Raw genomic sequence first — 72,089 nt, 5'->3', positions numbered from 1 at the left:
AGAAAATTAAATAGTATCTATAATTTCCTAGTTTTAATAGTAAATTATGAGTAGGGTGGGGCTAGGGGAATTTTATTCTATTTTGCAAAAATGTTACTACCTCAAATTATTTGTAGTTATGCTAAATACTGTATGACTGCTAAATTAAACTGATTGTTGTGTATCATTTACACTACATATTTATGGCCAAAACATTCTATATTTCAATTGTCAATGATATGATGGTAGTCCCAGATCTTCCCTAAAATCTGGGACCCAGACTAGGGGCACCAGGGCCTCTCTGGCACATAGTTTTGTTACAACAAGAGTTGTATAGCCTTCTATCTAAAAATCCTAATCTGTCCTTACTTGCTTAACACCAACTTTCCTCTTTCCTACCCTCTGTCTGTCTTCCATTCTTTCATCTTGTTTGCAAACAGGAATGCCCTCTTGCTTGCAAACTTGTCTGTTCTCTCACCTTCCTTTTTTTTACCTGCCCTCTTGCATGTCTTTACTTTTATCTTGACTGATATCTTACCATAGCATTTTAAAATCTTTGATCAGTAGTCTCTTTTGCAGCCTGGTATTTTATATATAAATTTTCATTTTTTTTTTAATTTTAATTATGCTTTTTATTTTGTACTGCCAAGAGTTGCTTTTTAAGAAATAGGATAAGAAAATTAAATAGTATCTATAATTTCCTAGTTTTAATAGTAAATTATGAGTAGGGTGGGGCTAGGGGAATTTACAAAATTTTATTCTATTTTGCAAAAGTTACTACCTCAAATTATTTGTAGTTATGCTAAATACTGTATGACTGCTAAATTAAACTGATTGTTGTGTATCATTTACACTACATATTTATGGCCAAAACATTCTATATTTCAATTGTCAATGATATGATGGTAGTCCCAGATCTTCCCTAAAATCTGGGACCCAGACTAGGGGCACCAGGGCCTCTCTGGCACATAGTTTTGTTACAACAAGAGTTGTATAGCCTTCTATCTAAAAATCCTAATCTGTCCTTACTTGCTTAACACCAACTTTCCTCTTTCCTACCCTCTGTCTGTCTTCCATTCTTTCATCTTGTTTGCAAACAGGAATGCCCTCTTGCTTGCAAACTTGTCTGTTCTCTCACCTTCCTTTTTTTTTTACCTCCCCTCTTGCATGTCTTTACTTTTATCTTGCCTGATATCTTACCATAGCATTTTAAAATCTTTGATCAGTAGTCTCTTTTGCAGCCTGGTATTTTATATATAAATTTTCATTATTTTTATTTTATTTTAATTATGCTTTTTATTTTGTACTGCCAAGAGTTGCTTTTTAAGAAATAGGATAAGAAAATTAAATAGTATCTATAATTTCCTAGTTTTAATAGTAAATTATGAGTAGGGTGGGGCTAGGGGAATTTACAAAATTTTATTCTATTTTGCAAAAATGTTACTACCTCAAATTATTTAGTTATGCTAAATACTGTGACTGCTAAATTAAACTGATTGTTGTGTATCATTTACACTACATATTTATGGCCAAAACATTCTATATTTCAATTGTCAATGATATGATGGTAGTCCCAGATCTTCCCTAAAATCTGGGACCCAGACTAGGGGCACCAGGGCCTCTCTGGCACATAGTTTTGTTACAACAAGAGTTGTATAGCCTTCTATCTAAAAATCCTAATCTGTCCTTACTTGCTTAACACCAACTTTCCTCTTTCCTACCCTCTGTCTGTCTTCCATTCTTTCATCTTGTTTGCAAACAGGAATGCCCTCTTGCTTGCAAACTTGTCTGTTCTCTCACCTTCCTTTTTTTTTTACCTCCCCTCTTGCATGTCTTTTACTTTTATCTTGCCTGATATCTTACCATAGCATTTTAAAATCTTTGATCAGTAGTCTCTTTTGCAGCCTGGTATTTTATATATAAATTTTCATTATTTTTTTTTTATTTTAATTATGCTTTTTATTTTGTACTGCCAAGAGTTGCTTTTTAAGAAATAGGATAAGAAAATTAAATAGTATCTATAATTTCCTAGTTTTAATAGTAAATTATGAGTAGGGTGGGGCTAGGGGAATTTACAAAATTTTATTCTATTTTGCAAAAATGTTACTACCTCAAATTATTTGTAGTTATGCTAAATACTGTATGACTGCTAAATTAAACTGATTGTTGTGTATCATTTACACTACATATTTATGGCCAAAACATTCTATATTTCAATTGTCAATGATATGATGGTAGTCCCAGATCTTCCCTAAAATCTGGGACACAGACTAGGGGCACCAGGGCCTCTCTGGCACATAGTTTTGTTACAACAAGAGTTGTATAGCCTTCTATCTAAAAATCCTAATCTGTCCTTACTTGCTTAACACCAACTTTCCTCTTTCCTACCCTCTGTCTGTCTTCTAGCCTTTCATCTTGATTGCAAACTTGTCTTCTTGCCCTGCCCTTCCTCTTCTCTAAACTGTTCTTAGACTGACACTATTGCAACTGACATTTTGACAAAGCTGGTTTATTTTTTATATGCCTTATTACACATGTAAAGCATTTATTTATATTTAACCTAATTTAATTATTGTATCTTTGGTTTTCTTTTTACAAGTTTAATTATTCATACATTCTTAGTCTAGCAGATAAAATGTTTAGTTCATTGTAAAGCCAGGCCCTGAAACAAACTTACCAGATGAGTGCCATTCTAAGTCTATTGGTGAAGAAAGCTGCTAATATGGTCCACCCTCAAAACAAGCATCCCAGATGAGTGCCATTCTAAAAGTCTATTGGTGAAGAAAGCTGCTAATGTGGTCCATCCTCAAAACAAGCATATAAAAGCTATAGGTAATTATATTTTGCTATACAGTACAAATTGACAGTATGTTAGCAATTATATTACAGGAAGTTGGTAATTGTTGTTTTTATTGGCTGATAACACCAGTAAATTAATGTTCTGCTAGCTTAGTCTTTTCTTAACATATTCATTTTTAGTGCTTTTGAAAAATTAAAAATTGTCTTGAAATAACACCTTTTTGTTTTTTTGTGTTACAGGAAAGATTTTAGAAAATGGTGGAACTTTGGAGCTTGTTACCAAAAGAAAGGTATAAAGATTGACTACCAGATAACACCAATAGGATTTTACTAGAAAAAGTTTCACTCAAGAATATAAAGAAATCTTCAGCATCAGTTTGATTAATGCCAACCCACCCATAACTCGAGGGAAATAATCATCAAATAGAAACTTCTGAGGACTGTCCTCCCTTTGTTAATAGTTAACATATTCTTTTAGTTATTGCTAAGCCAATGGGGGAAGTGGGATGGTTGGGGTAGATGTCAAATAAAATAAAACATAAGTATTGTAGTCCATTTTTTAAAACTGTTACTCTTAACTTATTATCAACATGCTTAGCCATTTTGTTCATGGCTTTTGTATGAAGTCTATAGAATTGTTTTTTTGTGTTGCCCTAAGGCTTTTGTATGAAGTCTATAGACTAGTTGTTTTTTGTGTAGCCCGCAAGGCTTTTGTATGAAATCTATAGATTGGTTTTTTGTGTAGCGCGCAAGGCTTTTGTATGAAGTCTATAGACAAGTTGTTTTTTTTATGTAGCCCGCAAGGCTTTTGTATGAAGTCTATAGATTGGTTTTTTGTGTAGCCCGCAAGGCTTTTGTAGGAATGTTTTTTTCTGTTTAACGGTAACTGTTACTACTTCCTGATGCAGCTGAATTTGTTCATGCTTTGTTGAGTCTACTGTAAGTGTACTTTAATATGAAGTATTTTTCTTCCCCTAACAAGAACCTTTGCAAGGTCGTGGGGCAGCTAAAGATGGCACCACAGCCATGCCAGAATATTTGTAATGATTGCTTAATTTCTGTATCATGTCATTTTATGCAAACCATGTTCATTTCTATATCATGCAATTTTGTGGGCAGCCTTATGCTCATTTCATTTGTATCATGTAGTATGTAATATTATGAGGTGTTGTATTGCGGGAGGCCTAACTTAAACACTCACTCCAGATGTGATGTATCATTTCAATGCTTTAATCTAAATTGCCATCACTTTTGTTAATCCATTATTCTGCTTGCTGATTACCTCCCTATCAGTCCAGTGTTATCCAGTGTTGCCAATCTCTGTAAGATATCCAGTGTATCTCTGTAAGATATCTAATGCATATTATTTCTGTGGTTCTCATCTTTTCTGAATGACCACTCATTAAATCTAGTTTATTCCTTTTTCAGATTAGAGTTCAAACTTTTAAAACTTTACTTTGTCTATTAAAAATGGTTCATTAAGTCAATACATGATAGTTTCAGCTAGGTCTTGAACCAAAAGGGTCAATAGCTAGGTATTTAAATGAGTTTATAGCTATAGGTCTATAAATAACATAGCTTATGACTAGGACTGTAATTAACAATTAGCCACTACCACATTAAAGTCAGTGATGGTCACATTCTGACACTGGCGTAATCAGGCTGACTAGTTAACAAGACATTAGCTGACAATACACAATCAGGCTGACTAGTTAACAAGACATTAGCTGATGATACACAATCAGGCTGACTACTGAAATAGTCACTAGCTGATGATACACAATCAGGCTGACTACTGAAATAGTCACTAGCTGAAGGTGCTCAAACAGGCTGACTACTGAAATATTCACAAGCTTATGATAAACAATCAAGCTAAAATAGTCACATAGACATAGCTAGGTTGACAAAAAAATCAGTCACATTCTGATAGTCAGGCCTACCAATAAAACAGTCACACTCTGATGTGTTTGTCAGGCTTACCCATAAAACTGAGTCACACTCTGAGGCCATTCAGGCTGACCATTGAAGCTGTGCTTTATGTGGTTAATGAAGTGGTTGAAACAACAGCCTTCTACTTATTAATTTTCAAACTTCAAACCTTCTAGAAGGCTCTCTAGGCTGTGGATTATCTCAGTCAGCCTTTTGTAAATAGTGTGCTGTACTTTTCTTGACTTGTCAAACCCTTACGAAGATGTTCTTATTCATATTCTTTGTATAGTCCTTTTCTTTTTCTGAACAACTCATCCATTACTTATCAACTATTTTGTTGATAAAAGCTAATGAATCTTTTCTAAATTGGATCTGTTTATTGTATTTAAAATCTTCATCCTGGATGTAACTTTCTCAATTTTTCTTTAGTCCTAATTTCCTCTGCTCTTCAGAATGACTTGCTGTACTTTCAACTTTTCAATTTTCTTTATCTTTCTAATTTTGTATTATATTTTTGTATACATTAAGTATAGTTTCACTTTGGTTTTTATATTTACTTGTAAATAACTACTTTAAAAAACTTCAGTATCATTTGAATTTCATAATTTCAAATGTGCATTGTACAAAATTACCACAAAATATATACTAAACTTAATTTTTTATATATTTCAAAGTTTAATTTTTCCTTTTTATTTTTGCATTTCTGATGGGCTACTTTGTAAATTATAAAAGAATAACAATAGGATGATTTTGTTAAATTACAAATTTAAGTTATGAATCTTCGTTATTGTGTTGTATTCGGCCGACAACACTATCACTTAGACTCAAACTTAATTTAGTTTTATAAATAGTAAACAAGTTCAAGTGTTTAGTCTGATTTTGGGCTTTATACATTATTTATTTAGGGTTGTTGATTCTTTGTTTTATAAATAGTAATTTAGTCTAGGTTTTATTACCCTTACTTTTTTATATGTAGTTTTCTTTGTTTTAATAGCATATCAAGTAGAGTTTTGAACCTATGTGACTGTGTACAGTGATCACTACACACTCCCATAGGTTCCAAACCAATATCTAGACCAGATAGTTATTTAGATGTAAAAATGTTTTCTGCAATACATTGTAGTTCATTCAGAATATTATTCTTTTTAGTTGTCAAATGTGTGCTCTCTTGGTGTGTAGACTGAACAATCATTATTGTATCTCGTTATTTGCTGATGCCTAACTGAAGCTGATTTTTTTTCATTGTTTAATAAAGTTTCACTGAAAAACATTTCTGATTTGTTTTATAACTTACAAATTGTATGGATGATTGTAATAATGGTTGAATATCTGATACATATGCTGACACTCTGCCACATAAAACCTGTGACCTCATAAGGGTATCTCTATATCTGTGATGTTTATATTTCATGAAAAATTAGAACTTATTTTTAGCTGAGGTGTAAACATTTAAATATTGCTATAACTGCAAAACCAGCCCATGAATATGGCTACTTGTTAGAAGAAAAATTAGCTCAGAGGTAAAAGATAATCTGTTACAGGGAAAGATGGTTGTCATCCACTTTAGCTTTCCCAACAAGTCAGAACTGATTTCAATAAATAACCAGATACTAGTGAACTTTTTTGCTTACTATGTTATTCAATAAGGTTTCTTGAAATCATCTAAAAAATTCAATAATAAAAATCATCTTTGGCAGCAGCTAATAAAACATTCTGTCATCCAATAAATTGAAGAAAATAAAATGTGCATGAAGTAGCCAAGCTTGTTTCAGTTTAAATAGCTTGTGGTCAACTTGTTTCAGTTTATATAGCTTGTGGTCAACTTGTTTGTTTAAATAGCTTGTGGTCAACTTGTTTCAGTAGTTTATTTGTTTCAATAGTCACTCGATGACCAGCTTGTTCAAATACTTTCAGTTATCATAACTACACTGCTCATTATGTTTTGTAAGCTGCCTCAGCAGGGAACAAATGTCTTTTCAAATTCCAGTTGTACCTTACTATTAGTGGTACCAGTACTTGTACAGTAAAACCATTACTTGGCAATAAGCATCTTTTTATTTGGTGTACCCATTTCATGAAGTTAACTTGACAATAAGCATCTTTGTATTTCATTTACTCATTTCATGAAGTTAACTTGACAATAAGCATCTTTGTATTTCATTTACTCATTTCATGAAGTTAACTTGACAATAAGCATCTTTGTATTTCATTTACTCATTTCATGAAGTTAACTTGACAATAAGCATCTTTGTATTTCATTTACTCATTTCATGAAGTTAACTTGACAATAAGCATCTTTGTATTTCATTTACTCATTTCATGAAGTTAACTTGACAATAAGCATCTTTGTATTTCATTTACTCATTTCATGAAGTTAACTTGACAATAAGCATCTTTGTATTTCATTTACTCATTTCATGAAGTTAACTTGACAATAAGCATCTTTGTATTTCATTTACTCATTTCATGAAGTTAACTTGACAATAAGCATCTTTGTATTTCATTTACTCATTTCATGAAGTTAACTTGACAATAAGCATCTTTGTATTTCATTTACCCATTTCATGAAGTTAACTTGACAATAAGCATCTTTGTATTTCATTTACCCATTTCATGAAGTTAACTTGACAATAAGCATCTTTGTATTTCATTTACCCATTTCATGAAGTTAACTTGACAATAAGCATCTTTGTATTTCACATACCCATTTCATGAAGTTAACTTGACAATAAGCATCTTTGTATTTCACATACCCATTTCATGAAGTTAACTTGACAATAAGCATCTTTGTATTTCACATACCCATTTCATGAAGTTAACTTGACAATATGCATCTTTGTATTTGGTGTACCCATTTCATGAAGTTAACTTGACAATAAGCATCTTTGTATTTCACATACCCATTTCATGAAGTTAACTTGACAATAAGCATCTTTGTATTTCACATACCCATTTCATGAAGTTAACTTGACAATATGCATCTTTGTATTTGGTGTACCCATTTCATGAAGTTAACTTGACAATAAGCATCTTTGTATTTCATTTACCCATTTCATGAAGTTAACTTGACAATAAGCATCTTTGTATTTCATTTACTCATTTCATGAAGTTAACTTGACAATAAGCATCTTTGTATTTCATTTACTCATTTCATGAAGTTAACTTGACAATAGCATGTCTGGCATTTTTGACCATTTGATCCTACACTGATCTGCCCGGAACTTGGTTAAAATAAATCTAAAGTATCGATCATTACACACACACACAGCTAAATAAATTAGCATGTCAATTAAAACAGCTATATTACCATGCAAAAGATATTACCTAAGTTAAAGTACAGCAAGTATTACAAGCGAGCAGATGGCAAAAGTAATAGCCGGGGATCGGAAGAAATGGAAGGAAATGGTGGAGGCCCTATGTTCCATAAGGAGCAAAGAGGACTAAAGTCAAGATGGTTTTCCTAACAATTTTAGGAATTAGGATTTAATTAGGTGCTTAGATGACAAGTTTTAAATCGCATGTGCTTTTGCTCATTGCAGGGAATTTGACCACAGGGGCTTTGTACATAGGTGGTCAATTATTTTAAAAACTGGATCTACATCTAAACTGTTATGGCCATGGCTATTCCCAGCCGGTTGGGAATAGCCGTATTGGGGCTATTCCCAGCCGACTGTGAATAGCCCCAATACGGCTATTCACAGTCGGCTGTCATTTCATACTAAATACGACTGAATAATATCTTAAAATAATATAAGCATTTATTGTGACTGGGGAATGAGGTATAGATTAAGAGAGCAGTGCTATTTTTATTTTGTTATATCTTTATAAAAAAGTTATTACCGTTAAAGTTTAGTTTAACTTTTATTTAGGCTCATATCAGACATATCTGCTACAGGCTACGTAGGTCAAGGATGATTAGATGATCAATTTTACACTTTAAATCTATACACTAGAATAATAGATCTAGTAATTTTTAAATGAATAATACTAATTAAGCATCAGTTTATTTGGTTGTTCACATTGCTACGACTGTGAATAGCCCCAATACGGCTATTCACAGCCGGCTGTGAATAGACACTTCGAACTGTTATTAGGTGGTCAATTATTTTAAAAACTGGATCTACATCTAAACTGTTATTAGGTGGTCAATTATTTTAAAAACTGGATCTACATCTAAACTGTTATTAGGTGGTCAATTATTTTAAAAACTGGATCTACATCTAAACTGTTATTAGGTGGTCAATTATTTTAAAAACTGGATCTACATTTAAACTGTTATTAGGTGGTCAATTATTTTAAAAACTGGATCTACATCTAAACTGTTATTAGGTGGTCAATTATTTTAAAAACTGGATCTACATCTAAACTGTTATTAGGTGGTCAATTATTTTAAAAACTGGATCTACATCTAAACTGTTATTAGGTGGTCAATTATTTTAAAAACTGGATCTACATCTAAACTGTTATTAGGTGGTCAATTATTTTAAAAACTGGATCTACATCTAAACTGTTATTAAAATTATGGTTTTGGGGATTTACAGTGTCATTCTATTAAAAAGTGCAGTGCATATAAACTATAAAATTATAGTGGGGGGGGGGGGGGTGATGTGGGAGGGGGAGATGTGGTGGCTGACGAGGTGGTTGGTGTGGGGGGGGTGATGTGGTGGGTAGCGAGGGGGGTAATGTGGGGGGGGGGGTGATGTGGTGGGTGACGAGGTGGGGGGGTGATGTGGGGGGTGATGTGGTGGGTAGCGAGGGGGGTAATGTGGGGAGGGGGGGGGTGATGTGGTGGGTGACGAGGTGGGTGATGTGGGGGGTGATGTGGGGGGGGGGGGGTGATGTGTGAGGAGGAGATGTGGTGGGTGACGAGGTGGTGATGTGGGGGGGGGTGATGTGGTGGGTGACGAGGTGGGTGATGTGGTGGGTAGCGAGGGGGGTGATGTGGGGGGGGGGTTGATGTGGTGGGTGACGAGGTGGTGATGTGGGGGGGGGGTGATGTGGGAGGGGGAGATGTGGTGGGTGACGAGGTGGGTGATGTGGGGGGGGGGGTGATGTGGTGGGTAGCGAGGGGGTGATGTGGGGTGGGGTTGATGTGGTGGGTAGCGAGGGGGGTGATGTGGGGTGACGTTGGCGGTGATGTAATTGATGGGGGGAGGGGTTGATGAGGTTGGTGATGTGGTGGGTGGACAGGTGGGTGATATGGTGGGTGGAGAGGTGGGTGATGTGGGGGGGTGATGTGGGGGTGATGTGGTGGGTGATGTGGGGGGTGATGTGGGGTGGGGGTGATGTGGTGGGTGATGTGGTGGGTGGAGAGGTGGGTGATGTGTGGGGGGGGGGGTGATGTGGGAGGGGGTGATGTGGGGGGTGATGTGGGGGGGGGTGATGTGGGGTGGGGGTGATGTGGTGGGTGACGAGGGGGTGATGTGGTAAGTGACGAGGAGCGTGATGTGGGGGGGGGGTGATGTGGGGGGGGGGGGTGATGTGGAGGGGGTGATGTGGGGTGGTGATGATGTGGTGGGTGGCGAGGGGGGGGATGTTGTGGGGGTGAATAGGGGCGTGATGTGGGCGGGGTGATGTGTGGGGGTTGATGTAGTGGGTTGATGTGGTGGGTGATGTGGGGGGGGGGGGTAATGTGATGGGTGACTGAGTGAGGGATGTGGTGGGGGGGAGTGACGAGGTGATTGATCGGGGGGAGGGGGTGGTTTGTGACGAGGTGGGTGATGTAGGGGGAGGGGGGGTGACGAGGTTATTGATTGGGGGGGGGGGGGGTGACGAAGTGGGTGATGTGGTGGGTGATGTGGGGGGGGGTGATGTGGGGGGATGATGTGGGGTGGGTGTGATGTGGTGGGTGACTAGGTGAGGGTGTGGTGGGGGGTGACGAGGTTATTGATTGGGGGGGGGGGGGGTGACGAGGTGGGTGACGAGGGTGGTAATGTTGTGGGTGATATGGGGGGATGATGTTGGGTGGGTGTGATGTGGTGGGTGACGAGGTGTGTGATGTGGGGGGTGACGAGGTGTGTGATGTGGGGTGGGTGTGATGTGGTGGGTGTGACGTGGTGGTTGGTGACGAGGTGTGTGAGGTGGAGTAGGTGTGATGTGGTGGGTGACGAAGTGTGTGATGTGGGGTGGGTGTGATGTGGTGGCTGGGTGGGTGACGAGGTGTGTGTGGTGGGGTGGGTGTGATGTGGTGGGTGATAAGGTGGGTGGTTTAGGGTGTGTGGGTGATGTTTGTTTGCTTTATAATATTCTTCAGACAAATATGGTGAGTACAACAAATAATGCATATTTGATGCATTATGTAGGTAATGTTGGGGATTTTTTAAAAGTAGAATATTAGTGGATATTTTAAAAGTAGAATATTAGTGGATATTGAAATTTTCTAGAAACTACAAGATATTTTGTATTTGATGGATTTAATGATGTTGAAGATAGAAAAGATGTGAAGGATGATTTAGATAGAGTAAATTGTTGCGGAAGAATAAGGTGTAAAGATGTTTTAGTTTTAGGCAGTATCACCCTGACAACGACAAACATAGAGTTTATGATCACACGGCTATAAAACAGCAAATAAAAATAAAACATGTATGATGGTTTAATTTTTTATGAATTATTTTGTTTACAAAGAAATGTTATTTATCGTAGTTTTGAATTTACTGTTTTTAATAATACTGAACGATAGTTCTAAAAATTAGCACAAAGCTAGCTAACAATAATTTGTATGGCCTGTAAAAAAAACCTTTTGATGAAATTTGAATACTTTAGATTTTAACATTTTTAACAAAAATTTTCTAACATTTATGTTAATAAGAAAACTAACATAATGGAACATCTTTGCGAAATTTGAAATACTTCCGTTAATATTAAAAAAAAATTGTTCATAAAAGAGTAAAAAAAATTTCCGTATCTACCATCTTACTAATATATTCTGTAATATAACTCTAAGATTATATTAACTTCTATAAAAAATGTGATAGATATGTGTCTTAAATCTTTTTTGGATGAAGTCTTTTGTTATTTCCCTTAGTTGAGGTGATACTGTCCCTGTTTTAGTGTAAAATCTCAAACTATGAATATGAATGGATTAAAACAATCCACATTACCTGAATTATCACATGTTTGTGATAGAAACATTTTGTAGATCACATGCCTGTGATTCAATAATTCTGTAGATCACATTGTGCCTGAGATTCTTCTTCTTCTTCTTCGTTTTTAATTTTTAGTGTTAGGAGGGATCGAGCCTTATCTGCCAGAGGGTTTGAACTCGAGACTTTTTTTTCGAATTTATCAAGGATTACGTGTCAACTGGTTATGCGCCATTGAGGCCATTGACTCCGATTTCAGCCTGCTTTTCTTTTTGGATTTGCTTCCATAGCCTTTGTCCAACCTAAACAAACTACAAGGCAGCAGTTGTTTGATTTTGGAGTTATCTCTCCTAGAAGAGAGGCTGTCACCAGCTAACAAGCCTCATCTGCCCGAGGGTTCGAACTCGAGACTTTTCGGTTTAGTAACCATGAGCTTTACCGACTCGACCACGCCGATGATTCAATAATTCTGTAGATCACATGCCTGTGATTCAATAATTCTGTAAGTAGTATATTAGGTCACTTTTGATTATTATTTGGGTGGTGGAGCCGCAGGAGCCGGCGGGACAATGAGATATAGCAAAATACTCGGAGGGGATGCGCAGCCTGGTACAATGACATATAGTAAAATACTCCACCACCTGGTGGAGGGTGGTGGAGCAGGGTGGTGGTGGTGGTGGTGGGGGAGAGGGGGAGGGGTGGTGGAGAAGAGGGGGAGTAATGGTGGGGGTAGGGGAGAGGGGGGTGGGGGAGAGGGGGAGGGGTGGTGGAGAAGAGGGGGAGTAATGGTGAATACTCCCAGCCTGGGGCAGACGGAGGGGGAGGGAGGGGGGGAGGGGGAGAGGGGGAGAGGGGGAGGGGTGGTGGAGAAGAGGGGGAGTAATGGTGAATACTCCCCAGCCTGGGACAACGAGATATAGTAAAATACTCTCAGCCTGGGGCAGACGGAGGGGGAGGGAGGGGGAGGGGGAGTGGTGATGGGGGTGGGGGTGGAGAAGAGTGGGGTGGTGGGGGTGGTGGGGGAGTAATGGTGGGGGTGGAGGGGAGCGCTAGCGTGTACTTTGTGAATAACATCCATTAACCAACCGTGTAACTCCTGTTACATATCGATCCGCGATCCTTTGTTCTTGTCAACCAACGACCGGAGATTTATGGGTTTTATATTGATCGCACCCACTGACCATCACAGCATGATGTCCCACCTAATTAAATTTTGTTATGCATCACCGAGTTTCCCCCGCTCGGTTTGATAGGTCATGGTAATTAACGACGTACATTAAGTGTCTCTCCACGAAGCCAGCGTTAAGTGTGGGAACACCTGTTACCACGTTAATCGATTTTACCGATCGCTTTGTTAGCTCCGCGAAGTACGTAGGTCATTATGCAACAGCTGGTCCCGCGCTTTCCACTAACAGGTATACGGACAGTGTCATAGGATTTTGGTTTTCACCGAGGCAATGTTTTGTTGTTGGTTGGTGTAGAGTTTATACGAGGGTCGGTGAAGTTTTCACCGAGGTTGGTTTTGAACTCGGACCATGCATGTTTGGGAGTTGCTAGGTGTGGAGTTTATACTAGGGTGGTATGGTTTTGGTTTCACCATGGCTTGGTTCAAAGTTGTTACATGTATGCTTTGGAGTTGGTAGGTTTCAAACTAGCCTCGGTGAAGTTTTCACCGAGGCAGGTTACAAAGTTGATACAGGCATGTTTTGGAAGTGTTAGGGCCCGAATCCATACTAGAGTGGGAAGGATTTTGTTTTCACCGAGTGATGTTGGTACACGATGTTTTGGAAGGGGTTGGTGTAGAGTCTATACTACGGTCGGTGAAGTTTTCACCGAGGCAGGGTTCGAAACTAGACCATGTATGTTTAGGAATTGTTAGGGGTAGAGTATACACTAGAGTCGAGGGAGTTTTATTAACACCGAGGCATGTTGGTACATACATGTTCTTGGAATTGTTGGCAGCCGAGTTCATATTAGGGTCGGTGAAGTTTTCACCTAGGTAGGTTTCAAAGTTGTTACATGTAGGGCCTATGTTTTGGAGTTGGATGAGGGCCGTGTTCATACTAAGGTCGGTGAAGTTTTCACCGAGGCATGTTTCAAACTCTGTCCATCCATGTCTTGGAGTTGTTGCGGATAGAATTTATACTAGGGTCGGTGAAGTTTTCCCGATGTAATATTGTTTTTGTCTTTACCAGTTCGTTTTGTGATGTGTGTGTGTGTGTGTGTGTGTGTGTGTGTGTGTGTGTGTGTGTGTGTGTGTGTATGTGAGAGCTTTTTGGTTTGAGTGAAAAAAGTTTGGTTTGCGGTGTATAACTGACACCGATGTTTTGACTGCGTAGGATTTCAAAGTTGGATGGGAAAGTTGTCACACCTTTTAATCAGCTATTACAATTAATCACAAAAGAGCATTTAAATGTATATAAAAGTTTTATTTACTTAAAACAACTCCTGTGTGTGTGTGTGTGTGTGTGTGTGTGTGTGTGTGTGTGTGTGTGTGTGTGTGTGTGTGTGTGTGTGAATGTGCAGCCCGTACAAAAGGACAGTCTGGATAATAGCGTCGATGTTCTTCTTCTACCACATCACCCGTTTCCCAACCCCTCAACGTATTCAAACAGAAAATACACTTGACAAGGTCACCAGGTCCAATGAAGATAAAACCATTTTTAGCCAAACTGATAGGGTCGACCGGGTAGACGTCGGACCAACACCCCGAAAATGTTTGCAACCTTTCCTCCTCATCATGGAACCTGATGTCACTGTCCCTGTCAGAAGCTGGGTTGGGTGGTGGTGGTGTCTCATCAAGGGGTTCAATAAAGGTTCCACCTATAGGTCGCTGTACAAACACTCTCTCATAACCTAGATTCATCTCCCCTTGATTAGTCTCATGAAAGGTACTGATCATCTGTACAGGATACAATCTCACTTCCTCGGGTCCAATATCAAGACCCGTTTCCGTTTGATCCGACATTCCCGTGCTCTCACTGGAATCCCATCCACAGCACTGAAGACAAAAACATTCACCGGACATGGTATAGGGTTCTTATACGGCGGTGTTTATAGTATTCCCTGAATACCACGCCTGGGTGGGCTATCGATCAATGCCGTAAAGAGCGGTTTCCAACTCGGATCCAGTATTTTAAATGGTTGATTTTGATTTCAGTCATACCTCTTATACAGGATACCGAGTTACATAACTTTCAGGGACAAGTAACAAAACAATAACTCACGTCAAAAATTTAAAAAAGACCGTTTATATCATAAGTTTTTATTGAATAAAAACAACCCCATCAGCATACCGTCATGGTTCTGTCTTATTTATATATTTACATTAAAGTCTCGTTAAAGTCATGGTTGGTAAACTAAAGGTTCTTATATGTCTAGGGGAGATGTTGTCACATTGTCTGCGTCTACTCGTCTTTTAATGTAAAAGTAAGAAAGTGAGTTTCTGTGTTGGGTGTAAGTATATATCCCCGTGTTGTATGCTCTGAACCCTGTGTTTGTCCCACCACTTGGTTCCTTTGTTGTGAGGACCTGCATGAAAGATTCTTTGCCTAATGTGTTGTGATTTTTAGATAATCCCTTGGTTGATGTTTTATTATAGTCGCCAAAACAGTGGTACGTCTTACTACATAAAGATACCATCCCATCCCCATCATATTCTAATTTAAACAACCCCGGTATTCTTTTTTCATAAATTTTCCTAGCCCTACACCCCAGACAATGACTATCTACCGTGCCTTTGCCGCTTATAAATTGTGGTCTATGTGAGTCGCATACTTCTGAGGGGAACCATTTGTCGTAAATGTCAAAAAACTCGTGTTCTAGTCCCGGTCTTACGGCTTTTAACAAGTCATCGGTACTTAAGGCTAAGTATAAACTGTCCGTGTCCATCTCACATAGCTGAAAGTCGGTTCTATCTATATATTTGTCTATAAAGTCATAATAAAATTCTAACATTCTAAGTTTCGCGTACTGATAAACGAAAAAGCCTATCTGAAGAGGGAGATCCCAAACTATCTTCTTTTTTAACGTTTCTACTTCGTAAACATCGTCGGTAAGTTTTGTCATTTTTTTAAATCGTGGATTATTAATACAATCCCCTATATCCCTAGCCCTACAGTAGGTCATGTCCGCATGTCGTGTTTTATCCGTCAAAGTTTTACCGTATGCCGCGTTTCCTAACAATTTCATTGTTTCACTAGTTATTGCGTATTTGTCGTCTATGTCCCCCTTTCTTCGCGCGTCTGAAACTGTATCCCCAAATGTCTTAAAACATGCAACCGGATTATATTCAACTACTTGATAAATTTTAGTGACTACCAACCCATGATTTAAATACCACTTTAAAAGGGGGGTTGCTAATAAAATTTTCTCCCCTGTAAAGCTACCGATTAAAGTCCGTCTACCGCTAGTTAATAAGTTGTTATCGATCGCGTATTGTCTCATAAAAGGTCCGATGTCGTCGCGCGTAACGTCCGTATTTTTAAAAATTGGTGTCATCTCACTAAAATGTTCTCTTAAACTATCCGGTACTTTTATGTCGCATTCTATCAGTCCAAAACACGAGTCGTCTAAAACAGAATCGATGATCTGTTTTTCAGTCAGGGGCCATTTCTTACCATATGTCGGTGTCGGTGTCTTTTGCGATTTGTCAATAGAGTTTAAATAGTCTTTAATAGTTGGGTTCATTTTTTTCTGGTTCCCCCACTCACATTCCCACATTTCTACGACTTTAACGTCAACAGTCTCGGTAAGGTACTTCGTAATTTCGTTTGTCTTTTTGTTACGCGCGACGACATCGGACCTTTTATGAGACAATACGCGATCGATAACAACTTATTAACTAGCGGTAGACGGACTTTAATCGGTAGCTTTACAGGGGAGAAAATTTTATTAGCAACCCCCCTTTTAAAGTGGTATTTAAATCATGGGTTGGTAGTCACTAAAATTTATCAAGTAGTTGAATATAATCCGGTTGCATGTTTTAAGACATTTGGGGATACAGTTTCAGACGCGCGAAGAAAGGGGGACATAGACGACAAATACGCAATAACTAGTGAAACAATGAAATTGTTAGGAAACGCGGCATACGGTAAAACTTTGACGGATAAAACACGACATGCGGACATGACCTACTGTAGGGCTAGGGATATAGGGGATTGTATTAATAATCCACGATTTAAAAAAATGACAAAACTTACCGACGATGTTTACGAAGTAGAAACGTTAAAAAAGAAGATAGTTTGGGATCTCCCTCTTCAGATAGGCTTTTTCGTTTATCAGTACGCGAAACTTAGAATGTTAGAATTTTATTATGACTTTATAGACAAATATATAGATAGAACCGACTTTCAGCTATGTGAGATGGACACGGACAGTTTATACTTAGCCTTAAGTACCGATGACTTGTTAAAAGCCGTAAGACCGGGACTAGAACACGAGTTTTTTGACATTTACGACAAATGGTTCCCCTCAGAAGTATGCGACTCACATAGACCACAATTTATAAGCGGCAAAGGCACGGTAGATAGTCATTGTCTGGGGTGTAGGGCTAGGAAAATTTATGAAAAAAGAATACCGGGGTTGTTTAAATTAGAATATGATGGGGATGGGATGGTATCTTTATGTAGTAAGACGTACCACTGTTTTGGCGACTATAATAAAACATCAACCAAGGGATTATCTAAAAATCACAACACATTAGGCAAAGAATCTTTCATGCAGGTCCTCACAACAAAGGAACCAAGTGGTGGGACAAACACAGGGTTCAGAGCATACAACACGGGGATATATACTTACACCCAACACAGAAACTCACTTTCTTACTTTTACATTAAAAGACGAGTAGACGCAGACAATGTGACAACATCTCCCCTAGACATATAAGAACCTTTAGTTTACCAACCATGACTTTAACGAGACTTTAATGTAAATATATAAATAAGACAGAACCATGACGGTATGCTGATGGGGTTGTTTTTATTCAATAAAAACTTATGATATAAACGGTCTTTTTTAAATTTTTGACGTGAGTTATTGTTTTGTTACTTGTCCCTGAAAGTTATGTAACTCGGTATCCTGTATAAGAGGTATGACTGAAATCAAAATCAACCATTTAAAATACTGGATCCGAGTTGGAAACCGCTCTTTACGGCATTGATCGATAGCCCACCCAGGCGTGGTATTCAGGGAATACTATAAACACCGCCGTATAAGAACCCTATACCATGTCCGGTGAATGTTTTTGTCTTCAGTGCTGTGGATGGGATTCCAGTGAGAGCACGGGAATGTCGGATCAAACGGAAACGGGTCTTGATATTGGACCCGAGGAAGTGAGATTGTATCCTGTACAGATGATCAGTACCTTTCATGAGACTAATCAAGGGGAGATGAATCTAGGTTATGAGAGAGTGTTTGTACAGCGACCTATAGGTGGAACCTTTATTGAACCCCTTGATGAGACACCACCACCACCCAACCCAGCTTCTGACAGGGACAGTGACATCAGGTTCCATGATGAGGAGGAAAGGTTGCAAACATTTTCGGGGTGTTGGTCCGACGTCTACCCGGTCGACCCTATCAGTTTGGCTAAAAATGGTTTTATCTTCATTGGACCTGGTGACCTTGTCAAGTGTATTTTCTGTTTGAATACGTTGAGGGGTTGGGAAACGGGTGATGTGGTAGAAGAAGAACATCGACGCTATTATCCAGACTGTCCTTTTGTACGGGCTGCACATTCACACACACACACACACACACACACACACACACACACACACACACACACACACAGGAGTTGTTTTAAGTAAATAAAACTTTTATATACATTTAAATGCTCTTTTGTGATTAATTGTAATAGCTGATTAAAAGGTGTGACAACTTTCCCATCCAACTTTGAAATCCTACGCAGTCAAAACATCGGTGTCAGTTATACACCGCAAACCAAACTTTTTTCACTCAAACCAAAAAGCTCTCACATACACACACACACACACACACACACACACACACACCATCACAAAACGAACTGGTAAAGACAAAAACAATATTACATCGGGAAAACTTCACCGACCCTAGTATAAATTCTATCCGCAACAACTCCAAGACATGGATGGACAGAGTTTGAAACATGCCTCGGTGAAAACTTCACCGACCTTAGTATGAACACGGCCCTCATCCAACTCCAAAACATAGGCCCTACATGTAACAACTTTGAAACCTACCTAGGTGAAAACTTCACCGACCCTAATATGAACTCGGCTGCCAACAATTCCAAGAACATGTATGTACCAACATGCCTCGGTGTTAATAAAACTCCCTCGACTCTAGTGTAAACTCTACCCCTAACAATTCCTAAACATACATGGTCTAGCTTCGAACCCTGCCTCGGTGAAAACTTCACCGACCGTAGTATAGACTCTACACCAACCCCTTCCAAAACATCGTGTACCAACATCACTCGGTGAAAACAAAATCCTTCCCACTCTAGTATGGATTCGGGCCCTAACACTTCCAAAACATGCCTGTATCAACTTTGTAACCTGCCTCGGTGAAAACTTCACCGAGGCTAGTTTGAAACCTACCAACTCCAAAGCATACATGTAACAACTTTGAACCAAGCCATGGTGAAACCAAAACCATACCACCCTAGTATAAACTCCACACCTAGCAACTCCCAAACATGCATGGTCCGAGTTCAAAACCAACCTCGGTGAAAACTTCACCGACCCTCGTATAAACTCTACACCAACCAACAACAAAACATTGCCTCGGTGAAAAACAAAATCCTATGACACTGTCCGTATACCTGTTAGTGGAAAGCGCGGGACCAGCTGTTGCATAATGACCTACGTACTTCGCGGAGCTAACAAAGCGATCGGTAAAATCGATTAACGTGGTAACAGGTGTTCCCACACTTAACGCTGGCTTCGTGGAGAGACACTTAATGTACGTCGTTAATTACCATGACCTATCAAACCGAGCGGGGGAAACTCGGTGATGCATAACAAAATTTAATTAGGTGGGACATCATGCTGTGATGGTCAGTGGGTGCGATCAATATAAAACCCATAAATCTCCGGTCGTTGGTTGACAAGAACAAAGGATCGCGGATCGATATGTAACAGGAGTTACACGGTTGGTTAATGGATGTTATTCACAAAGTACACGCTAGCGCTCCCCTCCACCCTCACCATTACTCCCCCACCACCCCCACCACCCCACTCTTCTCCACCCCCACCCCCATCACCACTCCCCCTCCCCCTCCCTCCCCCTCCGTCTGCCCCAGGCTGAGAGTATTTTACTATATCTCGTTGTCCCAGGCTGGGGAGTATTCACCATTACTCCCCCTCTTCTCCACCACCCCTCCCCCTCTCCCCCTCTCCCCCTCCCCCCTCCCTCCCCCTCCGTCTGCCCCAGGCTGGGAGTATTCACCATTACTCCCCCTCTTCTCCACCACCCCTCCCCCTCTCCCCCACCCCCCTCTCCCCTACCCCCACCATTACTCCCCCTCTTCTCCACCACCCCTCCCCCTCTCCCCCACCACCACCACCACCACCCTGCTCCACCACCCTCCACCAGGTGGTGGAGTATTTTACTATATGTCATTGTACCAGGCTGCGCATCCCCTCCGAGTATTTTGCTATATCTCATTGTCCCGCCGGCTCCTGCGGCTCCACCACCCAAATAATAATCAAAAGTGACCTAATATACTACTTCTGTAGATCACATTATGCCTGTGGTACCAGTAGATCACATGCCTGTGATACAAAAACTCTGCATGAACTGAGACAACCATTGCTTCACTTCGAGCAATAAAACAAGCTCTAATAGTCTTACGTAAGTATTATCGCTGTATTTAGTTTTTTAACAAGGCTAAAACGTGGCCAGGCTTGCAATCATACTATCATATTAATATTTTTTGTTAATATATGATTAGATGAAAAAGTCATATAGAAGTACAAAGAATATGAGAGGACACGTTCATACAAACATTAAAGCCAATCATCCTTGATTAGAGAGGGAAATCATAGCCAGCGGTTCCCAAATATTCTTACTGAGTACATAAACGTATTTTGTTTGGTTTTTTATTTTCATTTGTAATCGTTATTTTGTTTTATTCTAAAACAACAAAAACACGTATTACTGTCTCATTGTTTATTTGGAAGTTCTTCAGTTTTCAAACAGCTATTTGCAAAAAAAAAATCACATTCTAGGTCAAATAAATAGAGACTCCCTGGTCAATCATTTGTCCACTTTTATGACATTTGATCTGGACCTGACATTATCAGCTATTTACATCACCACCTGCTAGATGTACCTGACTGACGTCCGTCATATCGCTGTCTAAATGAGCAGAGATTGTGTCTAGTTCTAAAGCCTGAGTTGAATCGTCATAGAGCTCAGCTTTGATCATGGACTTAGTGCGAAACTTTACGGTGCACAGCAATGATACAATATTTTGTGTTTTCTTCAAATATAATTCAAGTCTCGACTTCTGCAGGCCAAGACAGATGTAAGTAAAAGCAGCCGAGGAGATCGGAGTGTTTGAAATTACTGTAAACATGCGCGCCTGGGGTTTACGGTGATGTACATGTGTCTATTCAAATACTAACCAATACTCTCTGTATGTCATATACGTTAAGCCAAGTTAGAGAGCAACTTATTCCACTGACGAGATCATGTTTTTACTTTCTCGTATACAGAGTACAGAGGAAGTATTGTAATCGTGCACAAAAATCACATGAAATTTTGACAGCTTTCATCGTTTTGCACCTCAGGACTTCATCATATACGGAGTATAGGGTACTTATTTTAATCGGGCAAAAATTCCAAATCCAGATTTATCAAAATTTCGGCGTTTAACTCGTAATCGAGTCGGAAAAACTGGGCTTTGCAATTCTGTTCGTGTGTGTGTGTATGACTGTATGTATGTATGTCTGTGAACACAATAACTTGAGAACCGTTACAGCTAGTTTGGTGAAATTTCATATATAAGTATAAGATCAAATTTATAGTTCTGTATCAACTTTGAGCTATTTCCGGTACCCGGAAGTGGGACTTATTCTACTTTAAATTTTCCAAAATCCTATAACTTGAGAACTGTTTTCACATATAAGTAAAAGATCTAATTCTCTGTCTCCTGACAAATTTTGAGAAATTTCCGTGTACCAGAAGTAGAACTTTTATGCTATTTTCAATTTATCAAAAAACGCAGTTGAATTTTTAAAATACTAATATTCCATAATATTATACACATATTGTTTGCCGTTCACTTGGTGCGCAATTGTTTTTTTTTTCTACGAGCTATTTTATTTTAAAAAGTTTAAGTAGGCCTTTTTAAAATTGATTAAAAAATCAAATCTATATCCCAAGTTGCCAACCCGTAGTGTTATTTAAGAATATATTTTTTTTAACCAGTTGTGTTTTGCTACTACTAAAATTATTACACTGTGAAGTAAATCTGATAAAACTCGTACAATCGGATTTCTCTTTCTACTTTCAGCTATTTACCCAGTTTCAGTTACCTTGACAGCCTGGTTGTTAGATTCGCCATCTCTGCCTGCGCCATTGGAATCCCTGCAAACATGGTAACAGTTCTCACACTGTGGAGTCTGGGGGAGAAGAGCCCAGGAACTTTGTTTGTGATGCTACTGGCAGTCTGTGATGGTCTGGCTTTGGGCGGGCAACTCTTCAAGTCTTTTTATTATTATTTTTATTACATGTACGACTATTGCACAGTCAAACACCTGGCTGTCTACCTATTTCCATTGCTGGCCTACTGGATGATGGTTTTGATTTGTTTTGATCGTTTTTTAGCGGTATGGTTTCCGTTTAAAAAGTCCATTATTTTATCCTATCGACGCGGATATATTCTTGCATTGTCCGTCAGTGCTATTGTTTTGGTTGTGCTGACGACTTCAGTCAATGTAATTTGTTTGACAAAATTTGGAAACTATACAAATTTTCTGGCATTACTTTTCGCATTATTCGTAGTTCCGTTTACTTTTATTTTCACTTTAACACTAGCCACGGTGGTGAAGATCTGCATCTATGAGAAAAGAAACAAGAATCTTTTTATAGACGCCGGATTTCACGGTGCCAACAGAACACGTCTAAGACAATCAGAAAAAATGTTGACTCGGTTGATGTTGTCTATCGTCGTGGTTCTGTTTATTCTTGGCTTGCCGTATATACTGTATACTTTGGTTGTGTTCTGTTCCATACTCAGCATCCTCAACCCATTACTTAAGTGGCTCGATCCTATTGCGTTTATGTGTTTCTCCCTAAATCATGTTGTCAATTTTTTTCTGTACTTTGTTTTTCTGAAACGATTCAGGGATCAGTTTATTAAAATACTCCGTCGCATCAACTGTTTTAGGAAGGGAAGAAAGCTGTTTATTATAGGCACTTTCAGAAAGGGGGATAACTAGCACAATACTTTTTACTGCTTCAGATTGATTCCCTTCCCTAATTTTCCTGCGATAACTTACAAGGTAAACATGAACAATAATAACACGTACAAGAATATTTTAGTTCTCGACTACTGTTAATCTTTCTCTATCCCCCAACAAATTACATTGACATTGATTATCGACCAACCAAGCAAGTTGACAATCTTAAACAGCCAACAAATTTCAATCAAGATATTCCAACTTGATTTTCATCGTAACAATAAACAGTCTAAGACCTAAAGAAATTTTCTCAAAAATTATTGTCTCGATTTTGTTTTTCAAAATAGGCCTTCTAATCGTTTTTTGTTTGTTGTCGATAAATTAGAAATGCTTTTCTTTACCCAACTAAAATAAAAAAAAGAACACATGATTTAAAACGTTTTTGTTTTTATATTTGTATTTTATGTACGTCCACATTGTGAAAGACGGTTGTGCTTTATTTTGCTATCTGCCTACCACTATTCCCTTTAGACTGCTTACATGTGTCTGCTGTTCTTTGTTCAATCGCTCCGTCTCACACTACACTGGTCAAAGTTTTTTTTTTTTTTACAAGTGATGCTAAAAACTAAAGATTTTAAATATTAATCTAATTATACGGTAAGTGGAGGTTTGGCCATAGTGCATTTGACCATAGACGGTTTGCACGCAGATAAGCTTTGACCACAGATAAGTTTTGACCATAGCGGAGCTTTGAACACAGGTAAGTTTTGACCACAGCTAATAATTTTGACCACAGCTAAGTTTTGACCACCGGTAAGTTTTGACCACAGCTAAGTTTTGACCACCGGTAAGTTTTGACTAACTGCATTGTCCGCAGCAGAGCTAAGATCATTTTGAAATAACACTCACTACGACCATGTTTACGTACATTTCTCCCAGACAAGTGATCCTAAGTCTGTGATAATACAGTCTTGTAAGTCACATGTCTGTAATTCAATTTTGTATCGACTTTATGTATAGAATTAATGATCCCCTTCAAGCCAATAAACAAGCTCTAATAGTCACATCAGTCGTACTGCTGTATTGATTTAAATGGGGCTGATATTTATCAATGCAAGCAACTCTACTATCACGTTTAAATGTTTGATGACGGGGAAAAGTTATGCTGAGACACACCCAACAACACCGGACAAATTCATAAAAACGTTAAAAAAAACCCTGGATTATATCAGTGTGACATTGGAATGAGTGTATTGTTGGTCAGTGGTTCTCAAAGCTTTCTCCCCGAATGCATAAAGTATTTTTTGTGTATATTTATATTGAAAATGTATTTTGTGTTTCTGAAAAAAATTAACAAAATAAATTATACTACTTCTGATCTTTACATTCCGTACTTAAAAGTTTATAAATTAAACAAAATGTTTTTTTTTTAATTTTATAATTACTTAAATGTAAAACATTATGCTTATTATATTTTTAAAGAACTAGTTATATAAATATGGCTTCCATAGGCGTTTTCAATACATTATGTAAACTTAAAATAAACCGGGAGTGATCTCCCCTAAACTCTAAACTTTCTCGAATATTCTTATATAAAACAACAGGGGATGGGAACTCGGGCTATAGGCATGATTTTTAATCCATTTTAAATACTTAAAGTTTTAAAAATAGAATAAAATATCGTACACAAAAAAATTGCACACCAAGTGAACGCCAAATAAAAAAGTGCATAATAGTGCGCAATATTATTAGTACTTTAAAAATTTACATTAGTTTTTTGAGAAATCGAAAGTAGCGTAAATTACTACTTCCGGTCAACGGAAATTCCTCAAAATTTAACAGAAGGTAGAAAATTAGATCTTTTACTCACATGTGAAATTTCATTTATCTATCTTAAATAGTACTCAAGTTATAGGCTTTTGAAAAATTCAAAGTAGAAAAAGTACCACTTCCGGTTATCCGAAATCGCTCAAAAGTTGATACGGATCTACGATTTTGATAAAATACTTATATATGAAATTTCATCAACCTAGCTGTAACGGTACTCAAGTAATCGTGTTTACAGACAGACAGACACACACACAGACATACGGACAGAATTGCAAAGTCAAGTTTTTCAGAATGGATTACGCATAAAACCTCTTAATTTTGATAAATCTGGATTGATAATTTTTGCCCGATTAAAATAAGTCCTCTATACTTCGGATGTGATGAAGGACTGAGGTGTAATACGGTGAAAATTGTTAAAATTTCAAGAGATTTTTTTGCACGATTACAATACTTTCTCTATACTTCGTATATACGAGAAAGTAAAAATAAAAGGAATAAGATAATATTACTTGATATTGAAAGTCAAAATGTTGTAATGTAACAAGTTAAATCAGCTGTTTTATATAAGCGAACACATTGTAGTTTCTAATCTTTTCATATATCATATTTTTGCAAAATACAATGGAAAACATGTTAACTATAGAAGTATTTTAGTTCAACAAAGTTTAGAACCATTGTTTGTGTGTATGACGGTTGTGACGACATTTGATGAACTGGACCTGACATTATCGTCTATTTGGTGTTGGCATCACCACCAACTAGAGGTACCAGACCGACGCCCGTCATATCGCTGTCTAGATGAGCAAAGATTGTGTCTAGTTCTAAGGCCAGATTTAAATTATCACATAGCTGAAACTTTGATCATGGACTATGAGAAGAACTTTACGCTGAAGTACAATGATACTATGTATTGTGTTTACTACACGTATAATTCAAGTAAAGACTACTGCAAGTGAGTAATAGTAACATATGCTATCAGATAGTGTTTGACTTGACAACTGACGTTGAAGTTCATGGTTTACAATGGTGTACATGTGTCTATGTCTAACAAAACCTCTCTATATGTCGTATACGTTCTCTGCTCTAAACCAATTTTCAACTACTTTGTGTGGACAGCACAGGCCACTAACTCACAAGATACAAGTTTTACATATTTTACCAACCGTGTTTTATTACCACTAATATCAAACTGTGTAGTTAATTTAATGTGATATAATTCTTTTTATAAGCTTTTACTTAATGCACAATGTGAGTTTTGTTTTGTTTGTGGGATGTGGTCATCATGTAACTTAATTTTGACCCACTTCTAATGCAGAAACTTACCAGATAAATTCGTCTCCGGTGACAACGCAATACTATCTTCTATTTAAATCTAATTAGACATTAGGTTACTAATTTAAAATTCAACTCGATCAGCTAACCGACATCAGTGAATTGTTTGTCACCGACGGTTGATTTTTCGCTCGAATTAACAAGGAGAAGATAATTGTCTTTTAAGGACTGCAAGCTAGTGATTGGGTTTTACAGCAAATATGTTTTGTCGTCGCCTATGTGTTGTCAACTTCATTTAAAACGAATTACCGAATGGTTAAAAAATAAAAACTAATTTAAAAACCTCTCAAAAATAAGCTTTAAAATGCACTGAAAAAAATCAGTTGCGATCTCATGAGAAAACACAGCTTTTTATTAAAAAATGCAAATAAGCTTTATTTTCAGTGCATTTAATTAAAATAAAGTTATTAAAAAGGTTTGTAATATGTTTTATTTGTTTTTCTACTTTCAGCTATTTTCCCAGTTACAGTTACCTTGACAGCATGGTTATCAGATTCGCCATCTCTGCCTGCGCCATTGGAATCCCTGCAAACATCGTAACAGTTCTCACACTGTGGAGTCTGGGGGACAAGAGCCCAGGAACTTTGTTTGTGATGCTACTGGCAGTCTGTGATGGTCTGGCTTTGGGCGGGCAACTCTTCAAGTCTTTTTATTATTATTTAGATTACATGTACGAATATTGCACACTGAAACACCTGGCTGTCTATCTATTTCCATTGCTGGCCTACTGGATGATGGTTTTGATTTGTTTTGATCGTTTTTTAGCGGTATGGTTTCCGTTTAGAAAGTCCATTATTTTATCCTATCGACGCGGATATATTCTTGCAGGGTCAGTCAGTGCTATTGTTTTGGTTGTCATGACGACTTCTGTCAATGTAATTTGTTTGACAAAATTTGGAAACTATACAAATTTTCTGGCATTATTACTTGCATTGTTCGCAGTTCCGTTTACTTTTATTTTCTCTTTAACACTAGCCACGGTGGTGAAGATCTGCATTTATGAGAAAAGAAACAAGAATCTATTTATAGACGCCGGATGTCACGGTGCCAACAGAACACGTCTAAGACAATCAGAAAAAATGTTGACGCGGTTGATGTTGACTATCGTCGTGGTTCTGTTTATTCTTGGCTTGCCGTATATGCTGTATGCTTTGGCTGTGTTCGGTCCCAAACGCAGTATTTTCAACCCCCTGCATGCGTGGCTTGATATTATCGCGTTTATGTGTTTCTCCCTAAATCATGTCGTCAATTTTTTCCTGTACTTTGTTTTTCTGAAACGATTCAGGGATCAGTTTATTAAAATACTCCGTCGCATCAACTGTTTTAGGAAGAGAAGAAAGCTCTTTACTATAGCCACTTTCCGAAGGGGGGATAACTAGCACAATACTTTTTACTGCTTCAGATTCTTTCCCTTCCTTAATTTTCCTGCGATAACTTACAAGGTAAACATGAGCAATAACAACACGTACAGGAATATTATAGTTCTCGACTACAGTTAATCTTTCTCTATCCCCCAAAAAATTACATTGACATTCATTAACGAACAACAAAACACGTTGACAATCTTTAACAGCCAACAAATTTCAATCATTTCCAACTTGATTTTTATTTTCACAATAAGCAGTTTCAGAACTAAACGTTTTTCTAAAAAAAAATTGTTTCGATTTTTTTTTGAAATATATCTCTCAATCGTTTTTCTCTGTTGTCGATACATAAGAAATGCCATTCCTTACTAACTAAAATAAAATTTAAAAAAACAGCTCATGATTAAAAACCTTTTTGTTTTTATATTGTTATATTTTATGTAAGTCCCCATTGTGAAAGACGGTTGTGCTTTATTTTGCTATCTGCCTACGACTATTCCCTTTAGACTGCTTACATGTGTCTGCTGTTCTTTATTCAATCGCTCCGTCTCACACTATACCGGTCAAAGTTCTTTTTTTTTACAAGTGATGCTAAAAACTAAAGATTTGAAATATGAATCTAATTATACGGTAAGTGGTGGTTTGACCATTGTGCATTTGACCATAGACGGTTTGCACGTAGCTAAGCTTTGACCACGGAGGGGCATTGACCACAGCTAAGGTTTAACCCCAGGGGGCTTTGATCGCAGCTAATCTTGTCCAAACTGAGGTTTGACCATAGCTGAAGTTTGACGAAATGTGATTTGTCTACTGAAGCTTTGTTCGCAGCGGAGCTTAGATCATTGTGTAAATGACAGCTAATGAGGAATTTGAATAAAAAGCTCCTGATGCTCGTACTACAGGCTGCAAAAAAAAAAAAAAAAAAAAAAAAAAAAAAAAAAAAAAAAAAAACAAAGCAAAGCAAAAAAATAAAACATAAAAAGTATGAGCTTGGATTGAAAATGGAATATAAAATTACGAATTAAATACGTATCGCTGTTCATTGTCTCACGACCTTATTGAATAAACCAGTTGAAAAACGTAAAGCATGCCAAAACTGTAAATTGAATGAAAAAATATTTTCATTTAAACGAAATATTCTAAGCAAATAAATTTGAGAAAGCAAGATAAGTTTAATATATAATGAATATGTATAAAATGTATATTAATTATATGATATCCTAAATTACTTTAGTTTTAAATGATTTGTATATGATTTGTTGATTTAAAAAAAAAAGCAGTTAAAAATAATTTAGATTAAAATAACATATGATGAAAAAAGGGAGATAACAAAGCTGATTTGCATTGGGGGTAGATAACAAGCACTATTTGCAACAGTTTCTCTTCTCTAAATGTCGTAAGATGATTCACCACGTAAACACGAACACAGAAAAAAAAACGAAAATAAGTGTAAAGCTTAACATGGATATGTAATGTTTATCTAACTGTCTGTCTGTCTGTGTGTCTGTCCGTCCGTCCGTCCATACGTCCGTCTTTGTGTCTGTCTATTTCTCTCCCTCTCTCTCTTATCATTTTATTTAGCTAACGGTTGTATTCAGATATAGCCTTCTTATTGTTTGAAATTGTTTGCTATAAAGAAAAGGACCTGATTTTCTGTATCATATAAATAAAACAAAATAAATCATAGTGTCATCACGTGTCTGTGTGTGACTGCACTACTTCAGATGTGTCTGTGTGTAAGTGCACCGTCTAATATGTGTCTGGCGTAGCGTGGGGGGAGGGGGGTGCGGACCGCACCGGGTGACACCATTTAGGGGGGGGGTGACATATAGAGAGAAAAATGATAATTCCACTTAATTAAGCGATTAATTCGAGTGTTAAATAGTCTTTTAAGAGGGGCTTATCAAAAATTTGAGGGGGGTGGGGGGTGCAAATAGAAAGTTTGAGGGGGGGTGCAAGTTGAAAATTGAAAGTTTGTGGGTCGCGCTACGCCTCTGGGGGGTGACACCATTAAGTGCCGCACAGGGTTACACCCGACCTCGCTACGCCACTGATGTCTGAGTGTTACTGCACTGTTTAATAAACAATGTTTTTCATGGACCCTTTTAATTGGCCTGAGATTCTTTGTCCATTCTCGCATGCTCATTGACAGTGGATAAACACTACTGGTACAGTTTACATCATTATATATATATATATATATATATATATATATAATACTTGTTATTAAATACACTTGCACACATATGTGTAATAATAAAGTACACATTAAAAAAACGATAAATAAAATAGAAATGCGTTCACCATAATACTCTGGTGATCAACATAGGCTTTGCTGTATGTAACACGCTTTTTAAAAAAGGGCCCTTTTGAGAAAGTTTAATGAAAACAGATTACAAATTATGTAAAAAAAAGTGTATTTCTTTGTCTCAGCCCTTATAATAAAAGGACAAGATACAGAGGAGAAAATGTATTCAGTGCCTAATGTTAATCGAATGCATCACGATAATCTATAATGTCACGGGTAATTATAAGAAATAGATTTTTAATCAAAAACTTTTAGGAATAGAACGTATTTCTTCTTATTTGATTGTAGAGGAATTACGTCTCTTTAACACTGAAAGATTCCGTTGATATATTATGTATGGACACCGGGGGCTACTACATCCGTTGACTAAATCGAAACAGGCGCGTCAGCTTTAGCATGCATGAAGAACATCCACATCACCAACTACATTCGGCAGATTATCCACACTGCAATAGACATTATCTTTACTTCCTGAAAGTTCTCTATTAATTTTTAAAAATCTGTCCATGTTTCAATAGGCCTATTTGTTCAACAAATTATATTGGGAAATAAAGAAAGACAACTCGGACGTAACTATTTTAATTATGTTGTTTTCCTTACACCACTCCAGTTAAAACGAAATGCAAGCTCAGGTTTAATTGGTTAATTCTTTAATGTTTCAGTAGATCTATATTAAATTTTGAAAATACCATTCACAAGAGCCGTGCTATTGAACTGAGGAGAGTCTACCGCCAACCCCCCTTAGGAATGATAAGGAATTTATATAGAAAAAATATATAATTTTAACAGTGTGGTGTGTGGTGTTTAAACGGTTATTCCATGATTTAAACACATTTAAACACACTGCTAATCACCTGCCACACACTCCGACTGTATAGCCATGGTCTCTCTCGTCGTGAGATCACATCTCTGTAGTACAGCAATTGTGTACCTACAGCTAATTACAACAATTGTGTACATACAGCTAATTACAACAATTGTGTAGATATAGCTGAGTACAACAATTGTGTAGATACAGCTGAGTACAACAATTGTGTAGATATAGCTGAGTACAACAATTGTGTAGATATAGCTGAGTACAACAATTGTGTTGATACAGCTGAGTACAACAATTGTGTAGATATAGTTGAGTACAACAATTGTGTGGATATAGTTGAGTACAACAATTGTGTAAATATAGTACAACAATTGTGTAGATATAGTTAAGTACAACAATTTTGTAGATTAGTTGAGTACAACAATTGTGTACATGCAGCTGAGTGCATAAATTCTGTAGATATAGATGAGTACAACAATTTTGTAAATACAGGACAACAATTGTTTAGATATAATTGTGTACAACAATTGTGTAGATATATTTGAGTACAACAATTGTTTAGATATAGTTGAGTACAACAATTGTGTAGATACTGCTGAATCTTATGAACTAAATCAAACAAATGTAACCATTGTATAACTATCAAGCCTATGTTTAAGCCATATTGCTATAGGCCCCTACATTGATTTCAATGAGGCAAAAATTCATCAGTGCAAGCAATTACACTGTCATAATTAATATTTGATGACAGGGAAAAGTCATGCAAAGACACGCCCAATATCAGAGGATAAAATCAGGCAAACAAAACCAAAAATCGTTGACTGCAGTGTGAGAAATAAAAACATGGATGGCTAGTGATTCCCAAACTGTCTTATCAAGTACTTTAAACAATTTTTGCTCGTTATTTCTACAAGCCTGTATAATACTTGATTTCTAGTGCTTTTTATCTTCACTTTTCTCTTTAGTTATTTAAATAGTGGTGTATTATTATTTGCTTTTAAAAAAGTCCATTATTTTCATATTTTAGTGCAAGTTATATAAAAACTTATTATTAAAAATTAAAACGTTGACACAAATTTATTTAACTGAATTCCTTTGTCGTGCTTTTTTTGTCGTCAATTTTTACTCGTGAAATTTTACTCGGATTGTTAGCACGATTTCCCTTAACCGGAAACGGTACTTACTCTATTTCCGAGGGAACATGATAATTTGAGTACTGTTTCGATTAGGATATAACTTAAAATCTTATATCTTGATAACTTTTAATTTTTTTTATTGACTTTCAATATACTTATGTGATACTTTACACTATTTATGCTTTCACAAATACCGATAACTTGAGTACCGTTTCAGTAAGGTAGACAAATTTTCAAATAAAGTATTATCTTCAGTACGTAGATTTCTCTCAATATTAAGCGATTTCCAAAAGTCGGAAGGGAACTTCATTCCCGATTTTTCAAAAACCTACAAAATTTAATCATTTTATAGTATGTTCTCATGTAGCACATTCTGACAACTCTGTATGTTTTCTCGAAAAACAAGCAGTTTTTTTTTTCAAAAACTTCGTACAACGCCTAGAACGAGATTCCACTGGAAGTACCACTGCTTAATGTTACATATATGGGAAAATTTAAGAATTCTCACACCTGTTTTATTAATAATGCAACAACTTATAGCTGATTATTTTTTTTCCGTTTAAAATGTTTTCGCAAAATAAAAAAAATAAAAGTCCAACCGTAAAGTACATTTGCTCAATATAGCTCAAATATGTTAACTAAAGAAGTATTTTAGTTCAACCAAGTTTAGAACCATTGTTTATGTGTATGATGGTTATGACGACATTTGATGAACTGGACCTGACATTATCATCTATTTGGTGTTGGCATCACCACCTGCTAGAGGTACCAGACTGACGTCCGTCATATCGCTGTCTAGATGAGCAGAGGAAGTTTGTATTCCTACAGTGTCAACACACTTGCCATTGTGGTGTCGATTGGATCATGGATTACCAAAACAATGTTACAAGGTTGTTCATTGGAAGGATGCATTGTGATTTCAACCAAAATAGTTCAAGTCTCAACTACTATGTATCAGACAATACGATAGTAAAAGCAGCCAAAGATATCAGATAGCTTTAGACTAGGGGTGGGCAAAGTGAGGCCCGCGGGCCTTTTGCGGCCCGCCAGACTTTCAGAAAATCCCGCCTTGATCTGAAATTTGCTTCATGTCCGCGACCGAAATTTCGTCTGGTATTTTTTTTTCCATGTCAATGCGCATGCGCAGGCAGTGAAAATACGTACTTTTCCAGTTTGTCAGTTTTATTTCAGTTTTTCCTAAGCAACAGTATAATTTTTAAATTTCCAAATTAAATGAAGCCATGAACCCTTCGAAAAAGCGTAAAATGGTGATAGATCCCGTGTGTTTAATGAAGAATGGACACACAAATATGTTTTTGGTAATCCAGGCAAGAAAGCAGTGTGTTGGTTGTGTCATAAAACCGATTGCCGTATTTAAGGAGTACAATCTGAAACGACACCACGAAACAAAACATAATCATTTAAACGGTGCGTCCCTCCGCTAAATTCCGCTCCCACAAAGAGTCCCTCGAGCCAAAACTATTGCCCACTCCTGCTTTAGACTTTACTATGGACGTCCACTGTGGTGGTGTCTTTGTCCAATCCCAGTCAATACTTTTTATTTTTGTAACAATTTCTCTTGTAAACTGTGATTAGCTAGACTAGTGTGGATATCAGATAGTTTTAGACCATAGACGTGCACTATCATGGTGAATGTGCATTTGTCTATGTTAATTCCCAACAAATACTTTCTTTTTTGGTAAAAATCTCTCTTATAAACTGTGACTATCTAGACTAGTTTAGAAGCATTTGTCCTATAACCACAGTAAACTTTTTAAAGGTTTGCCAGTTATGATTAATGTTGATAGGCCTACATGTAACATAATCGGCCTGTGAGGTAGTACATTAATAAATTTCTAGCACGCTGTTATTAACTAATTTATTTATTTTTTAAATCTAATTTCAGCGAGGAAGAAAACTGTGTAAACAAGTTGGTCATGTCTTCGTGTGCTACTGACCTCACACCAAACATGGTAACAGTTCTCACACTGTGGAGTCTGGGGGACAAGAGCCCAGGAACTTTATTTGTGATGCTACTGGCAGTCTGTGATGGTCTGGCTTTGGGCGGGCAACTCTTCAAGTCTTTTTATTATTATTTTTATTACATGTACGAATATTACACACTGAAACACCTCGTTGTCTACCTATTTCCATTGCTGGCCTACTGGCTGATTGTTTGATTTGTTTTGACACTTTTTAGCGGTATGGTTTCCGTTTAAAAAGTCCATTATTATATCCTATTGACTAGACTACATGCTTTAATGGTCGGTCAATGTTATTGTTTTGGTTGTCATGACGATTATGTTTACTTCCTTCTGTTCGCCGAGATCCATGGGATACATCAACTTTCTAGCACCACTTTTCGTACTGTTCATAGTTCCGTGTACTTGTATCATCATTTTAACACAAGCCATGGTGGTGAAGATCTGCTTATATGCGAAAAGAAACAAGAATCTATTTATAGATGCCGGATGTAACGCGACCAACAGAACGCGTCTAAGCCAATCAGAAAAAATCTTGACAAAATTGATGTCTATCGTCTTGGTTCTGTTTTTTCTTAACCTCCCCTACCTATTGATATGTTATGTGGAATATTTCTCCATCGACACCTGCTCCTGGCCCGACGCCCCTGATTATGCAATCGCGTTCTTGTTTTTCTCGCTCAATCACGTCGTCATATTTTTTTCTGCGCTTTATTTTTCTAATGCGGCCCAGAAAACAATTTTTTAAATACTCCTTAAACTTCCAGTCAGTGTTTCTTCCAGACTTTTTTCTCCAGGGGGGGGGGGGGGGGGCACTTGAAATTTTCGGGCGGGGGGTGGGGGGGCGGACACTGTTAACTGTGTATATTTTCTATATAAATTCCATTTCGTTAGGGGGGGGGGGGCGGTAGACTTTCTTCGGGGGAGGTGATGCCTGGAAGAAACTCTGCATCCAGTCAATGTTTGAGAAATAAGTGAAATGAAATATCCAGTGGTCTGCATAGGTAGACAGCGTACGGTGATATACTGATGTCTAGAGGCCGTCATCATTCATGTTGTTTGATTGTTTGGCTACTGGTTAAACTGATATACACACTTACAAGCTAAGAAATCAATTTTGAACATTTTTCTTCTGTCACTCAATCTCAGAAGCTATCGCATATTCTTCTATCGTTATTTCAATAAATTTTTATAATCGTGAAACGTGTTGGAAAATAAATAAAAACAGCAACAACTTCTTTATTCTTATTTATTATTTTTCGGTAAGCTTGAATTGTTTTAGTGTCTGATTGATGTATCCATCAATGGATGATTGATGTATCCATCAGTGGATGATTGATGTATCCATCAGTTAATGATTGATGTATCCATCAGTTAATGATTGATGTATCCATCAGTTAATGATTGATGTATCCATCAGTTAATGATTGATGTATCCATCAGTTAATGATTGATGTATACATCAGTGTCTGATTGATATATCCATCAGTGGATGATTGATGTATCCATCAGTTAATGATTGATGTATCCATCAGTGGATGATTGATATATCCATCAGTGGATGATTGATGTGTCCATCAGTTAATGATTGATATATCCATCAGTGGATGATTGATGTATCCATCATTTAATGATTGATGTATACAACTGTGGAGGATTTATGTATCCATCAGTGTCTGATTGATGTATCCATCAGTTATTATTGATGTATCCATCAGTGTCTGATTGATGTATCCATCAGTTATTATTGATGTATCCATCAGTGGATGATTGATGTATCCAACATTTAATGATTGATGTATCCATCAGTTAATGATTGATGTATCCATCAGTGTCTGATTGATGTATCCATCAGTTATTATTGATGTATCCATCAGTGGATGATTGATGTATCCATCATTTAATGATTGATGTATCCATCAGTGTCTGATTGATGTATCCATCAGTGGATGATTGATGTATCCATCAGTTAATGATTGATGTATCCATCAGTTAATGATTGATGTATCCATCAGTTAATGATTGATGTATCCATCAGTTAATGATTGATGTATCCATCAGTGGATGATTGATGTATCCAACATTTAATGATTGATGTATCCATCAGTGGATGATTGATGTATCCAACAGTGGATGATTGATGTATCCATCAGTGTCTGATTGATGTATCCATCAGTGGATGATCGATGTATCCATCAGTGGATGATCGATGTATCCATCAGTGGATGATTAATGTATCCATCAGTTATTATTGATGTATCCATCCGTTTATGACTGTTTGTATGTACCGTATTAAAATGTATGCAACATATGTCCACAAGTATACGTATGTTTGCTATATGTCCACTTAGATAACGAAATAGTAGGGGGGGGGCGACACCAAACATGAAATACAAAATGGTTGGAGGGGAGCAGGTTGACGCCCTCTGTTACCGCACCGGGTTACACCCGACCTGGTGACGCCCTTGTATCCAACTGATCGAATCAATAAGTAAATGATAAAATAAAAATAAAACAAATTATTGTCTCGAGTTCGAACCCTGGGCAGATGAGGCTCGATAGCTGTGGACAGCCACTCTTTTAGGTGAGACAACTCAAAATCAAACAACTGCTATCTTGTAGTTTGTTCTTGGTTGGATAAAGGCTATGTAAGCAAATCCAAAAAGAAAAGAAGGCTGAAATCAGAGTCAACGGCCTATATGGCGCATAACAAAGGAGAGAATCCCTTCCAACATTAAAAAGTAAGAACGAAAAAGAAGAAGAAAGCTTGTTATAGTTTTTATTTTAAAGAAACTGACTTCCATATTTTGTTATTAAATTGATTCCGAAACATTTTCAGATTACTTGTAATTAAAAAGTCATCTATCGGATATAACACAAAGAACTGTTACTTTCACAAACAAAAAAATCTAACTTTCATATAAAGAAAAATAATTTTCCCATTGAGTAAATTTCTTACTTGTAGGAATGTATTGTCAGATGGTAGAGTGTACTAATCGTTATCCGAAAGTCTCCAGTTCAGATCCTGGGCTTGAATCTGTAAGACGTCCTTGAGTCCACCCAGCTACGATGGGTACCCAACTCATGTAGAAAGTAAAAGCGTCTGGGCATAGTGCTGACCACACTATCCCTTCATATGCTGAGTTCACTGAAACAGGTAAACTCTACTTGACCTTTTCTATCAACCCCTTTCCATTAACACCACGCCCCTTTACCCTCACAACCCCACACACACACTCGGAACGTTACACATTTCGCCACTGAAACTATTGGGAAATATACCAAATAGAAATCCCATCATCCAAGAGAAACTATAACACAATCTCTTTATTTAAAAAAAAAATCAAATTGAGTCATGACATAACTGAGCAGGATTTATATATCATACATTTTTCTCCGGGATGGGGGGGGGGGGGGCACTTCCAATAGACACAGTACATTATTTTCCTTATAATTTTTATGTCATTCACCATAGAGAGTGGTAGGTGTAAGCTGGCTAAACTTGCCTGAACGAACAGCATGAAATAACTGATAACCTTATAGTTTTATTCTAGACCAACGTTCATTTACTCCGTGACAGTTGCTCTACCCGTCAGGAGTGTGTACGATCCGACTATGACACACTGACCAGCTTTTGTGTGTTGTATATTTTGTCTCTTGTTCTATTATTAACAACACTATAGAATGTAAGTGATTTGAGTGTATAAGTATAAGTGATACTTGCGAGAATGTATGTAATGATGGCGTGTTTATGTGCGATATGTGCGTGTATGTATGTAATGATAGTGTATATGTGTAAGAGATATGTGCGTGTATGTATGTAATGATGGCGTGTATATGTGTGATATGTACGTGTATGTATGTAATGATGTCGTTTACATGTGTAATTGATACATGCGTGAATGTATGTAATGATGACGTGTGTGATATGTGCGTGTATGTATGTAATTATGGCGTTTACATGTGTAAGAAATATGTTCGTGTATGTACATGTATGCAATGATGGCGTGTAGGCCTACCTGTGTAAGTAATATGTTCGGGTATGTATGAAATGATGGCGTGTACATGTGTAATATGCTCGTGTATGTATGCAATGATGTGTACTTGTGTAAGTGATATGTGCGTGTATGTATTTAAGTTAAAGCGTGTATAAGTATATGTAAATGATATGTTCGTGTAGGTATAAATGTTGAGATATGTATGTATGTATGTATGTCAGAGATATGTGACTGTATGTCATTGTTGGTGTTCATCTGTGTAAGTGATATGTGCGTCTTAAGTGCATACTGAGAAGTATGTGCCCCCCCCCCCCCACACACACACACACACAACGCTAGAGCAATGCCGGAAACAAACACTGGTTACATGTGTTACGTAAGGCTGGGCAGCTATACTTCCTTGTGTTCAGAGTTTCTTCCAGGCATCTCTTCGGGGGGGGGGGGGGATTTTTTTACCGCCCCCCCCCCCCCCGAACGAAACGAAATTTATATAATTTATATAGAAAATATATACTTTTAACTGTGTCCGCCTCCCCCCCCCCCCCACCCCGAAGAAAGTTTACCGCCCCCCCCCCCCCCCGAAGATTTCAAGCCCCCCCCCCCCCCCCCCCCCCCCCGGAGAAAAAAGTCTGGAAGAAACACTGCTTGTGTTATTAATGGCTGGTAAAGCATCTGACAAAATGTGCAGGAAGAAAGAAATTACATACGTCGTAATACTAAATCTAGATCTAGATCTAGATCTAGATCTAATTTTATCAGGTTTTAACTCCTGGGGAAAAAAAATGTACACACATGTAGGACATATTTTTCCAACGCGTGCATTTCCTAGCTCAAAAAATTTAATGTAGTCAAAGTAATGAGAACAGACCCAAGGAGGTGTAAAAAGTCGAGTTTGTCAAAATCTCGAGTTTCGATTTTTTTTTTTTTTTGCACGATTACAATACTTTCTCCAGACTAGTCTACTAGATCTAGAATCTAGATCTAGATATCTGATCTAGCTAGATCAACACGATCATATCATAGAACTTCCCGATAAAAAAAAATAAAGTGAGTGACTCCCCTTGCAAAATTTACATTGTTGAAAACATAAACAGCTTTTGCTCATTCTAGCTACAGCTGGTGACTTCAGACAAGATTCTTGCTGAGTATTGTTCAAGTAGAAAGAAAGAAATCTATATTTAATTATTTAATCAATCAGTTATTTTAATTTGGATAAATATTCACGGCTTAGGCCTATTATTTAATTTAGGGTTTAATCTTCGAATGATTGCTGATGTCAGTGAGATGAATTAAATGAATAGTGATGATTGATTGTTCAAATTGTTGACGCGTTCAAGTGACAGTTTAATAAGTCACAATGAAAGAGTAGGCCATTAAAAAAGGAAAGAGACTGAGAGAGTAGAGTAGTAGATCTAGATCTAATCTAGATCTAGATTCTAGGCCTAACTTGGAGAGAAAGTTACATTACGAAACGATCTGTGTGTCACTCATTAAATTTAAAAAAAAAAAAAAAAACAACATAGAACATAGATTGTCATAGATTCTAGAAAATTAATAGATCTAGAATCTAGTAATAATTGGACACCAGCGAGAAAAGTCTCAAAGGTATTTGAGAGGTGTATAAATTCATTAAAAAATCATGCACAGCGTATTTACAATTAATATGGTTATAAAATCCTGCCTGTCTGGTTTTTTTCGGACTTTACTAAAGATTGGATGTATTTGATGTTTATAATATTTTCGGTAACTAAATAAAAATTAAAAAAAAAGCAAAAACAATTTGGTTTTCACGTGTAATTGCGACATAAACATGGCATCCTGCTATTGGATAGGCTGCCATAGATTTTATTGTACACATTGTAAGCTAAAAATAGAAAACTAGGTCATGGGGTTTTAAATTTGCATTGTTATTTAAAAACTTGATCTGCAAAGTTTTGTAAACAAATAGTTATCGATTACTAAGTTACTGTACAGCCAATCAATATTTGTCTTACGAAAGTGAAACATCCGGTTATAACTTAGGCTTGATGAAAATAAATAGAAATGTAGCCTTAAACTCAACAAATTATTTTCAAGTTCTCTGGATTTGCAACTTTTATAGCATTTATTCTAAGAATATAAAATTTCTAAATTAATTTTAGGCTTAAGTTTTTATTTTTTATTTTTTTTTACGGTCTAAATCTAAAAAAACACGTTTTTATTCCATGACAACAACATTATGGAAGGAATCTCGTCAACTCGCTCGCCTCCATTAATAGACTCGATATTTATTATTATTTATTGATGAGTTAGAATTCTAGACCTATGTCCTAGTCCTAGACTGAATAATATAATAGATAATTACTAAAATTAGGCCTAGATATCACTAAAAAGTCTAGAGATCTAGATCTATAATTAGAAATTATACGCCTAGCTTTAAGTTAGAAGTCAAATAAATGAAATATAGAATCTGGAAGACCCGTTCATTTGTTCAAAGTTGGATTTTAAAAAAAACTCTCAGTCAGTTTTAAAAATATTTATTATTTAGGCCTAATAACTAATAGGATAATGGCTGGCTAATTTAATAATACAACAATACATAATTTTTAATAGGGCCTAATGTCCTCATAGTCCATATGTTTTTAAAGTTTTTAGAATCTTAACTACTAAACTAGATCTAGATCTATGCCCAATCTAGGGCTTAGAGATCATATAAAATTTAAATTTAGTTACTTAGACTATAGACCTACTATACTATAATTATAATAAGTCGTTTAATTCCTTTAATTTATCTTTATGTCTTTTACAGCATGTAGGCCTATTTACTATGTAGGCCTACATTTTTACTTTCTCGTATAGAGAAAGTCTTGTAATCGTCCAAAAAAAAAATATTTACAAATCTCGACGTTTTACACCTCACTGATAAGGAAAAACATAATTTTGCAATCTTGTCCGTATGTCTGTGTGTCTGTCTGTCTGTGTGTAAACACGATAACTTGAGTACCGTTACAGCTAGGTTGATGAAATTTCATATATAAGTATTTTATCAAAATCGTAGATCCCTATCAACTTTTGAGCGATTTCCAATAACCGGAAGTGGTACTTTTTCCACTTTGAATTTTTCAAAAGCCTCTAACTTGAGTACTATTTCAGATAGATAAATGAAATTTCTCATATAAGTAAAAGATCTAATTTTCTACCTTCTGTCAAATTTTGAGTAATTTCCGTTGACCGGAAGTACCAATTTACGCTATTTTCGATTTCTCAAAAAACGCATGTAAATTTATAAAGTACTAATAATATTGTGCACTATTATGCACATTTTGTTTTGGCGTTCGCTTGGTGCGCAGTTCTTTTTTCTATGAGATTCTATTCTATTTTTAAAAGTTTAAGTAATTAAAAATCATGTCTATATTCCAAGTTATATAAGAATATTCGAGAAAGTTCAGGGGAGATCACTCCCGGTTTATTTTTCATAATTTTAAAATATTAACATTAGTCATTTGACATTATATTTATTACAATTTCATTTAGTTTTAGGGCCTAGCCTAGATCTACTAAGTAATACGTGAGATATTAGGCACTCTTAGGATACACACAGTCTCAGTAAGTAAAGCAGATGATTATTTCTGATTTAGTTTAGGCCTTAGAGGTCATTTATGATGTTCACATAGGAGTGGATGCATGTGGACTGGAGGGGGGAGGGGGTCGTGTCCATGTTGACATCCACATGTTGAATTTAACATCATAGTACTAACATTTTAAAAACACATTATGATACTTGATCTTGCATGTAAAAAGTAAAATTATGATGACAGTTCTCGTGTTTAAAAAAAACCCATTTATACCTACACTGGGGTCATCTTTATCATAAGGGGCGTCTTAATTTTTAAAACTATTTTTACCTTCTTCTCTCCTCAACATCACGCAGCATCGCAAAAAGTCAAAACACAACCCCCTAAAATGATGTCACTCCTCCCCCTATGTCATCTCTCAAGACTATTTTGTTTTTTAAAACTGCAATTTTTTAAAATACAATATGTACTGGCCTCAGTCAACGTTGAGTAGGCCTGGATTGATCAATGTATTTAAATTTATAACAACTTTTTTTTATTAATGTCAAGCAATGGCTTGAATTCAGTTTACTACATTATTGCAAAAACACTTCATCACACTTTTTGAAACCCATCTCCCCACTCGCATCACATTTCACATATCCGAACTTCCACACTGGAGGGTGACACTATTTATGGAAAATCCCTTTTAATTTTAGTGAGAAATGAGTTAAACAGGAATTACTGTCATGAGCCTGAGTAGAACTAGCAACTTATTAATTCATCTTATAAATGTTAAAATTAATTATTTAAGTACTTGCAGCAGAAGAGAATAACACTTTCAGACATTTTTTCCCCGATCGCACACAAAAAGTGTTTAATACATTGTTAGCGAAAAGATAAAAAAACAAATGGTAGCTGCAGTGAGGTTAATGTAATTAGTAATAAAACAGATAGTATTAGTTACCTCACAAGTTAAAGACAGTTACAAGTACTATGGACGTTTCGACCCAAGGTCTTCGTCAGCACACAACAGTGTGATTACAGATTAGACAAATAAAGACAAACAGTAACACATTTTTTGACTTAGCTCGAGCTAAGTCAAAAAATGTGTTACTGTTTGTCTTTATTTGTCTAATCTGTAATCACACTGTTGTGTGCTGACGAAGACCTTGGGTCGAAACGTCCATAGTACTTGTAACTGTCTTTAACTTGTGAGGTAACTAATACTATCTGTTTTATTACTATTTAATACATTGTTTGAGTTTTTGTTTTTTAATCGGAATAAATATTAAAATAAATCATATAATTATACTTTGACATTTTAAACAATAATTTTTCTTCTAGTTTGTAATTTTAATTTTTGGGCCAATTTATATACTAGCCAAAAATATCACATTTGTATATCAGTTGATAGGCACACAATACATGTTCTTGAAATATTAAGTTGGTAGTAAGTTTTGAGAAGTCAACTAACTTAATTTTTGAGGTGGAGGTCCCCATGGGTGTGGTGTGTGTGTGTGTGGGGGGGGGGGGGTGTTCTAAAACTTTTGTGTCCAAAACTTTTGTTTTCATAAATGGATAAAAAGTAGACAATTAAAATATTTGTGAGCATAGGAATTTCTTAACAACAGTATTAGTTACAGTTTTTGGTAGCAGGCAGTATTAGTTTCTAATGGAATGTTAGTGAACTGTAAAATCAATCCAATTTTACTAGCTCTTAACTTAGCCTTAATCATCATTATTGGTTATTTCCACTCAAAGAATATGCAAGTAATCAAATAATAAAGAGCCTCTGTAGCCTGACCTTCTCAGTCTAATCTACCGCCCACCCAAACTTTATTACACATGTATGTACTTAAATGAGTGCAGCTGATGATATTTATAACTCTTGTTATTGTCTTTATCTTCATTGATAACCACCTTAATTTAGGTACCCTCCAGATAAAACCCCTTAACCTCGTCTACAGTGACGGGGCAAGTTTATTTATAGTCAGACATGCTTTAAAGAAAAGTCGTCCGCAAATGTTGACATACACATCCCAATCAGCCCAAATGCCAATAACCTAGATTGTATTGCTACCAGTACTTGAGTTGTTGAGGTCAAGAACAGAACAAGTTGTCAAAGCTTTTGTGTCACTGGCCTGTTTATGTTGAGATAACCCAGCCTAGGACTATATAAGCCTAGTCTGACTTGTCTCCCTTCACTATCTCCCCAGAGCAGCAGAGTAGCAGCAGCTAAGCAGGACATTCTCACACTTGTCATTTGAGTTGCTCCTCGTGTTTGACACTTGTCATTTGAGTTGCTTCTCTTGTTTGACACTTGTCATTTGAGTTGCTCCTCGTGTTTGACACTTGTCGTTTGAGTTGCTCCTCGTGTTTGACACTTGTCATTTGAGTTGCTCCTCGTGTTTGACATTTGTCATTTGAGTTGCTCCTAGTGCCAGGTCAGAAGATGAATCCAGCTGCCCCATTGGTGATTGTTTGCTCTCTGCTTCTACTTTGTGAGATAGCTGAGCCGTCCCCGCCAGAGAGTCTAAAGCTAGTCAGTGTGGTAAGTGATGGCCAATTTTTTAAGGACGTAAACAAGTGTTATTTACAGCAATCTAAAAAATTTCACTAGTCGGTAAGTGATGGTCAGCTTTTTTAGGATTTAAACAAGCGTTATTTACGACAAACTAAAAAATTCCCTAGTTAGTGTGTTAAGTGATGTCCAGTTTTTTTAGGATTTAAACAAGTGTTATTTACAACAAACTAAACATCATGATTTATTACTTTCTGTATACATCTTATTTGTTTATTACAAACTTTTATGTTAAGCTTGTGGTATAGAATTGACTGTGCTTAAGAAAAGAATTAGTAGAAATGCTGTAATGAAGGTTATATTAAGGACTAAGACTCTTTAGTTTTAATTTCAATAGTCATGATTCTCATTCAAAGTTATGTATCGTTTGCATTTCTTTTGTCAAAAATATAGTTATTTAAAATTATATTTCTAAAATTTAATTCGATTGAAAACTTTAAGCAAGTACAAATAAGTGTATTGATTTTGAATTACTAATTTGAGTAGCATGGTAAAGTTGTACATGTGTAGGGTTAAATCACATGTGAACAACAGCTTGAAGCTGTTGCTTCAGTTTTTTTAAAGTACATATTTGTTCTTGTTTTTTGTTTTCTAATGTCCATATTTGTTCTTGTTTTTTGTTTTCTAATGTCCATATTTGTTCTTGTTTTTTTGTTTTCTAATGTCCATATTTGTTCTTGTTTTTTTGTTTTCTAATGTCCATATTTGTTCTTGTTTTTTGTTTTCTAATGTCCATATTTGTTGTTGTTTTTTTGTTTTCTAATGTCCATATTTGTTCTTGTTTTTTTGTTTTCTAATGTCCATATTTGTTCTTGTTTTTTTGTTTTCTAATGTCCATATTTGTTCTTGTTTTTTTGTTTTCTAATGTCCATATTTGTTCTTGTTTTTTGTTTTCTAATATCCATATTTGTTCTTGTTTTTTTGTTTTCTAATGTCCATATTTGTTCTTGTTTTTTGTTTTCTAATGTCCATATTTGTTCTTGTTTTTTGTTTTCTAATGTCCATATTTGTTCTTTTTTTATGTTTTCTAATGTCCATATTTGTTCTTGTTTTTTGTTTTCTAATGTCCATATTTGTTCTTGTTTTTTGTTTTCTAATGTCCATATTTGTTCTTGTTTTTTGTTTTCTAATGTCCATATTTGTTCTTGTTTTTTTGTTTTCTAATGTCCATATTTGTTCTTGTTTTTTTGTTTTCTAATGTCCATATTTGTTCTTGTTTTTTTGTTTTCTAATGTCCATATTTGTTCTTGTTTTTTTGTTTTCTAATGTCCATATTTGTTCTTGTTTTTTGTTTTCTAATGTCCATATTTGTTCTTGTTTTTTGTTTTCTAATGTCCATATCTGTTCTTGTTTTTTGTTTTCTAATGTCCATATTTGTTCTTGTTTTCTAATGTCCATATTTATTCTTGTTTTTTGTTTTCTAATTTGTGTATTAGTTTCAGCTTGATTTTTGTTTACAATACCCACACAATGTGGTAGAAAGAAAGAAATGTGTTTATAAATACTTGATTTCCTCTCATTCATACTTCACACACCCAATGTATGGCACATACACCCAATGTATGGCACATACACCCAATGTATACCCAAAAAAAAAATAACAAAACAACATGTGTGTTTATAAATGTAAATTTCTTCTCATCCACACTCCATCATAAAGTTATCAAGCATTGTTTTGGTATGTCCTAATTATCGTTAACCCTGTCTGTCTCATGATAATGGCTGTGTGTACACAAGGCTTATCTCATGTGTAGGTAGGTGGTATGTAGACCAGGTAATGAGATAACTGACCTTTGTTTTTGTTTTCGTTCTCCAGCTTTATCGTCATGGTGACCGTAGCCCAGTGTCTATTTACCCATTGGACATCAACCAAGTGGCCAATGCCTGGCCAGATGGTCTTGGATGGCTAACTAATGTAAGCTCATTACATGCGGTCATTAATCTTTATGTTGGTTTAATGGAAGAAAAGAATATTTTATGTTTATCTAATGTAAGCTCATTACATGCTGTCATTAATCTTTATGTTGGTTTAAAGGAAGAAAAGAATATTTTATGTTTATCTAATGTAAGCTCATCACATGCTGTCATTAATCTTTATGTTGGTTTAATGGAAGAAAAGAATATTTTATGTTTATCTAATGTAAGCTCATTACATGCTGTCATTAATCTTTATGTTGGTTTAAAGGAAGAAAAGAATATTTTATGTTTATCTAATGTAAGCTCATTACATGCTGTCATTAATCTTTATTTTGGTTTAAAGGAAGAAAAGAATATTTTATGTTTATCTAATGTAAGCTCATTACATGCTGTCATTAATCTTTAATTTGGTTTAAAGGAAGAAAATAATATTTTATGTTTATCTAATGTAAGCTCGTTACATGCTGTCATTAATCTTTATTTTGGTTTAAAGGAAGAAAAGAATATTTTATGTTTATCTAATGTAAGCTCATTACATGCGGTCATTAATCTTTATTTTGGTTTAAAGGAAGAAAAGAATATTTTATGTTTATCTAATGTAAGCTCATTACATGCGGTCATTAATCTTTATTTTGGTTTAAAGGAAGAAAAGAATATTTTATGTTTATCTAATGTAAGCTCATTACATGCTGTCATTAATCTTTATGTTGGTTTAATGGAAGAAAAGAATATTTTATGTTTATCTAATGTAAGCTCATTACATGCTATCATTAATCTTTATGTTGGTTTAAAGGAAGAAAAGAATATTTTATGTTTATCTAATGTAAGCTCATTACATGCTGTCATTTATCTTTATTTTGGTTTAAAGGAAGAAAAGAATATTTTATGTTTATCTAATGTAAGCTCATTACATGCTGTCATTAATCTTTATGTTTGTTTAAAGGAAGAAAAGAATATTTTATGTTTATCTAATGTAAGCTCATTACATGCTGTCATTAATCTTTATTTTGGTTTAAAAGAAGAAAAGAATATTTTATGTTTATCTAATGTAAGCTCATTACATGCTGTCATTAATCTTTATGTTTGTTTAAAGGAAGAAAAGAATATTTTATGTTTATCTAATGTAAGCTCATTACATGCTGTCATTAATCTTTATTTTGGTTTAAAGGAAGAAAAGAATATTTTATGTTTATCTAATGTAAGCTCATTACATGCTGTCATTAATCTTTAATTTGGTTTAAAGGAAGAAAATAATATTTTATGTTTATCTAATGTAAGCTCGTTACATGCTGTCATTAATCTTTATTTTGGTTTAAAGGAAGAAAAGAATATTTTATGTTTATCTAATGTAAGCTCATTACATGCGGTCATTAATCTTTATTTTGGTTTAAAGGAAGAAAAGAATATTTTATGTTTATCTAATGTAAGCTCATTACATGCGGTCATTAATCTTTATTTTGGTTTAAAGGAAGAAAAGAATATTTTATGTTTATCTAATGTAAGCTCATTACATGCTGTCATTAATCTTTATTTTAGTTTAATGGAAGAAAAGAATATTTTATGTTTATCTAATGTAAGCTCATTACATGCTGTCATTAATCTTTAATTTGGTTTGAAGGAAGAAAAGAATATTTTATGTTTGTCTAATGTAAGCTCATTACATGATGTCCTTAATCTTTAATTTGGTTTAAAGGAAGAAAAGAATATTTTATGTTTATCTAATGTAAGCTCATTACATGCTGTCATTAATCTTTAATTTGGTTTAAAGGAAGAAAAGAATATTTTATGTTTATCTAATGTAAGCTCATTACATGCTGTCATTAATCTTTATTTTAGTTTAAAGGAAGAAAAGAATATTTTATGTTTATCTAATGTAAGCTCATTACATGCTGTCATTAATCTTTATGTTGGTTTAAAGGAAGAAAAGAATATTTTATGTTTATCTAATGTAAGCTCATTACATGCTGTCATTAATCTTTAATTTGGTTTAAAGGAAGAAAAGAATATTTTATGTTTATCTAATGTAAGCTCATTACATGCGGTCATTAATCTTTAATTTGGTTTAAAGGAAGAAAAGAATATTTTATGTTTGTCTAATGTAAGCTCATTACATGCTGTCATTAATCTTTAATTTGGTTTAAAGGAAGAAAAGAATATTTTATGTTTATCTAATGTAAGCTCATTACATGCTGTCATTAATCTTTATTTTGGTTTAAAAGAAGAAAAAAAAATTGTGTGTTTACCTAATTATAATGAATGTAAATAGTCTGTTTTATGTTTACATAATTGTAATGTATGTAAATAGTGTATTTTATATTTACATAATTATTATGTATGTAAATAGTCTTTTTTTATGTTTACATAATTATATATGTCTATCGCTCTAACACTAGGCCACACAGTCCCATTTTACATAATTATAATAAATGTAAATATTCTTTTAATTGAAGGTGGGTAAAGTTCAACAATATGAACTAGGACAATATCTGAAACAACGTTATGATGGTTTTATAAACACATCATACTACCATCATGATGAGGTAAGTCATCAATTTAATATTGTAGTGTAGATTTTTATCATACACACACAAAAAGATCTCTTTAAAAATACTTTTTGCGATGATCCATTTCCCCCCCCCCCCCCCCCCCCCCAACTTCCATCAGTTATATTGATGGATGAGTGAATATATTTTAGAATGGTAATAGTTTTCCTTTACTAAATGGTTTATTCTGTTAGACTAAATTCTTGATCAATCATTGCAAAATCTTGACATGTAAGTATAAATTTAAAAAAAAACCATTGTTGTTTCCTTTACTACAAATAATGTAATGCGTAAAATAAAGTATATGTTCCTATCTATACAAACATTCATTCACTACTGTTTTATCTTCATTACAAATAACCAAGCCTAATACTTACACAAAATTCAAATCTTTTACTACTAGAATACCCTTGACTATTTCTTATTGCTACCTAGATTTAAGTATAACAAAATGATTGACAGAGCCAAATATAAAATTGAATGTATCACATATTATTCAGATGCATGCTTCTTACATCACAGTATATGATTAGTTGTTCCCCAGACCCTAACATTACACTGAATGTTCCCCTAACATCACACTGAATGTTCCCCAGACCCTAACATCACACTGAATGTTCCCCTAACATCACACTGAATGTTCCCCAGACCCTAACATCAAACTGAATGTTCCCCAAACCCTAACATCACCCTGAATGTTCCCCTAACATCACACTGAATGTTCCCCTAATATCACACTGAATGTTCCCCTAACATCACACTGAATGTTCCCCTAACATCACACTGAATGTTTCCCTAACATCACACTGAATGTTCCCCAGATCCAGGTCCAGTCCTCTGGTGTAGAGAGATGCCTGATGTCTGCCTCTAGCAACTTGGCTGGACTTTACCCCCCTCAGGACGGCCAGATCTGGAACCCTGACATTCTCTGGCAGCCCATCCCAGTCCAGACCCTCCCCACCACAATGGATAATGTAAGCCTTCTTTCTTCAGCCACAATGGATAATGTAAGCCTTCTTTCTTCAGCCACAATGGATAATGTAAGCCTTCTTTCTTCAGCCACAATGGATAATGTAAGCCTTCTTTCTTCAGCCACAGTAGTTCTATTGTTGTCTTATCCCCACCACAATGGATAATGTAAGCCTTCTTTCTTCAGCCACAGTAGTTCTATTGTTGTCTTATCCCCACCACAATGGATAATGTAAGCCTTCTTTCTTCAGCCACAATGGATAATGTAAGCCTTCTTTCTTCAGCCACAATGGATAATGTAAGCCTTCTTTCTTCAGCCACAGTAGTTCTATTGTTGTCTTATCCCCACCACAATGGATAATGTAAGCCTTCTTTCTTCAGCCACAGTGGTTCTATTGTTGTCAAATATTCCCTACTAGCCGACCCGCAGTGTGTCATACACGGCTATTTGTTTTTTCTACTTTTCAGTAATTCATAATTTGTGAATTCGACAGTACCAATGCTGCCACTGAAAATATTTGCTTTAAAACACTAAACCCCCATTCCGCCCCCCCCCCCCCCCCCGTGAAAGCAGCCTCCTCTTAGTTACCTCCTCTAAGTTTAAAATAGTTTCAAACTGAATTATCTGCCCCTAATTGCCGTCACCAAACCCGGCCTTACGATTGTTTTGTAAACATTTAGCGTGAACTACAACTCACCTGACCATGTGAGGGGGGTGGGGGGGGGGGATGGTAAGCAATAGAGAGGAAGAGAGGGGACTGCAAGGCTCGCGCTTGCAGCTTGTTTTCTTATGTCTCCCAGAAGAGAATTATATATAGATAGATAGATAGTCAGTTTTGACCAAATTTGACAACCCTTGTTTACTAAATACAAAATCTCCACTGTGTGTTCACACAATCATTGAACTCGGCACAGTCCTGACATTAAAATGTTGCTAGAGTACAGAGAATCATTCATGTCTAGTCACTCGTACATCCCTGCTTGTGTAAACATGCTCACAGAACCTGTTACATTCATTGCACTGAAGACCCTGAATGAATAATGAATGACGTCAATAAATCATCATTTGATGACAGCTACACATTATCTCATATAGGGACACACGTTACCTTGTTTTTTTTATCTTTTGGTTTACCATATTGTAGCTTATTTCATATACACTATATGTTAAACATGATTTTCACGTAAAATAATGAAATATTGACTTTTTTAACCAAGCTTTTGGGTCACTATGTTTAATGTTTTATACAAGTATGGGTAAAACTTATGTCTGTTTTCCTACTGCTTTATTACAATTTTCTTTTGCACGTAACTTTAATTAAGTCAAAAGACAATCTGTCAATTTTTCTGCTGAAAATTATGCATGTATTAGTTCTTCAAGATGCGTTTTAGTTCTCAAACTTTAAATCTTAGGACTATTGTAAAAAATTATATTTTTTCTCCCATTCTATTCTGGTTGTTACTAGTGAGTGAACTTAATTAAAAGCATGTATCTATGTGTTATCAGTGTTATGTAATATTTAAGAAACAAAAGTTCTTGTTTTATCAGCATTTGTTGTTACAATCTAAGCTATTTGTGCTGTGTATCATTCTTGGTTTTTAGTTGTTTGTTAGTTAAGTCTCTGATGGCACTGGAAGTTAGAATTTTTATTTTGGATACTAGTAAGACTCAACCCTTTAACACTTTCTTAGAAAAATATGTTAGGTGTAACTAATTTAGTCACCAACTAATTTAGTCACCCACTTGCATGTCAGCTGTAACTAATTTAGTCACCAACTAATTTAGTCACCAACTTGTATGTCATGTGTAACTAATTTAGTCACGCACTTGCATGTCAGGTGTAACTAATTTAGTCACCAACTAATTTAGTCACCCACTTACATGTCAGTTGTAACTAATTTAGTCACCAACTAATTTAGTCACCAACTTGTATGTCATGTGTAACTAATTTAGTCACCCACTTGCATGTCAGCTGTAACTAATTTAGTCACCAACTAATTTAGTCACCCACTTGCATGTCAGGTGTAACTAATTTAGTCACCAACTAATTTTGTCACCCACTTGCATGTCAGGTCTAACTAATTTAGTCACCCACTTGCATGTCAGCTGTAACTAATTTAGTCACCCACTTGCATGTCAGCTGTATATAATTTAGTCACCAACTTTTATGCCAGCTGTAACTAATTTAGTCACCAACTTCTGTGTCTGTACAGAAACTGGCCCAAGGAGCGCCATGTCCAAGATATGACCAATTAGTGCAGGAGGTCCTCAACTCTCCAGCCATTCAAAAAGAAGAACAGGAAAATAAGGTGGTGTTTTATGTTAGTCACTGGGCACCTTAGTATTTTTATTCCCTGTTGGTGACTTGCTACTGTTGTACTTTTAATGTAGTTTTTTAAAATAATTTTGGTGCCTCGTAAATGCGTTATTTTTGTTCCTGCTCGTACACTATATCTGAGAAAAAATTGTTGAAAGATGTTGTGATCCACTGTTTGTTACCCACTGTTTGTTACCCACTGTTTGTTACCCACTGTTTGTTACCCACTGTTTGTTACCCACTGTTTGTTACCCACTGTTTGTTACCCACTGTTTGTTACCCACTGTTTGTTACCCACTGTTTGTTACCCACTGTTTGTTACCCACTGTTTGTTGCCCACTGTTTGTTACCCACTGTTTGTTACCCACTGTTTGTTACCCACTGTTTGTTACCCACTGTTTGTTACCCACTGTTTGTTACCCACTGCTTGTTTGATCTTGCAGGCCTTCTATGACATGGTGGAGAAAAACACAGGAGTCCCGAAGGAAAGTATTAAGGACATCTGGAGTGTTGGGGATACCCTGGTCTGTGAGGTAGGTCTTTGTTGGGTGGTAGGTCTTTGTTGGGTGGTAGGTCTTTGTTGGGTGGTAGGTTTTTGTTGGGTGGTAGGTTTTTGTTGGGTGGTAGGCTACACTGTTCTGTGAGGTAGGTCTTTGTTGGGTGGTAGGCTACACTGTTCTGTGAGGTAGGTCTTTGTTGGGTGGTAGGGTACACTGGTCTGTGAGGTAGGTCTTTGTTGGGTGGTAGGTTTTTGTTGGGTGGTAGGCTACACTGTTGTGTGAGGTAGGTCTTTGTTTCATGTGAGTGGTAGGGTACACTGTTCTGTGAGGTAGGTCTTTGTTTCATGTGGGTGGTAAGGTACACTGTTCTGTGAAGTAGGTCTTTGTTTCATGTGGGTGGTAGGGTACACTGTTCTGTGAGGTAGGTCTTTGTTGGGTGGTAGGGTACACTGATCTGTGAGGTAGGTCTTTGTTGGGTGGTAGGTCTTTGTTGGGTGGTAGGTTTTTGTTGGGTGGTAGGCTACACTGTTCTGTGAGGTAGGTCTTTGTTTCATGTGAGTGGTAGGGTACACTGTTCTGTGAGGTAGGTCTTTGTTTCATGTGGGTGGTAAGGTACACTGTTCTGTGAAGTAGGTCTTTGTTTCATGTGGGTGGTAGGGTACACTGTTCTGTGAGGTAGGTCTTTGTTTCATGTGGGTGGTAGGGTACACTGTTCTGTGAGGTAGGTCACATTGTGTTTATCTCATGCGCAGCGTGCTCACAATCTGACCTGGAATGCCTGGGCCCAACAGCCTGGTGTGTGGGAGAAGATGCAGCAGTTGAACACCCTCAGCTTTGACCTGGTAACCTACAACAACGAGATGGCCAAACTGAAAGGAGGTTTGTGTCAATTGTGTTTGTCTCTTCTTGTAACCTTCTCCTAGCGGCCAAACTGAAAGGAGGTTTGTGTTTAACATCTTTATTTGTGTTTGTCTCTTAACGGCCAAACTGAAAGGAGGTTTGTGTTTAACATCTTCATTTATGTTTGTCTCATAGCAGCCAAACTGAAAGGAGGTTTGTGTTTAACATCTTTATTTGTGTTTGTCTCTTAACGGCCAAACTGAAAGGAGGTTTGTGTTTAACATCTTCATTTATGTTTGTCTCATAGCAGCCAAACTGAAAGGAGGTTTGTGTTTAACATCTTCATTTGTGTTTGTCTCGTAGCGGCCAAACTAAAAGGAGGTTTGTGTTTAACATCTACAGTTGTGTTTTTCTCCTTCTCATAGCGGCCAAACTGAAAGGAGGTTTGTTTTTAACATCTTGATTTGTGTTTGTCACTTCTTGTAATGTTCTCATAGCGGCCAAACTGAAAGGAGGTTTGTGTTTAAAATCTACAGTTGTGTTTGTCTCTTCTTGTAGCCTTCTCATAGCCGCCAAACTGAAAGGAGGTTTGTGTTTAAAATCTATAGTTGTGTTTGTCTCCGCATGTAACCTTCTCATTAGTGTGGACTTGATTACCAGCTGAGTTCGGTTGGAATTAGGAAATGTTGAAGTGTGAGTTTTATCTTGTTTCTATTTAAACTGGGCAGGGATGGCAAGCCTTGAGTTAGCTCTTTTAGGTTTTATTTATATCAGGATTGGTTAGTTATAAATTTCATTTGCAGAAGATGAAACAGCAATTGGCTTTTAAAAATAGAAATCTGCATTCTTTAAGTTAATTATGACAAGGAACTTGAGCTGCATAATTTTGTTGTATAACATGGTTGAGTTGATGATAAATTGCGGATGGAATTGACTGTAAGAATTGATGGGGTGAACCAGATGTTTTAAAGACAGTGTTATAAAATGTGATTTCCCTACCTACACAGGCCCTCTAGCCAATATTTTAAAATGTGATCCTGTGTGATTTCCCTAACTACACAGCCCTCAATATTTTAAAATGTGATCTTGTGTGATTTCCCTAACTACACAGGTCCTCTACTGAAAGAAATAATCGCCAACATGCAAAATGCTGCAACACAAACCCTACCCAAGTTTTATATGTACTCTGCTGTAAGTACTTGTACAATATTTCTTAGTTTAAGTACATGAGCGCTCTACTGTAAATCTAAGCAGGATATTTCTTGACGTAATGTTTGTTTTTGTTATCTAATTTAATGTAAGATTACATTAATGATTCTTACTGTGATAGTAAATTGTAAAGCATCCCACTTGACAGGTTATCTAGGGCCTAATTGTTAGGCCAGCTGCTACTCTTAGAAAACCTGTCTCACTATATCTCTTGTAAAGAGAATTTTGAATGTGTTGGGTGAATCAGACTGAAAGTTATAGGAGTAAATACGACTATTAGAGAATTGTAAACTGTGTTATGTATCTATTATATTTTGTGTTCAAAATATTTTGTGTTGAAAAGAGAACAATGAATAGCTTAAAATATCTACTAATGTACTTAAAGAAACCTGAATATCTAAATATATCTATGAAAGTATTTATAGACACCTTAATTTGTATAGATATCTATGACTGTATTTATAGAAGCCTGAATGTGTATAGATATCTATGACTGTATTTATAGAAGCCTGAATGTGTATAGATATCTATGACTGTATTTATAGAAACCTGTATGTGTATAGATAACTATGACTATTTATAGAAGCCTGAATGTGTAACATGAGCATTCTGTCCCCAGCATGATACGACCGTAGCTGCGCTCCTCTCTGCCCTACATGTGTTTGACCGCCACGCCCCGACGTACAGGGCGCTGGTCATGGTTGAGTTGCATCAGATCCAGGATGTCTATGGCGTTAAGATTTTCTACAGGAACGACACGACTAGAGATCCTTATGAGCTGGTGGTACCAGGTCAGTCTGTAGATCATTCTGTAGGTCAGACTGTAGGTCTGTAGGTCATTCTGTAGGTCAGTAGGTCATGTGGGTAGAGGGGTTTATTATGACACCACTAGAGATCCTTATGACCTGATTGTCCCATGTTAGTCTGTAGGTCACGTGGGTTGAGTGGTTTATCTTGAGCCACCAACTTTGGTTTAATAAAATGTCATTTTACATGTAAAAACAATAGGAGATCATATTCAATACTGTTTTTTCAAAGTATAGTAACCTGGCTTTAATCATAACCTAGCCTTAAGCTGCAGTACAACTGATACAAATTCAATAGGAATAGGAAACACAGTTAAAACTATAAAGAGAAAATGTTATTGGTATGCCAGTCATACAAGTTGCTCTCACCTCTAGATTTCCATCTGATATGGGTTGCACCTGAAATCATAGAACTAACTTTCTTAATTTGTCCCCTCCACCCCCTCCCCTCCCCCACAGGTTGCCAGTCCCCATGTAAGCTAGATGATCTGATCACCCTAACAAAGGACACAGTCCCTGTGGACTGGGACGCTGAATGTAAGGCCCAGACATCAGTGGCTGCATCAGGTGCACTTACACCAGGTACGTCCAGGTGTACTACAGCGTCTTGTTTGTGTGCACCTTCTTGTTTTGTTGTTTCATCAACTTAATGAAATAAAGCAAGTAGTACAGTGTTTATGTTGTGTAGGTTGGGAGCTGACACACATACAACTGTTATGTTGTCTCTGGCCTGTAGGCCTGAAGATATCTGGCCACCAGTGTAGTTGGCCAGCTATATAGTTGGCCACCAGTGTAGTTGGCCAGCTATATAGTTGGCCACCAGTGTAGTTGGCCAGCTATATAGTTGGCCACCAGTGTAGTTGGCCAGCTATATAGTTGGCCACCACTATACAAATTAGTCATTAGTTTAGTTAGCCTGTGGTAAATGGTTGCCAGTATATAGTTGTTGGCCAGCCATATAACGGCCACCTGTAAAGTTGTTTGGCAGCCAATTCTAGTAGCCACAAAGATACACTTCACCAACATCTTGTAACTAACAATATTTTTAGAGTGGTTTGTCAGTATCATTTCAAACCAGTGGAAACATTATTGTAACATTGCTGCCAAAATTGATCAGACCTCTTTTCAGTGGCATTTTACATATGTAGTCTGTCTTGGCTCAAAACAGCCATGCTGTAATTAACTGAGCCTATTGTAATATTTTTAAAATAACATCTTGCTGTGTCATTGTTTTTTTCTGCTTAGCTGTGATTATCCTAAACTTGATCCTTTCCTTATGGATGTAAACAAGGGTACAGTTTTGAAACCAAATAATTTCCTTCTGCTGCTACTCACAATCAGCTTCAGTCTTTTTTGCTACAGTTTATATTTTACGTACACATTATAAACTAAAAAAATATAAAATTATATAATCTATGTATAAAGTTGTGTTTTTAATCAACTCTGTTGTATGCCCATTTTAAGATTTAAATGAAAGAATTCTTTTTTTAACTGTTCCTGTGTGCTCCTGCGCTACTGCCTTCTTTACAAATTCCAGTAGGAATAAATACCCACAACTTCCAAAACGATATCCCATGTAAACTCAACAAGTTCGTACTCAGCATCTTTTGTCCTATTTACTAGCTTAACAAGCTTGTTATGTAGAATTTATTCCAACGCAATAAGAGCAGCTTTGCAATGTGGACAACAATTTTTTTTGCCTAAACAACTGATGTTATATTGGCAAAGGGAAATAACCAGTAACTCAAGCTCTTTGACCCAATAAGATATTTTAACTGGGATAAGCAAAACTTAGTTAGCTTCACTTCTGAGTATGCATTTTAATATTTGTTATATTATCTTTACCAAATGGCATTATAAGTATAAAAACTGGGCATGGGTACGTAAACTGAATTGCAATAAAAGGTTTTGGAAGTTTTATTTAACTAGCACTAACTAGCCAAATGTTTAGGCTTAAAGTCACCATCAAGGTTTTGGAAGTTTTATTTAACTAGCACTAACCAGCCAAATGTTTAGGATTAAAGTCACCATCATGGTTTTGTAAGTTTTATTCAACTAGCACTAACTAGCTTAATTGTTCAGGGTTAATAAACTTTGTATCACCATCCAAAAGATAAGTTTAATGGAAGGTTTTGTAAGTTTTATTCAACTAGCACTAACTAGCTTAATTGTTCAGGGTTAATGAACTTTGTGCCACCTTCCAAAAGATAATTGCACTGGTAGGAAGTTTAAATTTACTAGCAGTAACTAGCTGAATGTGTAGAGTTAGTGTCGCCATCAAGATTTTGGAAGTTTTATTTAGCTAGTACAAACTAGCTGACATGGTGTGCTGCTTTTCAAATTGCTTTTTTTTTTCTATTTCCAACACGTATTCACATTGACTTCAGTTCAATTAAAATTGAAACTACTCAGATAATCATCCTTACAATTGTCATAAACTTGATAAAACTAATTGAATGAAATTAACTGCAGTATTGATTTCTTTGATAATGAGCTTGACCATTTAAATTTTACTTTCACTGAGCATAAATCATTTGTTTTTCAGAAATTTCTCATAAGAATATTTTTGTTTGATATTTTTACTAACAAATTGTTTAGTTTATAGTTTTACAATTTGAAACATAAATCGTAGCTCATCCATCATTTACCATATTGAGATATGTGAATTGAACACCACTGTTGAATTTGTTGTATTTACTGCGATGCCAACTTCTAACAACACAAATTTCTATTTTTAGCCTCCTGGATTGCCCTGAGTGTAGGCATCTGTATCTGTGTCATCATCGCAGTGGCGCTGGTTGTCATGGTGATCAGGCTCAAGAGGAGGCAGGCTGGAGTCTACTCCAAGCTTTGACCAAGTTTGTTAGAGCCTCATTGAATCCACTCACATCCTGATGTTAATTTATTTGCTCCAGTCCATTGTTGGTTTAAAAAAAATCTAATTTTAATCTAGTGACAAGATAGTCCCACCCACTATCAAAATCAATCCCACTTTATGTACAAATTGAAGTGATGTTTTTTTTTGTTACATTTCGTTTTTTTTTTTTAACAAACAAAAAAAATCCCCAAGTCCTTACATCAAGAGAATGTTTGGCTTGTTTTGGTTTTCAGTTGAGTTGAAGAAAAGTTATAAAAATCTGGTATGTTAATGTTTTTGTTTCATTGTTTTTATAAATTGTTTAAGTAAATGCCACTTAAAATAATCAATTGTATAAATGATTCTCCGGTCTTCCAAATAGATTTAGCCTACAGTTAGTAGCTAGTCTAGTTTCAACTGTTAGAACAATAGGTGATTATGTACTCATATTTTAGTTAAGTAAAACTGTTCTGTAGTTGTTTCATAAGATCTAAGTCAGAACAAAAGATGTTCTATGATGATAAAAGAGCATGCTTGCTCTAAGTTGTTTTGTTATTGTATTTAATTTTAAATCAAATGATGGATATTATTTTTTAATGTTATCAATTCACAAAAAAATGTTTTTTTTAAATATAAAAAGCCAGCCAAATTATGTAGTCTAAGTCAGCTATGTTATATTATAAACAGATTTCATTTTTCTTACAACCAATCTGCTTATGTTCTTGTAACTGTTGGGTGGGGGTACTTTTATTAACATTTCCCTTCATCTGTGATAATTTCAAGCTTGTTGTAGATTTGTACTCATTCTCAACACTACACTGTACTACACTCATACTCACATACAACACTCCTACACATACCCTGACTGCTGTCCTACTCTTAACACTGTCCTACCCTCAACACTGTCCTACCCTGAACACTTTCCTACCCTGACTACTGTCCTACCCTGACTACTGTCCTACCCTGACTACTGTCCTACCCTGACTACTGTCCTACCCTGACTACTGTCCTACCCTGACTACTGTCCTACCCTGAACACTTTCCTACCCTGACTACTGTCCTACCCTGACTACTGTCCTACCCTGACTACTGTCCTACCCTGACTACTGTCCTACCCTGACTACTGTCCTACCCTGACTACTGTCCTACCCTGACTACTGTCCTATTCTCAACACTTTTATTACTTTCCAAACCATAGTTTGGTCTAACAGCCTATTGACCATATGATAATTTGAACCAAACAGTGCTTGAAGCCAGTTGATTTGCAATAATTCATCTATGGAGAATTCAATTGATAAAAATAAAATAAGATTTACAAACAAGTTTGTACTTCCTCGACTATGCCTTATTGTAAACTATTGTTATCTTAGCTAACAAGTTAAAACATGGTAGGTTCTAAACATTTTTTTTCTCTTCAAACTTTTAAATATTAACTAATGACGACGCCACTAATTCCAATATTTTATTTTTTTAACATTAAAGACAAATATAAAAATATTTTATTTATTGGTTGGTAAACTTTTGTTTAGTTGTTTCTAGCTCCCTCTGATAATCAAATATTTGTAAAATATCAGTTTTTTTTTACCATTTAGCTCATACACACGCTCTGGTCCAGGTAATGCCTTGTGTGCCAATAAATAATTTTATAGATAATATTTTGTTTTAAAACTAAACCAAATGTTTGAAACAGGGTTTTCTTCTCCTTAAATTCTGGTCATTAACTTTAAACTGTTAATTATGTTCTTTTTATTTTGATGTAACATTGGTGTCCTATTGGAAATGTTTTTTTTTGTTACATTTTCTTTGATTCATGTTTTTATTTTCTAGTGTAGGCTTATTGTTTCTTTTATTATGAATAAAACAAACATATTTTTGCAATTAATTTTTTTTCATTAAATTTATGTTATTAATTTTAGTGGAAAAACAATTTTATTTAAAACTGGAATTGTATAAATTCTGAAGTAAAAAAATCTGCCTCAAGATATCTGCACATTTCTTGTTTAGTTGATTGAAATTAATTAAAGCTTAGTTATTTATAATATTTGACTTGATGAGTTAGTGATATTTAGTGTGTACTTTGTTAAAAGAAGTGTTGTGTAAGGGGGGGAGGGGGTTGGAGTTCCTGAAAGAAACATTAGCATCTTCTAACAAACATCACTGACATGTAGATGTAGAATAAAGATGACCAGAGCACACTAGCAATTATATTCCCTCCCTTTGCTGGTATACGAGCATACAAATCAAAGGATATTGGTGGTTTGTGGCACCAGTTCAATAGCGAATCTATTTTGAGAGCGTTGTTTAAATAATATTCAAAGTTTTGAAATGGAAGACAAAAATAACGAGATTTAATCTAACAGCTGTAACAACGGGGGACAACTTTCATGCTCTGTGAAGAATGGTCTATGAATTAGTGGGGGGGGGGGGGGGTAACGACGATTACTTGCCCCTAACGCTAGTCGGCTCTCGGTTGTGAAACTTGCACCAGTCACCGGGTGATTGAGCAATCGCAAGTATTTAATCTTATTATTTCCCCTTTTTTAGTGATCGCAAGTATTTAATTTTATTATTTCCCTTTTATAGTGATCGCAAGTATTTAATTTTATTATTTCCCTTTTTGTAGCGATCGCAAGTATTTAATACTGTTTACTCTTTTTTTTTTTTTTTTTTTGTTATTGAGCATAGCAATATTTGAATTAGTTTGTTTGTCTAATTTAGTATCTGAATAGATAAAAAAATTTAATTTTACGATGTTATCAGAGAATCAATTTATCTGAAAACTGCTGTATTAGAATTGTGCCAAAATATGTTAGCCCCTAACACTTGACTTGAAATTGTGACCATAGTAAAAACTCGTAAAATGTATCTTTATTTCTCAAACCGTGTTTACATTACACTTGCTGCGGGTTTTTTCTTCTAGATATGTATATAGGCCTTACATGTCTAGAAAAAACAACGCAATAAGCAATAAGTAATTTAGCATGCAAGTTCGGTGAAGAATTTTTTTTATATATGAAAATAACTAGTTGCTGGTTTACTTTTCTAGACATGTAACCTATATTCCTACTATCTATGTGTAAACAAGGTTTCATAGTTAGACTACAACTCACATAGGATTTGGATCAGAAATATCCACAAAGAAGTGTTCATCTATCTATCTATATATATGATTCTATACTGGGAGACGCTAGAAAACAAGCTGTAAACGTGCTCCCTACCACCCCCACCCCTACATGGTCTTAGTGAGCTGTGTTCACTCTAAATGTTTACAAGCAGAGCCGGGTTTAGTGACGACTATTAGGGGCAGATAATTTAGTTTGAAACGTAGGGGGGGGGGGGTAACTAAGTGGAGTTTACTTTAACGGGGGGGGGGGGGTGGAGGAGGGGGGGGGGGGTTTATCGTCCTTAACGAGCTACTTATAATGTTTTAAAGAAATATTTTCAGTGGCAGCATTGGTACTGTCGAATTCACAAATTATGAATAACTGAAAAGTAGAAAAAACAACTAAATAGTGGCGTATGATTTGCCGCGGGTCGGCTCGTATATATATAATTCTTTTCTGGGAGCCGTTAGAAAACAAGCTGCAAGCGCCTCCTTGCAATCCCCTCTCTTTCTCTCTATCACTATCACTACCACCCCCACCCCGACATTGTCTGGTGAGCTGTGGTCACGCTAAATGTTTAAAAAGCTAAATGTTTACAAATCGTAGAGCCGTAGAGCCGGGTTTCTATTAGGGGCAGATAATTTTGTTCGATTTTAAACTTACAGGAGGTAACTAAGAAATAACTAAGAGGAGGCTGCTTTCACGGGGGGGGGGGGGTTGTGTAGGGTCGGGGTTAGGGGAAAGGGGGGGGGGGGTAGTGTTTTAAAGCAAATATTTTCAGTGGCAGCATTGGTACTGTCGAATTCACAAATTATGAATTACTGAAAAGTAGAAAATAAAACAACTAAATAGCGGCGTATGATACGCTGCGGGTCGGCTCGTATATATAATTCTCTTCTGGGAGACGCTAGAAAACAAGCTGTAAACGCGCTCCATCCCCACCCCTACATGGTCTTAGTGAGCTGTGGTTCACGCTATGTTTACCTTCGTGGAGTCGGGTTTAGTGACGGCTATTAGGGGCAAATAATTTAGTTTGAAACGATTTTAAACGTTGGGGGGGGGGGAAGAGGGGAAAGGAAGGGGGGGGGAGGGGGAAGGAAGGGGGGTGGGTTATGGTCCTTAACGAGCTACTTATAGTGTTTTAAAGAAATATTTTCAGTGTCAGCGTTGGTACTGTCGAATTCACAAATTATGAATTACTGAAAAGTAGAAAAAACAACATTTGCTAACTAGTTGGTCCCAATTTCTTCACCATTTGCTAACTACCATAGCACCACTTCGTCTCCATTGCTTACTTGTAGTATATGCCTGCCTCATTTAGGTTCTTTACAATCGTAATTCTTAGGGTAGGCCAATCAAGTTTAAAATAGACGATTTTTCTGCTTACATTTATTTAATCCTAATCTAGGGATTTTATTTAGATCTTTTTCTGTAAATTAAAATAATTACAGGCCCTCAATCAAAGCTAACAGCTGCCCTCCTTCTACTGTTTTACAGGCTTCGTAAGGTCAACAACTCAAGGTCCTTTAATCTAGGTCCACAACTCAAGGTCCATTACTGAAGGTCCATTACTGAAGGTCCATTACTCAATGTCTCTTATGCCAACCTCCATGCGATTTTAATTAGATCAAATAATGTAAATAAAATGTTCTTTGTTTAAAAACTAAAATGTAGAGTTATCTCCCTTCTACCATAAACCAACAAAGGTTGCTTTTGTTTATAATGTTTGGCTTTTAGAACTTTCTGTACAAACCCTGCTCGAACTCATTTAGGCCAGGCTTCCCATATGCTTTTAAAGGCTTAATATGATATTCGACCAACTTTTAAGTTATATAAAGTTGGTCAAATGACGTGTGTGTTCATGTGTAGAACCACATTATTAGTGTTTCTTCCAGACTTTTTTCTCCAGGAAGGGTGGGGGGGGGGGGGTGGCGGACACTGTTAAAAGTATATATTTTCTGTATAAATCGTTCGGGGGGGGGGGGGGGCGGTAAACTCTCTTCGGAGGGGGGGGGTGAGGTGGGGGGGGGGAGATGCCTGGAAGAAATACTGCACATTATGTAGGCCCTATTTGCCAATTTGTCTAAAAACCAGAAAATGTTAATTAAAATTTAAACGTTGTTGACACTTTTAAAATAAATCCACCCCGCCCACGTCATGTGGGCGTATATTTAATAGCCCACAAACTGATAGCCTACATCTCCAATACACATGTCCTTAGCCACCATGCAACCATTTTATATATATATATATATATATATATATATATATATATATATATATATATATATATATATATATATATATATATATATATACCAGAAACAGGTGAAATCTACTTCCTTTGCCACATGGTCTCCGTCAGTTTCGAAAAGAGAAATTAATTATTTTTTTTTACTAATGATTGATAGACCTGTATAAATTGGATTGGGATTTTTTTTTCTGGAAATTCCCTCTGCTACTAATGAATGTTTATGCCAAACGGGTATTACCTGTTCTATTTTAATCCCAGACAACACTTTGTAATATTATCTACTGTCTGATTGGCTAAAGCGGCATGAAGCGGGTAGATGGAGGTTTCCTGTAGACTTTTGTAGCAATTAAATTGATTAAAGCCAGAGATAGTCTTGTCATACTTATGGCTAAAGTGTTAATTATTTTCATTCGTGCCAGCGTTAGTTTGGTTTTAATTATAAGGGGACATTTGTTTTTGCAAGCGTTAATTTGTTACTAACCAAATGAAGCTTTTGCTATGATTAGAACTTAAAATAATTTAAAGTAGTTCCGAATCTAGAGTTTTTATGAGATCATATGGATAATTCCATTATTTTATTGTTGCCACGCTATTTGTTTACTGAATGTTTCCTGGTTCTCGTCGCTACACTCCTCTTAAAAGTCAGAACCCCCCCCCCCCCCGGCAAAAAAATAATTACTAGTTTAAGGTAAATGAACACGTTATTAATTCTGTACTTTAAAACAATAAAGCTATTCATAGATATCCATCACGACACATCGTAGTAAAATTCTAACCCCCCCCCCCTCCAATTCAACACCCACCCCACCCCGCCCCACATGCAAGAAAAGTCAAATAAACTTATATCTTTAGAAAATGGGGTAGGACTCAAATTAAATATTAAAACAAGGGATTTTTTTTTATGTCACTAGAAAGACCCAGTTAAAATAAGAGTTTCTTCAAGGCATCTCTTCGCCCCCCCCCCCCCCCCCCCCGAACGAAATGAAAATTATATAGAAAATATATACTTTTAACAGTGTCCGCCTCCCCCCCCCCCCCCGAAAATTTCAAGTGCCCACCCCCCCCCCCCCCCCCCTCCACCTTAGAAAAAAGTCTGGAAGAAACACTGGTTAAAATACGCATGTAGATAAAGCACAAAAAAAAACAGTTTCTAAAATGACTGCACGTTGTAATTTAAAGACACTTCTAAAGCCAAACAAGCCTTTACAACCATATACAAAACACAGAAATGGAAAAAATAAAATCTTCCCGAAAACCAACCACAGACTCTTCAAAAGTAATGGCTACCATTACTGCGCTGCATTACTTGAAATTGATGTGGTAACAGTTTCAGATATGCCATCGTTTCAGAATAATTTATGGCTTTGGGTATTCTATCGTTTCAGAATGATTTATGGCTTTGGGTATTCTATCGTTTCAGAATGATTTATGGCTTTGGGTATTCTATCGTTTCAGAATAATTTATTGCTTTGGGTATTCTATTGTTTCAAAATAATTTATAGCTTTGGGTATTCTATCGTTTCAAAATAATTTATAGCTTTGGGTATTCTACTGTTTCAGATTGATTTATGGCTTTGGGTATTCTATCGTTTTAGAATGATTTATGGCTTTGGGTATTCTATCGTTTCAGAATAATTTATAGCTTTGGGTATTCTATGGTTTCAGAATAATTTATAGCTTGGGTATTCTATCGTTTCAGAATAATTTATGGCTTTGGATATGCCATAGTTTTAGAATAATTTATGGCTTTAGGTTTGCCATCGTTTCAGAATGATTTATAGTTTTTGGATTTGCCATAGGTTTAGAATAATGTATGGCTTTAAGTTTGCCATCGTTTCAGTATAATTTTTAGCTTTGGATATGCCATAGTTTTAGAATAATTTATGGCTTTAGGTTTGCCATCGTTTCAGAATGATTTATAGTTATTGGATTTGCCATAGTTTTAGAATAATGTATGGCTTTGTATGTGTCGTGAACTGAGGATGAATCTAGAAGAAATTGTATGGCTTTGTATGTGTCGTGTGACTTACTTACTCGTGTACTGAGGATGAATCTAGAAGAAATTGTATGGCTTTGTATGTGTCGTGTACTGAGGATGAATCTAGAAGAAATGCCAGCAACGTCACAAAGCTGAGCACCTCCTAGGAAAAGTAACATTAAGACGCCCAACCAGAAAGCAGGTTGTTTTTTGAAATCGCCAACATAGTCGTCAGTAATAGGCATAAAGGGAAACCACTTTTTGAAGACGGCCTCGTGAATATTGGGCTTTGAAAGGAAAAGATATATGGCAGTTATGTTACATGTAATAATAGTCTTTACCACTACGATTTGTACAACTGTTAGGCCTAACCATTATATGTTTATTGGTGTCGTTGATTAAAAATGTATTTTTTAAAATTATGAATATCTTAATTTAAAAAGTTATTTAACGTTCTAAAGGATTATATTTTAAAAAATTAAAACGACGTTGAATATTCGTGTAGTTTTGACTTATTAAAACGTTATTTTTTTTTTTTCTTGTGAGCCAATTTAATTTTTAAAAAAAACATCTTACTTATTTGTTAAACGTTGTTTTCTTTATCTTGAAAGCCATTTTAATTTAAAAAAACCATCTTACTTATTTGTTAAACGTTTGAAAACTGTTTGAGAATTCCGTAAACATTGTACAGTCTGTCAACTAGTTGTTGTTTTTTTTTAAATTTTATTTTATCCTATGCTTTTACACAATTCAAGTTTGGCCATTAGCACGATTGCCATATCACATAGGCTCAGTATTGTACGCAGAGGAGAGGGGAGCGGGGAGGAACATGTAAAAAAATAGCACCTTATTTCGATGAAATGAGAGAGGCGCTTTTTTATTGTACAATATCTGTCCATTTTAACGTCTATCCGCTGTTTGCGTCATACGTGCTTGATATGGGCCGTCAATCAAGGATCTTCACAAGTGTAGCTGTTGTTTGAGTTGTCGGACTTATTCATTCAATCACCTTTTATTTGGGATCCCTACTATCTTTGGGTTTATATGGGATACCATCTATCTATCTTTGGGTTTATATGGGATACCATATATCTTTTGGGTTTATATGAGGTGCCAACTATCTTTGGGTTTATATGGGATACCATCAATCTTTGGGTTTTTTAAATCGGTCTATAGACGTAGATAATTGTTTACTTAAAGTGTGCCCGTAGAACGCCATTTTGCTTAACTTTGATAAGTGAATACTAGCAGGAAGTTGCCAGGTCCCTAGTCTGTCAACTGATCTAAAGCATCTTTTAAAGGCTATGCGTACAGACGCACATATTTGTAGATGTATATAAAACTTTCTCACATAACATCAAGACCGTTAATATGAATCCAGATGATCAGCACGTACAGATGTAGCCAACTTAAAGACCATATTGTTCAATAACTCGGTAATTTTAATTAAAACAATAGAAACATACTGGAGAATACAGTAAAACTGCCTCCACAAGATGAACAATTAAACTTAAGAAAATGAATAACTTTTTTTTTTAAACAATAAATATTAAAGCCTGTGAAACTGGTAATACTTTTTGCAAATTGTAATTGCAGTTACCATTAAAGAGGAATGTGAACTGTAAAATGACCTAGCATATAAATTGTTATATACAATAATCTTTAATGAACGCAAAAATAAAGCGGGAGTAATTTCCCCTGAACTTTATCAAATATTCTTATAAAATAATACGGAGGATGGCAACTCGGGATATAGACATGATTTTTTTATCAATTTTAAATTACTTAAACTTTAAAAAATAGAATAGAATCTCGTAGAAAAAAGAATTGCGCACCAAATGAACAGCAAACAGAAGGCAGAGAATTAGATCTTTTACTTACACGTGAAATTTCATTTATCTATCTGAAACAGTACACAAGTTACAGGCTTTTGAATAATTGAAAGTAGAATAAGTTTCACTTCCGGTTACCGGAAATCGCTGAAAAGCTGATCCAAAACTATAAATTTGATGCAATATTTATATATAACATTTCATCAACCTACCTGCTTACAGCTAGAAAGTACACAAGAAAGAAAAAATTTACTGCAATATAGCCTAATGACCATGAGACACAAGAAAAAGTGTTACTTAAAAAAAAAGTCTTTTTTTTAAACAAAAAATATAAAAATATAATTAAATCATTTAATTTTTTAAAATCTTAAACATATTATTTACAATGTCCTTTCGATTAATATTGAAAACATTGTAACACCTTTACATAGATTCCGCTTTTATAAACTTCATACTTGTTTGATAGTTTAGAATTTTTATAATAATATATTTAACTCTAATTAAAGACAAAATTATGTGTAAAATCAATTTTCTGTAAGATGTTACATTTTAACAAGTAAAAAAAAATTTTGGTCTATTTTTTTTGGTCTATTATTATTAAGTATATAGACAGATGTGTAATCAACAATTCTTATTAAAAATTACATTATGTCAAAAAGTTTTGTTTTACAGTGATCACAGTCTATCTTACGTTTCTTGTGATTTGTTTTAGTTTGTATTGTGTGTTGATTTTGTGTTGTGTTTTCAGCTGTTGTATTTGTTCGTGAGATATTGTTTCGTGTTGCGTATTGTTTATTTTTTTTATTTTAAAATGTATATTACGTCGTAGCGAAGAAAAGACAAATAATTTATATATATATATATATATATATATATATATATATATATATATATATATATATATATATATATATATATATATATATATATATATATATATATATATATATATATATATATATATATCGCCCTTACTTTATTTACCTGATTCCTATCATCTACTCTTCATACTTGTGCTATATGAATGTGCTACGCAATCTCCTACTTCACTTTGTAAATAATTGTTTTTTAGAATCTAAACTAAGTCGTTGTTTTAACACGCAACGACAGGCAATATTGCTGTAATTCTATGTCACCAATCAGTCTATAAAAGCATTCAATGGAGGTAAATTGGTCCATAAAACAATCAAGGGAGCTAAGATGGTCAATATCGTGAGAAAATCAAACTTCTACCCAAACTTCTAATCAGACTTCTTGAAATATTTATTTTTAATTTTAAGAAATAGGGCCACCAAATATGCGATAAGTCACACTTTTTTTTTCAGAAACTTCCTCCTTACTAATGTAACCAATCGTCACAAAAGTCAGACCCCACACCCCCACCCCTCCAACTCGATCACTCCCTTCCCTACCGCTCCCCGGGCTTCCCCCACCCTTGACGTCGCTTTTTGACGACCCAGGAGACGAACTAGCTCTCCACGTAACAACCACCACGGCTGCAACACATCTGCATCTCCCAGGGAATTCCCTCGACCTCGTTGCTATTTTTAGACCTAATCGATATCGACCAGTCTCACTTGCCGTACTAAAACTGCAAGCGAAGCCGCCTGGACGTCACGTGGTCACAGGCCGATCGCAAATATCGGGAAGTAAAAAAACCAGGTGATGCTAAATTTATGATGAAACAATGAAACCTGATGAAAAGAAAAGAAAAAAGGAAAGAAAAAAAATATCGCTACCCAAAATGGCTAATTGGTTTGAAGTTCAGTTTCGTTAAATTAACATATGGATAGGAAACTTTTGGAAATCAGAAATAGAAAAGTTCTGTTGACGTTGATCGGGGTGTGTATAAATACAGGCACCAAGACCCGAGTTTCAAACAAAGCTTCTCCCAGCAGTAGCATCAACATCATACCACCTTGTATCAACAACAACATCTGCTTTAAGACTATTCAAGATACTGCTTAGAAAATTTTTTCCAGTATAAAGTTTTCGTAAAGAAATAAAACTTCTTATAATGGCTATAACAATGCTTCAAATTTTATGTCTGTCAGTTGCTGTTGGTAAGTTGATGATATTATATTTTATTTCCTTGATCTACTTGTGTGGAAATAATTATCCGAAAGTTTCTCATTACATTAATGAAAAATTGGAACAAATACGACATCAGTAAATTTTACTGACCAGGGTTCAAGGGCGCTTGTAATTATCTGGCACCATACAACGTTAGTGCCAGAGAATAACTTAATGTTTCTATGTTAGGGGAACATAGAGTGGAAGTCTAAAGATAATAGTTTTATGTTAAGGGTCTTCAATAATGACGTCACATTCGAAAAGGGAGGGGGGATGAGGGGTCCGTAATTTTATGACGTGTGATGAGGGGGATGGGGTGTGGTGGTTCAGATAGTGTACGTCACACTTTTGCAGTTTAAAAAAGTAATGTTAGAAACTAGATTGTAGCAGTTATTTCGCGTTTTAGAAAACTGTTCTTTAAATTTTAATAGACATTGATGAATATGGTTGCTGTATGTAGAAAAGTTCAATGGAATGCAACAAAATGCATCTAGCCAGGTATCACCATCTCATCTTTTCCTGTGCCGAAGACACTTTAGGTAGATGAAGTAGAGTTCATGTGTCAATAACCTCGGCATACAAGGGGATAATATGATAACCACTATCCCCAGCGGTTTTAGTTTCCCAAACGTGAGTCAGGTGCTCATTAGGGCTGGACAAACTAAGGCACCTCCTACACACTCGGGCCCTGGATTCGAACTCGATACTTTCGGTTTAGCAATCATAAACTCGTCCTTATTATAAACATAATAATGGAATCGCTGTACTTCTATAGACAGACAGACGTTAAATATGTCCAACTAAAACGTAAAGGTAAAATTAACATGGTGCGGATTTAAGAGATTAACAGCTCACACTTTGTTTACCCAGGTCACGTGACTAGTGCCGCCATACCAACGGCCTTGGCCGTGGAGGCCTCCAACATCGCTCTCACTTCCTGTATGGCCGTCAGCTCAGCGAGCCAATCGTCTGCCGGGATGACGCTCGCTATCTCACAAACTACAGCCACCAACGAGCGGACAAGTTTGAGTAATTTGGAGAACTACAACAAAAATCTTCTGGACATGACAACTTCTTTCATGAATAAAGTAAGTGTGAAGGGCATTTTAATATACTGTTGTCTAGTTCTTTCATGAATAAAGTAAGTTTGGGGTTTATTTTAAAATACTGTTGTGTAGCTCTTTTATGAATAAAGTAGGTTTGGGGTTTATTTTAAAATACTGTTGTCTTGTTTTTTCTTTGAATAAAGTAAGCGTGGAGTTAATTTTAAAATACAGTTGTCCTGACATGTTTTTTTTTTACCCGGACACTTTAATAAAGAAATTAAGATTTATTTAAATAGTATAACAGTGGTCCACTTATTTCTCGCTGATTTTACACAGCCGTTATAGAAAATATTTTAGTGTGTATAATTACAAGCCAAACATTGGGTAATATTCCTTCCCACCCCCTCAACTAGGTCCGAGCTGAATTTATCGGTCTGCAGCTAAAGTCAATATTCTATTAATTTGTTTAATTAGTGATTAGCTTCGTGTTGTTATTTAATGAATGTAACCAATGTTTTATCTTCTCTACAGTACAACAGCTAGTTATTTAATGAATGTTGCCATTGTTTTATTTATTCTACAGTATAACAACTGGCTGCCCGATGTTTCATCACAGCTGACCAAACTAGTCAAAGATCTCACCTTGCTCAAGGCCGTCCAGCACAGCGGGATCTCGTCAGAGATGGTAAGTGGTTGCTGGTGTGGTTGGTGTGGCGGGTAGGTGGTGTGGTGGGTGGTTGGTGTGGTGGGTGGGTGGTGTGACGGGTAGGTGGTGTGGTGGGTGGTTGGTGTGGTGGGAGGGTGGTTGGTGTGGTGGGTAGGTGGTGTGGTGGTAGGTTGGTGTGGTGGGTGGTTGGTGTGGTGGGTGGTTTGTTGTTTGTGTGGTGTAGCATTTGGTTGGTGTGGTTGGTGTGGTGGGTGGTTGGTTGGTGTGGTGGGAGGTTGGTGTGGTGGGTGGGTGGTGTGACGGGTAGGTGGTGTGGTGGGTGGTTGGTTGGTGTGGTGGGAGGTTGGTGTGGTGGGTGGTTGGTGTGGTGGGTGGGTGGGTGGTGTGACGGGTAGGTGGTGTGGTGGGTGGTTGGTTGGTGTGGTGGGAGGTTGGTGTGGTGGGTGGTTGGTGTGGTGGGAGGTTGGTGTGGTGGGTGGTTGGTGTGGTGGGAGGTTGGTGTGGTGGGTGGTTGGTGTGGTGGGAGGTTGGTGTGGTGGGTGGTTGGTGTGGTGGGAGGTTGGTGTGGTGGGTGGGTGGTTTGTTGTTTGTGTGGTGTAGCATTTGGCTGGTGTGGTTGGGGTGGTTGATTGCTCTTATTGACTTAATTGTGTATGACATGGATAACATAGTGTGTTCAGTATTTGGTCTAATCTGGATGATGTGGCTGTTTCCGCCTACTTATGAGGCTAGTCTACTAGATATTCTGTTCAATAGTTTTAATACCAAGTTTAGCAATCATAAGACTCCACATTAAAAAAATGTTATACACCATTGTCTAACACAAACAGCAAAATAAAAACATTTTTTTTATCTTTTACACAGAACTCACGCTTACATTTACTGACCCAGTTCGCCATTTTCGCGAACATTCTCCAAAAAAACCTCAACGACCCAGCCTTCGTCGACTGCACGCCAGAGTTACTCACCCTCAGCCAAACGACCGTGCAGGCGTCATGCGTCCTGAAGACGCTGCTCCAGCCAACACTGACCAACGACGCCATCAGAGCCTACATCAACCAAGACGTCAGCATGCCAGTGGTGTCCATCGCTGGAGAGATCGGTTCCGTT

General features: G+C 36.2%; 2 protein-coding genes across 4 annotated transcripts; one reads left to right on the top strand and one right to left on the bottom strand.

Annotated features, from left to right (window-relative positions):
- Positions 1 to 14,163: 14,163 nt before the first annotated feature.
- Positions 14,164 to 14,757, bottom strand: LOC131936804 (baculoviral IAP repeat-containing protein 3-like). The gene is made up of 2 exons (XM_059293883.1): positions 14,412 to 14,757; positions 14,164 to 14,171 (listed from the first exon to the last, which is right to left on the bottom strand). The coding sequence occupies exons 1-2, from the start codon at positions 14,755 to 14,757 to the stop codon at positions 14,164 to 14,166; spliced, it is 354 nt and encodes a 117-aa protein (XP_059149866.1).
- A 24,264-nt stretch (positions 14,758 to 39,021) lies between these two features.
- LOC131936793 (lysosomal acid phosphatase) lies at positions 39,022 to 59,429 on the top strand. 3 transcript variants are annotated; one of them, XM_059293868.1, is made up of 13 exons: positions 39,036 to 39,105; positions 41,463 to 41,534; positions 43,702 to 44,036; positions 45,883 to 45,981; positions 48,434 to 48,523; positions 49,348 to 49,500; positions 51,710 to 51,805; positions 52,257 to 52,346; positions 53,066 to 53,192; positions 54,265 to 54,344; positions 54,982 to 55,153; positions 55,628 to 55,750; positions 57,907 to 59,429. In XM_059293868.1, the coding sequence occupies exons 3-13, from the start codon at positions 43,938 to 43,940 to the stop codon at positions 58,020 to 58,022; spliced, it is 1,245 nt and encodes a 414-aa protein (XP_059149851.1). In that variant the 5' UTR covers positions 39,036 to 39,105; positions 41,463 to 41,534; positions 43,702 to 43,937; the 3' UTR covers positions 58,023 to 59,429. The 3 variants fall into 3 exon arrangements, with proteins under 3 accessions (XP_059149853.1, XP_059149851.1, XP_059149852.1); XM_059293869.1 differs by having other exon boundaries at positions 39,087 to 39,105; positions 41,469 to 41,534; XM_059293870.1 differs by lacking the exon at positions 41,463 to 41,534 and having other exon boundaries at positions 39,022 to 39,105.
- Positions 59,430 to 72,089: the final 12,660 nt, after the last annotated feature.

Source organism: Physella acuta, unplaced genomic scaffold (genome assembly GCF_028476545.2).
Source record: "Physella acuta isolate Inbredline_101_S28 unplaced genomic scaffold, ASM2847654v3 ptg000187l, whole genome shotgun sequence".
Classification (NCBI taxonomy): domain Eukaryota; kingdom Metazoa; phylum Mollusca; class Gastropoda; family Physidae; genus Physella; species Physella acuta.
Note: the sequence above shows the minus strand (reverse complement) of the source record. Positions and strands in the feature narration are given on the sequence as shown.

Excerpts from the sequence above, each read along its gene's own strand:
- LOC131936793 (XM_059293870.1), top strand. The coding sequence starts at position 43,938 with ATGAATCCAGCTGCCCCATTGGTGATTGTTTGCTCTCTGCTTCTACTT. Across the intron at positions 48,524-49,347 it reads CATACTACCATCATGATGAG|ATCCAGGTCCAGTCCTCTGG; the intron begins GTAAGTCATCAA and ends AATGTTCCCCAG. Across the intron at positions 52,347-53,065 it reads GGGATACCCTGGTCTGTGAG|CGTGCTCACAATCTGACCTG; the intron begins GTAGGTCTTTGT and ends TCTCATGCGCAG.
- LOC131936804 (XM_059293883.1), bottom strand. The coding sequence starts at position 14,757 with ATGTCGGATCAAACGGAAACGGGTCTTGATATTGGACCCGAGGAAGTG.